General features: G+C 57.0%; 4 protein-coding genes across 4 annotated transcripts in view; 3 read left to right on the top strand and 1 right to left on the bottom strand.

Annotated features, from left to right (window-relative positions):
- Positions 1-17,609: 17,609 nt before the first annotated feature.
- Positions 17,610-19,423, top strand: LOC119089768 (acylphosphatase-1-like). The gene is made up of 2 exons (XM_037212581.1): positions 17,610-17,796; positions 18,631-19,423. The coding sequence occupies exons 1-2, from the start codon at positions 17,746-17,748 to the stop codon at positions 19,006-19,008; spliced, it is 429 nt and encodes a 142-aa protein (XP_037068476.1). The 5' UTR covers positions 17,610-17,745; the 3' UTR covers positions 19,009-19,423.
- Positions 19,424-26,083: 6,660 nt separating this feature from the next.
- On the top strand, positions 26,084-41,130 carry LOC119089935 (uncharacterized). The gene is made up of 4 exons (XM_037212737.1): positions 26,084-26,179; positions 39,731-40,591; positions 40,628-40,776; positions 41,112-41,130. The coding sequence occupies exons 2-4, from the start codon at positions 39,785-39,787 to the stop codon at positions 41,128-41,130; spliced, it is 975 nt and encodes a 324-aa protein (XP_037068632.1). The 5' UTR covers positions 26,084-26,179; positions 39,731-39,784.
- A 148-nt stretch (positions 41,131-41,278) lies between these two features.
- On the top strand, positions 41,279-51,232 carry LOC119114742 (uncharacterized). The gene is made up of 2 exons (XM_037238760.1): positions 41,279-41,664; positions 51,179-51,232. The coding sequence occupies exon 1, from the start codon at positions 41,324-41,326 to the stop codon at positions 41,660-41,662; it is 339 nt and encodes a 112-aa protein (XP_037094655.1). The 5' UTR covers positions 41,279-41,323; the 3' UTR covers positions 41,663-41,664; positions 51,179-51,232.
- A 3,350-nt stretch (positions 51,233-54,582) lies between these two features.
- LOC119089933 (uncharacterized) overlaps positions 54,583-55,183 on the bottom strand; it is a 7,985-nt gene continuing 7,384 nt past the window's right edge. The window contains exons 6-7 of the mRNA XM_037212736.1: positions 54,839-54,972; positions 54,583-54,643 (exon numbers count right to left, since the gene is read on the bottom strand). Coding sequence (XP_037068631.1) covers positions 54,583-54,643; positions 54,839-54,972 — 195 coding nt within the window. The remainder of the gene's footprint in view (positions 54,644-54,838; positions 54,973-55,183) is intronic.

Raw genomic sequence — 55,183 nt, 5'->3', positions numbered from 1 at the left:
GGACTGACTTCGAGTGGTGACCAGAACTGACCTCTAGCGGTAACCGGGACTGACCTCTGACGGTAACCGGAACTGAATTCCGGCGGTGACCTGACTAATCTCCGGTGGTAAACAGGACTAACCTCTGGTGGTGACCGGGACTGACCTCTAGTGATGACCGGGACAGACCTCTGACGGTGACCGAAAATGACCTCGCTGACGAGCACTGACCTCTGACGGCGGCCGGGCGCGGTTCGTCGGCCTCCCGCTGTCCCAGTCGCCGGTAGGGCGGCTCGTCGCCACCCACTCCCGCCTGGCTGGGCAGGCTAGGACTGCCGCACACCTGCCCCGTGTGCCGCTGGGTGCGCGGCTCGGGCGGCTCCCGCGGCTCCCCCGGCTCCGGCTCCGTCAGGTCGGGCTCGCCCAGCGGCCACTTCAGCTGCAATGACACAATGCCGTCTGAACACCAGATCACCGACCCGGGAACTGGGGGCGTCAGGGTCATGTGTCCAGCTAGGTCAGGTGGTGCCGTCTGAACACCAGGTCACCGACCCGGGGACTGGGGGCGTCAGGGTCACGTGTCCGGCTGGGTCAGGTGGTGCCGTCTGAACACCAGGTCACCGACCCGGGGACTGGGGGCGTCAGGGTCACGTGCCCGGCTGAGTCAGGTGGAGCCGTCTGTGGAAAAGGCAGCGGGCGATCTTATCCATAACGCTAAAGTGGCCGCGGCTAAGATCGCGGGGCATATAAGACCTGGAGGCAGGGTAAAATACAGCTAAACGGTACCGTGCATCAAAAGTGCGAAAAATGGAATCGTATCCGCAAGATACAGGCGTAGTCAACCAATCAGTCCCTTAACCTGACCTCGCGCCGACTGAGTGTCACAGACGAATGGTCCCAAACGAGTCACGTGAGCAGAGCCTAGGGGCGCCGCCCCCCGTGAATGTCAGCCAGTCACCGGTCGGCGTGTCTGACGCTGTACTAACAGCACTTCGAACATTACAGTAACGACACTACAGCACTACAGGAACGACACCCGCGCGCGCTCCGCCACAGTTCAAAGTCTTCAGATGCATCGACGTTTTTGACGAGTTTCTTCTCATACACCGGGTGTATGAAAAGGGTACGTCCTACAACGTACGCTGGCGCGGGAGGGCTTTTTCCGTCCACCCTGCGTGGAACCCTTTACTCTTGCGGGTCATGCAGCTATACAAGGAAAACGCACTGACACTGAAAACAGCTTGGGGCGACATACTTCTCTATGCTCCTGCTGTACGCGGTCACTTCTCGGTACAACTGCAAAGCGCCGGTTATAAACTGAACTACACCGTACATATTTCGAATTTGCAGCACGATAACGTCACCATCACCGACACTGAGCAGGTTCGGTGTGTCATCAGCCTCGGACTTGCCGCCTCGGGTGCCAGGTCGAAGTTCGCTGCGTCGGCATTGTTGGACGTGACCAAAATCCAGTGTTTGCACAGCACGAGAAATCTCTGTGGGCGAAGCTCCACGAGTACTCTGAGCAAAACGCCCCACGACCACGAGTGTTCGCGTCGTCACAATCAGACCGGGTACAGGCCAGGCCAAGAAGCCTGTGGAAGACGCTTAGACGTCAACTGAAGTCACCACGCTCCCCATTCTTGATAAAACTGGAAAACTTTTTGAAAAACCGTGTCTCTTTGAGAGACCACGTGCGATAGCAGGATATCGTGCGGGCCGGAATGCCCGCATGAAATTATACATTAAAAAACAGTAGTGACGGATGGAAACCGTCTTGCAAGAGATGCTCGGCGATTCACTTGATGGACAAACTTTGTTGTTTATTGATATTCTGTGGGTCTGTGGGTGACATGTTTCGTCGTCTCCCTCTGGCGGCCTGGCTGTCCAGGTCCCAGAGTCCACGGCGGGCCCTGCCCTACTAGTGCCCTGTGCTCCCGGATATTCAGGCCAAAGTGCAGCCCTTGGATGCGCCGCCCCAGACCCGTGCCGCCCCAATCACAGCGACACCGAACGTAGAAAGTAGAAACAACGTAGAAAGCCCGGAGGGCATCCTGCAGAATGAAGAAGAAGCTGTGCGTCGGCAGCCATCGCGCAGGTGGGAAGGAGGAAGACGCGGGGACGTGGTGCTGTCGGCGAGCGCAGAGTCCCCGCTGTCACAACCGGATACGAACGAGACAACACGCTGGAGCCTATGCTGTGTCTGGAGCCCGCTGCTGCATGCCACACACCCATCACGCATCACACGTCCCAGGCTCGGAGCGTCCCCCTCCCCGCCCCTGCCAACACCGTTCAGCTACCGCAGCGTCGGCGGCCCGACTGCGAGTCCCATAAAATCACCGGGGCAACGAGCGCCGCCGGGTGAGAGCGGCCGTCAGGGCGCGTGGCCGGGCGGCGTCCGGCGTGGTGACGCGGGTGATGCCGCCGGCCGGTCGGTTTCATCACACGGCACGTGCACGCCAGACTCCGGCAGGGGCGACCTTCGACCCCGAGCCCGCCTGGCGCCGCCAGCAGCGCTTGCCCAAGCTGCTGGACGCGTTGCGTCAGCCGGCAACCGGCAGATCATGGAGGGGAAGGGCACGGCGCCGATCTTTAGGAGGGAGAGAGCATGTGACCAGTCTATTGCACAGGGGGCACACGGAAACGGTCTTTTGAAAGGGGAGCACAGGGAAGAAAAGAAGCACACGGAACTAGTCCGTCAAAAGAAGCACACGGAACTAGTCCATCAAAAGAAGCACACGGAACTAGTCCATCAAAAGAAGCACACGGAACTAGTCCAGCAAAAGAAGCACACGGAACAAGTCCATCAAAAGAAGCATACGGAAACAGTCCATCAAAAGAAGCATACGGAACTAGTCCATCAAAAGAAATGCAAGCGGGACCGGTCTATTGAAAGGAATGTACACGGGACCGGTCGATGGAAAAGGGAGTGTACGGGACCGGTCCACTGGGCGGGGAGCGCAAGGGACCGGTTTACTGGGAAGGGAGCGCAAGGGACCGGTTTACTGGGAGGGGACCGCAAGGGATCGGTTTCCTGGGAAGGGAGCACAGGGTGCCGGTGCGTTGAAAGAGGACACGAGAAACTGATGTATGGGAGGAGACCAGGCGATAACCGTGAGCAGGAAAGGGGCAGGCGGGATTCAAAATGAAATGGAGCAGGCGAGTTCAATGTATGGGAACACTGGACTCGTGCACCAGGACTAGAACATGGAGTATATGCAGAATGGATCATGGTGCAACACATATGCACCAATACCAAAAAACGTCATTTGTTGTTTCAGCAGCCTATTCGAAGCGTTGCCCTAAGGATGCGGTGTGTGCCTACCATATGCAAGACAGCTCCCGCTGTGGCCACTACCCCGATCATGATCAGGCAAGCGACACGACCATCCTGAGGTTGGCAGCTGCCAGACTGCGCACGACAGCTCGTCAGCATGGCTGGCCCGCGACAGCTAAGCTGCTTCTGCAGAACTTACACAACTGGGGCGAGACAAATAATCAGAGACTTCAAGTTCGGCCTAGCACCAGGAGGTGAGCTGTTTATTTTGCCCGGGCGGTTTCAGTGACTCAGAGCAGAAGCGTGGCACTGGCACCATCTCACGATGCGGTCGAGACCATGCCATCACCAACGGCCCGCCATATCCGCTCAGTGGCCTTGTCGTGAGAGGCGAGACGAAGCCCGAGATCCAAGAAAAACTAAAAACATGGGAAAACTAAGGTCACCACTTCAGCAGCGATGACAGAACAAAAAACAACCTGAATGTGCTACTGGCCACGAAATCACCTGTTTCCAAGCCAGACCATGCGCTATTTAAGTGCCTGTTTGCGGAGCAACGTCAAGATAACCAGATAGCCACGGAGCAGCTGATGGCGAGAAGGCGGAGGAAGCAAGCGAGCAGACGCCGGTGGCAACTGACAGGGAAACAGGGCTTCCTGCCAGGACGGCAATTCAGCTGAAGATGATCAGGACGGACGCATACGGACTGCCGGTTAGAACATCGGATTGGGCGGGACCTTGGAGCGGACGGTCAGCGCTCGAGCTTGCTTTGACTCCGCATGCATCAGCAGGAAGAAACGTGGGAATTATTCAATCGCCGGGAGACTATTTTTGTAGGCATGCATGAAGACGGCGTAGGTGAAAGGTGCGTAATGACACACGTATGTGGAAACCACTGAAGAAGGGTGAAAATAAGAGACCATTGGCGGCTGCGAATATGTCAGGAGTGTTAATTTCTTTTTGGGAATTTGGAGGACGTAAAGAAATATAATTGTAAAATATAGCGCACACTACGGATTATGTAAGCATCTGTGTCAAGGCCGGAGCAAACTCCGCTTGTGTGGGGCAGTGTCGAGATAAGCAGACAGCCATGAAAAAACTGATTGGCAACGCCGGCGTGGGGAGGGCAAAGTTGAAAACGGTGTCTTGATCTTCGTACACTTACTGGATTCTGTTTCGTTTCAACTCAATGAGCATTCAAAAACACACTTCAGTAAACCGTTTCTTTTTCTTGGAGGTCCGAAAATGGGCCATTTTCTGCTCAACTTGGGCCATCTTCGGGGAGGATGACCCAGCTGGCCTCCCCCTGGATCCGCCCGCGACCAGAGTGCAGGTTCAGTTACCCAAGGGTGGATCCAGAGAGGGATTTTTGGAAGGCCTATTACAAGTAATACATTTACAACTCTAAACCCAGCATAAACGGAGGGAAACTCTGCTTCTACTTTCAGAGAAAATGGCTATGTTGGATCTCTGAATTTGGGGTCGCCTAGAATCATCACCCTGCCTCTTCTAGGCTCTTCCCCTTGAACGTCTTTTTGGTGTTGTACACTTTTTTGCCAATGCGTTCACCGCGGCCCAACGTTCTCGGCATCAGTCATCTTGCCGATGCGCTATCTCCTTCAGGAAAGCAGCGACATATATATATATATATATATATATATATATATGTTTATATATATAGATACATATATAACTATGCAAATTATAATTTACGGGGCTCAGCTTCTTTCAGTAGACGCTAAAGGCTATTCCCATAAGGACATAGTGCAGGAAACACCATCAGAGTCAATACCAAAATTTGTCGGAACAAATAATGCAGAGCTTATCCAATATCATAGGGGGAATGATTTACAGGGGTTTAAATATGTGCATCCTGCAAAGCGTCTCCAACCCCACATTATACCCCGCAAAACCTACCCCGGCCGGTCGTCTGACCCCGCCAGCCGATCGTCTGCCTCTCATGGGACGGTCCTCTGCCTCTCGCTGCCAGCCGTTCGACCCTCACCTGGTGGTCGCGCTCGGGCCGGTGAGGTACGGTGGGCGGCTGGTACGGCGGCGGCGGCCCGGCCAGCGGGTCTCGCTCGCGGTACGGCGGCGCCGGGCCGTACCCCGGCCCCGGCAGTGCGCTCGTGTCTCGCGTCGGCGCCGGGGATCGGTCCTCGCTGCGAGCGGGGTACAGCGTACGCGGCGACGGCGGCGTCTCCGGCGAGGTGCTGGCGCTGTCCGCCAGGCGGTACATGCCGGCGCTGCGGCGGAGAGCGTGCTCGTCCTCCGCCTCGCCGGCCGGCAGGTCCGGACTGCGCGGCGAGTCCGCAGCCGCGGTCATCGCGGCGGCGTCGTCAGTCCCGGGGAACAGGTCGTCACCGCCGGCGCCGGCCATCAGCCGCAGCACGCTGCCGCGACTCCTGGCCTCGTTGCCTCGGACGACGGGCGCGACTCTGCGAGCCGCGTCGCCGAGATCGTCAGGATTCCCGGGAGCGGCGCCTTCCAGGCGAGCCCCCGACGGCCCCTCCCGGCTGTCTTTCTCCGGCCGCTTCGCCTCGCACACAGCAGGAGCAGCGGGGACGCCGTTCGGGCCGGCCGTCGCCCGCTCGGCGGCCGGCCCGGCGAGCTCCAGGTGCTCGGTGCTGCGGCCGCTCGAGCGGTACCCCTCGTCGGGCGAGACGGGCGGGTCGCGTTCGGCCTGCAGCCGCGCCGTCGCCGACCCCGGCCCGACCGTCAGCGCGCCGCCCAGGAGCACGTCCAGCGAGCCGGCCGGCGGCGGCGGCAGCGGCGCCGGCGCCGGCGTCGGCGGCTCGGCCCCGCCGCCGCGCCACCACCGGCCGCTCCAGCGGAACGGCAGGCGACGGGACGTGCGCGCAGCCGGCGCTTGGCCGCCCACCGGCGTAACTGGCCCGTCCGGCGGCGGGATCGCCAGGTTCTCCGCTGAGACGGACGCGAGCTTGGTGAGTGCGTCGGCCGCTGTTGGCGGCCGCTGCTCCGGCGGCGGCGAGCCGGGCGCCCGGTACAGAGTCTCGCAGCTGGAGGCGCGCGGCAGCCGGCGGCGCCGCATGCTGAATCGATCGCTGCGTCGGCCCACGTCGTGCTTGACGTACGTCAGCCGCGGCTCCTGCGAGCCCGCCCGCTGGATGTCGGTGAAGCCGGGCGGCGCGGCGGCGTGCCCTCCGTCCGCCTTCTCCTTGTCCTTCCAGAACCGGGTCAGCTTCTTCATGGCTCGACGCGATGGCTGTCACACCGCAGAGCTCCGCACCACCCCGCGCTCCGCGTCACGCACCCGACGAGCCTCGCAGGGCGCCCACCTCTCTCCGACGTGCAGACCCGGCGCCCGCCGTCGGCCGCCGGCCGGCGGTCCACGACTGACCAGCGGCCCTCCTATTGACCCCGTCAGCAGGCAACATCGACCCCCGGCCACCTGTTAAAGCGGCGGCGGCTCCGGCCGGCGCCCTGGACACGCGACGGCTCCGGCCGCTCCGCTCTGCGGCGGTCGACCGACCAACAGGCGGCCGAGAGTGACGGCAGAGGCCGGCGTGCGACACGCAGCTCCGCACGCGCTGTGGTCCTCCGCTCAGGCTGACGGGCCTACAGGCGTCCTCTGCTCAGGCGGACGGACCCACAGGCGTCCTCCGCTCAGGCGGACGGACCCACAGGCGTCCTCCGCTCAGGCGGATGGAACCACAGACGTCCTCCGCTCAGGCTGACGGAACCACAGACGTCCGCCTCTCAGGGTGACGGACCCACAGGCGTCCTCCGCTCAGGCGGACGGACCCACAGGCGTCCTCCGCTCAGGCGGACGGACCCACAGGCGTCCTCCGCTCAGGCGGACGGAACCACAGACGTCCTCCGCTCAGGCTGACGGAACCACAGACGTCCTCCGCTCAGGCTGACGGACCCGCAGGCGTCCTCCGCTCAGGCTGACGGACACACAGGCGTCCTCCGCTCAGGCCGACAGACCCACAGGCGTCCTCCTCTCGGGCTGACAGACCCACAGGCGTCCTCCTCTCGGGCTGACAGGCCCACAGGCGTCCTCCTCTCAGGGTGACGAACCCACAGGCGTCCTCCTCTCAGGCTGACGGACCCACAGGCGTACTCCGCTCAGGCTGCAGGCCGGCGGGCGTCCGCAGCCGGCGCCGCAGTCTTCACGACGGCTGCGGACGCGGCACTGGTCGGCGGCCCCGGCGCCGTGGTGCCAGGCGCCGCACGTGTCCCCTCCGTACGCGCACCTGCCCTGCCCGTCTGTCTGTCTGTCTGTCCGTCTGTGCGTCCGTTCGGGCCAGTTGTATCGATACGGGCACGACGAGGGGAGACCGGTCGCACGTGGCGAGCGACATTGATTACACGCTCCCGGCCCGATAGGGGAGGAAAATGTCAATAACGGGCCGGAAGTACCTGGCAATTAAATCGCAGAGGTGGAACAAACCCACAGGTACCTCGGCAAACTATCTCTGTCCATTCACCGACGAAGCAGTCGCTCGTGTAAAGCATTTATTTCGACCGGGTCGCTGGTGATAACCGATTAGATAAATAAACAATTATGCAAATTTTCAACACACCAAGACGCTCTCAGTGCAAACAACTTATCAATCGATGAGTCATTCAAACACAATGAGTCAATTTTCGTGCTTGGCTGCGGTCATCATCAGCTCCTATTATCACCTGCTCCTGGCTATTTGCCCGCCCCCATCCAGAACTAAAAACAGATTAGATCACGATGTTCAAAGGAATTGTTGGTTCGAAATGTCGGTATTCTGAGTAATGCGTGCACATTTTACACTCTGATTTATTGACACATGGTTCCCGTGGCAATGACGTTGAAATGATAATCAAGCTCGACACATTTGTCATGCTACGCAAGGAACTGTTAAGGACGTTGAAATGGCAAACGTTGACGCAATGGCGTTGAAAAGACAAACGGGTTCGACACGTTTGCAATGCTAGGCAAGAAATTGTTGGTACGCAGTGCCGGTATTCTGGGTAACGCGTTTACATTTTACGCTACGATTTATCAGCATATAGTTGCCGTTGCAACGACGTTGAAATGGCAAACGGGTTCGACACGGTTGTAATGCCAGGCACATGGCAACAAGCTGACGAACGTCACCTTCGACATTTTATATGAGAGGAGCTGCACTCCATACTGGCTCTCGGGGCGGTATGACTACGGCCCACTCAGCCTCATTCTTACATCATGGCAGGTCAGAGCTGTCAGACGTACCGGTACTCCCACGTCGGTGTGTCGCAACAGCCCTGTGAGGCCTAAGCTGACCCGATCATTTATGAGATTAACAACGTCTGAGGGGCTCTGGCGTACAGGCAGCGTTTAAGGGACATCGTTGACACCTCCAGCCACGCACCCAGCATTTATACTGGCAAGACCTGACCATGCCAGCAAAGGGCGAACGGCTTCCCCAGATTCACCGTTGAACGCCAATGGCCGGGACACCTTGAACAGTCTCCGACTAGGCGGCCGGGGCCGTGCGTGAGGCCCCAGCGACAGCCCGTGCGCGGCGCGGCACCCGGCGCGGGCGCTGCGCCCGGCGCGGGCGCTCCGCCAGGCGCGGGTGTCCCCCGCCGCCCGGGAGCGGTGCGGGCGCGGGCCCTCCGCGAGCCCGCGAGACGGCCGGCGCACCGCACCAGTCTCTCCGCGAAGCTGTCGATATCCGCGCGGCACTTCAGTCAGCGGTGGACTTTGACCGGCGCTGTCCGTGGCAGCGGTCGCAGTCCAAACAGATCGCCGGTGACGGAGCGCGGCGCGAGCAGTGCTCCGGCCGGGCGGGCACGAGCCGCGCCCCGCGTTAACGACGGCAACGGGCCACGCAGCCGGCCAGGTGTCTGCATGCGGCGCTCCCGTCGACGCGGCGAACCTGGCGCAGCACGGGCGGAACCCACAGGACGTGCAGACCTTTTAGATTTTATTCGTTCGGCCGTGGCACCGGTAAAAGAAGCTCGAGTTGGATTCAGTTGTCGTTTTTTCGGCGTGGTAAAATGTTGCTTTGATCTTGCCCCCACAGAACGTCTGCAGCCAACAGTTGGTCAGGATCATCGACTGCGAGAAGATATCAAGATATGTGAGAAAGATAAGATATATAAGATATATGAGAAAGACAATAAGATATCAGAGTTGACAGTGATATGCAACTACAAACCGCAGGTACGGAAGAACCTACAGTCGTGTCTTGAACCCGACCAAGTGCCTTGGCGCTCGACGTGTAAAAACAAGATCCATAATATAGGTGCCGGCCAAGTTGCGATGTCTTGTGACCCTTAAGCCTAATTAAAAGGCATCCATAAGTTGAGTCAAAAATTACCATTTGCTTGTTCTTTTCCAGTCTAAGGCGCTACGGCCGGGGACAATCATCGGCAGAAAAAGCTCTGATGACCGACCCCCGGAAACGTTGGTACTCTGATGCAGACGATGTGGTGTGGGTAGCCGGCAGTCATTCAGGTCTGCCCACCGGCGTCCAGTCACGTGTGAGTGCGCACGCGACACGTGATTTGGGCGTGCCATCCGCTCCGAAGGCGCCAAACACACACTCCCACACACACCGATACACAAGCGGCGTCGACCGATGGTGTATTTACAAATGGGCGATGACCGCGGCCCTCCGAACCCCAACCCGCGGCCGGAGCTCTGACGTCATGGCCGAGCCAGCTGACGCCTCGAACCGGCCGCATTGCTCAGAGCGTCACGAGCGGGCAGCTGTTGCAGCAGCCACGCCCGGCCGCTGGGAGCGAGAGCATTGGCAGCTTGCACGCCATCACGTGACCGCCAAACGCCACGCAGAAGCGTTAAGCGTTGATGTAGCCATTCCCGATAAACTCTATAGGCTTATAGTGGCGATTACAGAGAGTATTGGTATGCGCACGGCGACTTATATGGGTACGCCGGCGGCGATGCGCATGGATAAGCAAACACGGTTCGGTCGCAGCCGGACCACATCACGGGCCGCAAAATATGACAAATAAACCTATACGCATGTGCTGACAAACGACCAAACCAGGTACGCACCGACAAACACACTCAAACGCGCACACCACGGTGCCGGCAGTAGGACGCAAACCCGAGCGTCCAGTCGCTCCTTCGCATTCTAGCCGTGCATATTAAATGAGATCTCTGGCAGACGGCCGTACCCGGCGAGGAGCACCGAGCACGACGCGCTCCGCGTGCCGGCCCCTGCCGCGGCTCGCCGGGCGGCCAGCGCGCAGCACCCCTCCCACCCAGCCCGCCGCCGAGCAGCGGCGGTCCAGCTCCGCGCGGCGTCCTTCGACCCGACGGACGTCCAGGCCGGTCCCAGCGACCCGCAGCGTTCGCACGGGCGTCCGCCGTGGGGCGAGCCGCAGCGAGCGTCGCCGGCCCGGCTCAGCGGACGTCCCCCGCCGGCCGCCCCCAGCCGTCGCCGGCCGGCTCGTCGTCGGCGTCGCCGACGCCGGCGAACCACTCGCCCGCCTCGCGGTGGTGGCCGGCCAGGAAGTCGAACTCGTCTGCCGTGCGGCCGGCGCCCAGAAGGCCAGTCACCAGCCGCCATGGCACCAGCACGTGGTTCCACAGGAGGAACGGCAGCGGGTCACAGAGCGAGAACACCACCTCGCGGCCGCGCAGCAGGAGCTTAACGCCCAGCGCCAGCCGCGCCAGCAGCGGCGCCGGCCGCAGCTGCAGCAGCGCCGCCAGCAGCATCAGCAGCTGGCCGTACAGGCTGTAGACGCAGAGCGGCCGGCTGGGCTCGCCGAACACGTCGGCCGGCGGCGGTGGCGGCTCGCTCGCCAGCATCGCCGTGAGCAGGCCCATGCGGCCGTCGACGAAGAGCAGCGAGAGGTCGGCGCACGGCTTGCAGTGCACGGGCAGGAACGTGGTGCGCCGGCCCTCCGGCACCGTCTTCAGGAAGCGGAAGGTGAAGGCGCCGGACACCTCGTAAGGCAGCCGGCGGAAGAACAGCAGCGCCCACTGCTCCATCTCGCGGCTGCGCACCATGTGCAGGGTGCTGCCCTCGCGGCACGCCACGCACGTCAGCACACGGTTCTTGCGCACGAGCACGGTCAGCAGGTACTGGTAGCCGGCCGTGAACTTGGCCACCACCCAGGGGCCGCTGGCGCCGGCGCCGATCACGCCGTCGTACTTGCGCCGCGCCTCGCCCAGGCTGCGCGGCATCGGCAGCCACTTGGACTCGTGCAGGCCGTTGGGTGCGGCCGTCTTGGCCATGAAGCGGCAGCCGTTGATGACGATGACGCCGCGCCGGTACAGGCCCGCGATGCGCTCCATGTCCCGCACCGTGTAGTACATCACCGTCTCCATGTTCACGCTCTCCACTAGCTCGTAGAAGCGGTCGAGACGCACGAAGTCGGCGACGCGCGGCAGCGGCACGCACAGGCTGGTGACGCCGAGCCGTGCCAGTGCGCCGGCCGCCGCCGCCTCGGCCTCCGCCTCTTTGGGCGCCGGCATCGGCAGGAAAAAGTCCACCTGGTAGTCGATGGCGATGCGCAGCAGCTCGCGCGCGTAGCGGTGCGGCTCGGCGCGCGGGCACGGCACCTGGATCAGCCGGTCGACGCATGTCGAGTAGAAGGCGAGCGTGGTAAGAAAGCAGCGCGGGCTCACCACCACCACCTGGAAGCCCTCCTTGCGCAGGGCGCGCGCCACGTGCAGACCCTGCGGCCGGTGGCCGCCGCTGACCAGCACGGTCCGCGTCAGTCTGCACTCACCGCGCACCAGGCAGCGCGTGTTCACCAGCAGAGCGTGCATCCACTTGAGCGGCACGGCGATCCACAGGCAGCCGACGCAGAACGCCGAGACGGGCCACCAGAGCCAGCCCAGAAGCGCCAGAAGCAGCAGCGTGCGGACCACGCGGCCCGCGCGCTGCTGCAGCGCGGCGGCGCGCGCCTCGTCCATCGCGACTCAGCGACGACACGCGGCGCTCATCGCGCACCGGCCCCGGCCTGATGGTGGCGCGCCCCGGTCAACACTGACCGACGCTGGCGCCGGGCGCGCGGGGTGCCCGGCCGGCCCGGCGCCAGCTGACCGGCACCGCAGCGCCGCCGCGTCGCTGCGGCCGGCGCCGGAACTAGCCGGTAGGCTCCTCAGCCGCGGAGACGGAGCTTCACACCACCGATCTCCGCGAGACGGCCGCGAGACGCAAGCACTATTCTCGGTCAAATAAGTGTTGTCAGCGAAACCAAAAAAACAAAAGTAGCAGATCGCTTGTCCGGGACGGGTCACTGAGAACCTTACATGCAGTCCGACCGTTTTCAACGTTATATCCCGAGAAAAGCCGGCGAGTGAACAGGGGCCTGCCAGCCATGCCCCTCATACTTTTGATACAGAACATGTAACTTATGCATGGATAAGACGGATATTTGCATGAGATACGAGCAAAACAAAATGTGGAGGTAAGACATATTCATTTTTGTAACCATCGTGACTTCATGCCCTAGGCCGTCAATGCGAAATTCAATCAAGAAGTGAATACACTCTGCTACAAATTTGGATGCTGCTAGCTTTGTTGTTGCAATATCTATTTACGCTAAACTTTTGGCCGGTTGCACGCGACACTGCTGTCCGCGCCGCCGCCTGGCAGCTCATGTTTGCGATGCAAACGCGACTACGAACAGCCAAGATAACGCTTAAGCACACCGAAAGTGCAAAACCTTAGACACTAAGATGTGCCGTTAACTGACAGATAACTACTCGTGCGCAGCATTCTATTCAAAGCTGTTGAGCATACTCCGACAGGTTTCTTGTTTCATTTTTCAAGCATGAACAAGGAAAAATTATTCTTAAAGACCTTTCCAGCCTCCACAAAACCCGAAAACCTGACGCAATGGTGATTTCGCCATGTCATCGGTTGCAGTACTATGAGCTAAGACGTAGCTTACTTGAAAGTAGCCAAGTAAATGCCTGTATTAAGGCCTGTGTAAACAAAAACCACACGGAACCGCTAAAGCCTTAACACAAAACCCCTGGTAAGCTAAGCACACCGCATGGCCAGGTGAGACGCAACTTCGTAAACATTTAAACCTAGCGATTTTTAGTGGGCATGATTCTTTTCAGGACGAGTTGCAAGCCGAGCGACTGGCCCCATTTCCTAGCTATCCTCGTGGGCTGCGGCAATTTTCTTCGTGGCAGATAGGCAGCAGCAGATCCACAGCCGATGGTAGCATTTTAACACAGTCGCGCCGTACCAGTGCGGGGTTTCTATACGTCCATTTGCGGGGTTTTTTGCGGTTTCTATACGTCCATTTACGTCCATTTCTATACGTCCATTTTCTATACGTCCGTTTCTACGCGCACTAGCCGTCACGGGGATATTGCAATTACAAAATTACCGCATGAACTATTTTGGATAGAACACAACGTCGTGGAATAGTCAGGAAGCCCGCAAAGTGTAGAGCGGCATTTTTCGTGGGCTGTCTTTTTCAACACAGACAACACTTGTCCGCCCGAAAACACTTCGTCACGGCAACAGCGATCTTCTCCGAAGATCCATGTTTGCTACGATGCAAAAATAAACTCGGTCCATTTTCGCGGAAAACCATATTGTGACATAGTTATCACCACCCATGTTTGTTTCTACGATGTTGGGTAGCTACGTAGTCATCAAACATTCTGACTGACTGTCGGTGAGCTTTTTGTGCCGCTCGGACAGTATGACTTCAGCTGTTACCAGGGCGACAGAGCAGACCCTGCGGAACCGAGCCCCAGCCATTAAAAACAACATATCATCGATCCCAGTTTTACTTGAAAGCCCATCTGGTGGCTGGGGCAGTCCAGGGCAACCAGGCGATCTACTGAGTGACATCGCTCAAACGGACAACAAAAAATCCCCCCCCCCCCCTTCCTCACAGTCCCGCCGCAGGCCACGTCAGCAAGCTCTGAAGGCCCGCCATCGATCAGCGTCAACAGAGGGCGGCAGCGCCCCGCTGCACTCAGCGCGTTCCCCGTGCAGCGGGGCAGCGGAGGACCAACTTTGTCCCGCCGGTCACGCGGGGCGCCCGCGACGAACCGGCGTCTTCAGCACCCCGCTTGCATCAGCCGATGTCTCGGCGCGCACCGGTGACGATCGCGGCACGCGTCAGCTTATGCGGAAACGTCGCGCGACAGCTACGGGACAGGCAATCGTACCGGCCTGCTTCAGCGGTATTATCACCCTTCCACGCTTCCATTCCTTTAATGTGCCATCAGGGCCTCGCCTCAGCTTTCGCCTGGCTAGGCTTGGCCACAGTCTTAAACAACAAAAAGGCGTTGATGTATCTGGTCCGTTGTCTCAAGCGGTTGCCAGTTCGCAAGTATACTAAGGCGATTTATTATGATATGACTGACCTAGAACGAAAATAATCGATAGTTGCCTCGTCCTAATGAAAATATGCGGTGAACAGAAGAGGGAGTGCGCCAACAACAAACCAACGCTGGTAAACAGGGATATCTTTCGGATAGCATCTCACACCCATGCCATCTCAGTCAGGTGACCGGCGTTATAACGACTGTCGAATCACCTCGCAGCAATGCGCCGCCGGTAACGCAACCCTCACCCGGCAGACACAATCCAGCCCACCGGCAGGTGCTCCGCCGGCTGGCAGCTCCTCGGGCGGATCTGCCGGCAGAGCCACCGGCCGGGCGTCACAGGGCGGTACTCACCGGCAGGTGGCGGACCGGTCGCCGGTAGGTGGCGGGCCGGTGGCCGGCAGGTGGCGGGCCGGTAGCCGGCAGGTGGCGGGCCGGTCGGCCGCGCGGAGCGGCACGGACGGGGCGCGGGCTGGCTGGAGGACCCTGCCGCCTGCGGGAGCGGCCAGCGCTCAGCTCGCCGGTTTGACAGCGATGTCAGGGGGACCGAACATCGGCCGTGGATGGGTGACTCTATCCAGATATCCTGCACACGTCGAGATTCTGGCGTGCGTCCACTCTCTGGCCGACCACTCACACACACCAGCAATGCTCATGAGCAATACCTCTTAACTGGTTGGCATGCTGCACAACATGCATGCATGCAGTAATACCACCTTCTGTTGCAGATCCATGCGAGCAGAAGTTGGAGCCCTTGGTTTCTGGGTTTATGGATGGAAACACACTGGCTTGGGTATGCAGTCATATAAATATATTCAGTTACTGGCATCATATGATGCTGCAACAACACTGGAAAAATTATATCAACCTCTATGATTGCCAATGATTATTTTAAGCCTGTTGCATGAAGCCAGCTGTTGCATGAGGCTGCCCATTGCAACAGTGGATGGCAGACATGTAAGCAGAGATATCAGTGATTTATGAATATTAGGTAAATATTTGTCTGGGGAATCCATGCAACTAGATGTCCTCTAGGTGCTGATAGTGACAAATTTGAGTTACAATTGTGGTAGTAACAAAGATACTTGACAAAGCTATCTCAAATTGTGTTGTCATGAAAATCAAAGCACATCTGGTCTAATGGTTGTCAGGGCAGATGGTAAGATCATGTTATGTATCAGCAATGCCCATATAATACAAAATATCCTGTATTGAGGTCAGCTCAACGATCATGTCAGCAAGGCAGGCAGTTAAAAGTTTATATCCAGCACAATTCACACTGTTTTCATGTCAGTAATCCAGGTACCATGTAGCTTAAGGAAGAGCTAAATGGAGTCTTTTGATTAGCATAACCAGCCTTAGACAATAAATTTGCTCTTATAAGTAATAATCTTAAGACTTCCAAGTAGCCACAATCATAATATGATATACAAAGTTGATGCACTAATCAGCTGGCACTGTGCAATGAGCAACTTGTCAAACTCTCCCATTCACTGACTCCTACAATTTACAAAGCATTGATAGCTGCATGCCAGTGTAAAAATGGCATGCAGAGCTAAAGGATTATAATCTATTAGTAACAGCTGCAGAAGATTCAGACAGTGTGTTATTCAAGCTTGTAGACAATCATATTTTGTCAATGAAATAAATAAGCAACATATATCATGCATATCAATGGAGTCTCCATTATCAACAAAGACCCTAACCATTGGTATAGGGCATTAACACATGAATTATTGAGGGTGGTGTTGGTATCCCTTTGGCTTCACAGGGGAACCACATGTCTAAGTCCATCATTACATATCAGATGGGAAATTGCTAGATCTGCTTATACCAGTCTTTCATAACTGCTGGCAGTGTTCTCTTTCATTTGAAGGCCTCATTACCTTCAGAAAGCCTTTGTCAGCATGGGGAACTCCCAAAGCATTGGTTTTCACTTACCAAGTGTACAACTTCCGCTTTGCAAAAAATTCCATTCACTATGGATGACCAGAAGAAATCTGTACATTAAGCCTTGTGTTCACATGAGCAAACCTCAGGTAATGCAGAAAATGTGCTGAATCATCAAATCGTTTTTGGCCTGAGTTCACTTTTGCTGCATCCCAATTCCCTGAATTATGGGCTTGTCATGAGCTGAGATCTGTTGCAGCCTCCAAATATAATCAGTCAGGTATACACAAAACACGCACTAATTCTGATGTTGAAATGCCACTGCTGCACTACACATGTTACATATTGGCATCTTCACAGCCTGATACTTGTTTTTTCAGTTGCAAGTTCGGAACATAAGATTGCATGGTACCTCTTTGATCTCCATCCGTAAATAGCTGTGTAACACCAGCCATAGGCAATGTGCAAAGTGGAACTGAGTAACGCTTACCTGTATAATTTTCTCAATCAAGTTGGAGATGAAATCACAACCTCAATGGCACATCACAACCATACCCACAACATTCCTTTCGGACTACACCAGCAGCGAAACGGTTAAAAATCGAGCGTCAACTAAGTTCATATCGAAGATCGTGCGCCATTACTGTACACATGAATCTCACTAAAGTGCTGTATCAAAATTACTAAATACACTCAGTATATGCTTGGACGTACTGTCATGTTTTCAGGCACATCTTTCACTTAAATGAACAATTTAGCTAGTTCCAAGACTGTGTTGATCATAATTTTGGATTTCAGGTGAGTCTGAGTCCTGATCATTGTGTTCACGTAAGCATTTGGCGAGGAAGTTACCTATTTCGCTTGAAACTTCGGTATGTAAAGCTCTCATCAAAAAGACCGATTTTGAATATATGTTATTCTCGGTGCCCACATTATTTTCTGAAACTGAAATACACATGTGCTTGTGATTTGTACTGTTAACGTATGCCCAGGATGGACCCCATTGACCTATACAAGTTGGTTATAGGTCAATGATGGACCCTATCCTTACAGTTTCCAAATACCTGTAAATTACCAAAGTTCTATTTGGACAGCTCTGACGCATTCTTTACATCCCGTGGCGCAGTTTATTTTCATGCGATTTTTCCGACTTTCCCCCTGGTTGCTAGAAGATTGTCCGTTTGGGTGCCGGGCGGTGACTGGGTTGAAACGAAGTAGGGCGGGTATTGGCGGACAGCAGACGTGTGGAGAGCATCGGGCCCCCATACTTGCTGAGCTGCGCGACATACACGTGTTTTGCCATCTGTCAGAGCTGTTATGATGAACCCATGTTATGGATCAAAACACAGGCACTCATAGCCAATTCAAGAATATCAGCATTCAGGTGACCCAGGACCTAATCATACCCCCCAGCAGGAGGGTTTCCACCTGCTGGCCGAGTTTTTGGTACACCATGGTGCTCAATGTACTATATTGGCACCCCACTATGTAGTTGCATGTTTCTGCATCACCCATTGTACCCAAACCTGTTATACTTATATTCATGTTTGGCCTTGCTGAGCCTTGATTTGATATGCCTGATATGAAAGGTACACACACACAGCTTGACTTTTTTCCTACTTTTTATCCTTTTGCATGGGTAACTTTTTCCCCATGGGCTACCATAACATTTGACTCAATGGGCACAATAGGACCACAGGTATCAGCACACCATAAAACACTCATTCAGAGTTTGTCAATCTTTTAAATTATTGTTGAACATATACACAATGCTGTGGACACATTACTCATCAGATATACCATAGCTGGGAAATATACCCTATGTCACAAGCCATGTCATAAATGATCAAGACATTCTACCATTTATAGCAGCTCATTACACTAGCCTCATGTGATTTCATGCATTCATTCCTACCCTTATCAGATAGTGCCACCATTTAAGGTTCTGTACCTCTCCCTTTTGACCACAGCCATGATGTAGGCAGTCACTCATTGCCCTTGTGCTCACCGCCCTGTGGTGTGTCTCACCTGACCATAATGGATTGTTGGCAGGTGTCCCTGGTTGTTTGACATTCTTCTGCTTGCTGCCCTGTGGGTGGTGCATCTCTCATCTGACCATAGCCGGGTCATTGGCAGGTGTCCCTAGTCGCTCAATGCTCTCCTGCTTGCTGTCCTGTGGTGTGCCTCTCCCATCTGACCATGGTCCGGTCATTGGCAGGTGTCTCTGGTCGCCGCCCTGCTCGCCGCCCTGTGGTGCGTGACTCCATACGTGCTCGCCCCTGCGCCGGCCACTCCGCCGCCCGCCATGCCACGCCTGCTCAGCGTCGACTTTGAGGTGTTCGGCCGCGTGCAGGGCGTCTTCTTCCGGAAGCACACGCAGCAGGCGGCGCGCCGGCTGGGCGTGGTGGGATGGTGCCGCAACACGCCCCGCGACACGGTGGAGGGCCAGGCGCAGGCGGCCGCGCCGGTGCTGGCCGAGATGAAGCGCTGGCTGCGCGAGGTGGGCAGCCCGCAATCCAAGATCGAGCGCGCCGAGTTCCGCAACGAGCGCGAGGTGGCCGAGCTCGACTACCAGGGCTTCACCGTCAAACACTGACACCGGCGGCGGTGGCGCACCGTCGCCTCGAGGCGCCGAGCTCGACCGCCAGGGCTTCACCATCAGGCACTGACGGGCATATTGGTCTGACTGGGCACCGCCTGTCGTCACGTGCCACGATGTCAGCAAGACATAGTGGGTATTGATTTTTGTGTTCTCGGGCTGTTGGCGATATGGCATGCAATGCAATGTCAGCTTGGCGTTTTCATAAAATGTAACTCAGCCTTCATGCAATTGTCAGGTTTGTTTATCTGTTGTGTTGTGGTTCATGTTCACCTTCCTACTTGAGCTTAGTTCAGACAGCATGAGCTAGTCAGTTCGAGAGGAATGTCAACAATAGTTGTGAATAGAATCAGGCAGCTGGGTTTACATTGCGGGGGAGGGCTTCCAGTGAATAAAAACCAGATGTGGGCTCATACGCATTTAAATTCAGTATTTCTGACCCTCATCTAGGCATGGAGGGGAGCGTCATTTCTTCGTGTCGTGATTGGCGACATACAATGAAACTGACGGTGTAATTTCCATGCTCATGTTCCTGTAGGAAATGCTCAAAGACTTAAGGTGTGGCAGAAGAACGTAGGCAAAAGTTTGTAGATAGATATATGGGTGTCTCGTACATAAAGTAATGTCATTGATAAAAGCTCGTATGGGAAAGTTCACATGCTTAAAGCACAGACGCCATTGTTCGTGCACGGATGCATTCCGTAAATTTTGTAACGGATACCGTTCGTTTGATGAAAGCTAGACTCCAAAACTCGTAAGTATTGAACGGTTTGCAATAAGTGTGTATGGACAACACTCATGCGGAGTGTTCCAGGACATCTTGGCCGCCCGGGCACGTCATGCACCGTCAGCTCGAATTTCTGCTGAATCGTCTCCGTTGTGCAAACTTGTGTAGATTCTTAATGCAATTTTTAACTCTATACAGCGTCCAGTTTTATAAAGTTACGACATTGTGTGCCCCCATAAAGTGCCCCCAGAAGCTAGATAACTGTTTTAAACAAAAGGTCGCATGCTCATTTAAAGTCAGTGACCGTGTTTGACCTTTTGAAGGTCATGGTGACCAAAATCATACAAGACTACTTTGAGTTTTGCATTTAAATAAGCGACAAAGATTGCACTAGGCAGCATGCTTCTAAAAACAATGTTGACCTGGGTAGTTTTAGGTCAGTGACCCATCTCGCCTCTGAAAAGTTCATGGAAAATATACAATGCGGTTCTTGATATCAATAAATTCGAAATGAGCACCAGAAACTACCTCACGAAGCGAGCCCTAGAGTAGCAACAGGTTGGTTTTGACTTTGGTCTGACCCCCACACCTGACCCTAGGTCAATGTTATTTGTTCGTTCAATTGTCGTGTTGTCTGAGAAAGCAGTCAGAGATGTATGGTGTCGTCTAACACTGTTCTGGCATCAGATTGAACGATTCCCCAGAAATTGACTTCGCTGAAACCATGGCCTGACTAGCCTGCCATAGGTCAGCGACCGTACAAGATACGTCTAAATTTTTAAAACCAAACGATCCGCTATTCAATGGTCTACAGCTATGCAAAAATTGGTGCGGCTATGTAACGCTGTTCGGAAACCATTCTGGAACAAAGTCTCTTAGAAGGTCAACTTGACCTCTAACCTAGCGCGTGTTAAGGTTACTTCCGATAAGGGAGTGCATACCAGGAGTCTAACCGGCGCTGCCCACAGTATTCTAGAAGCCAGCTGGCGCCCGCCGCGGCCGTCAGCTGGCGTCAGCGGCGTGTCAGACAACAGCACGGTCGGGAGGGGTCAGGATGGGGGATAAAGGGGGAACGCAGCAAACAACGCTAGATCTGTGGTGGATGTGTTTTTGTTTTTATTTTCTAACCTACGGTTCTTTCTATGTTAGGGTCGTTTTGCACTTATGACTAATTAGGGTATCATTTTGCTGCCCACCAGAGGATCGGAGGGAGTTTTCATTTCGTGTCATGAAGAGCGAGGCTAGTCATGATACATGACCTGACTTATGCAAATGGAGATTGAAGTTCCTCGTCCCCTGTCAAGAGCAGACGAAAATTTTTCCAACGAACATTTTTTCATGCTATCTTTTTCCTTTGCCAACTTTTACATTGCGAACTTTTGATGTTACGAGCTTAATACCTACATACTCTTTCCTGATGAACATTTGGTATATAAAATATGTCCACGAATAATCGCCATGCGACATCTTTGTATGCGTGCATTTTCCGCAATCTCGGCTGGGTCACAGCGCAGCATTCAAAACTACAGACCATGTCAGTCATAAGCCGTGTGCATAAAACCATGTGCTGCGCGAGCAACATAAGGTTAAAAATTTTGCTCACGCGCACGGGTGGCCGGTTGAATACCCTTTGCTCGGGTGGGGCTCAATTTGGCCGTCCTGAGATCTCGGAAACTAAAAGAGCTAGAGACACCAAATTCACAGGGTGTGTTGACCCGTACGTGAACTCACTTGACCTCGGTCAAAATTTGAAGTCCCTGGGTCATGACCTTCAGGTCAGCCAAGGTCAAACAAGGCCAAATTTCAGATTAGTCTCCAAAGGGCCCCTAGAACCGAGGCAACCGTCGTAAGCAAAATTGCAAACGCTCAGTTAAGGTCCGTCACCTTGTTTGACCTTTTAAAGGTTATGATGACCAAAATGACATAAGACTGTTCTGAGTTTTGCATTTGGATAAGCAACAAAGATTACGCTAGGCAGCGTGCTCCTAGAAACAAAATGTTAACCTGGGTGATTTTAGGTCAGTGACCTATTCTGACGTATAAGAAGTCCATGGAAGGTGTATTATGCGGTTTCCGCTATCGATATATTCGAAATGAGCACCAGAAACCAGCCCATACGGGAAACCCGAGAGTAATAAAACAGGTTGGTTTTGACCTTGGTCTGATTTTCATGCCTGACCCTAGGTCAATGCTTTTTGTTTATTCAGTTGTTGTGTTGCCTAAGAAAGAATCTCAGGGATGTCTGGCTTCGTCTAACACTCTGTTGTTTGATCGGATTGAACGATTCCCTAGAACGTGCCTTCGCTGAAACCATGGCCTGACTTTGACCTGCCATAGGCCAGCGACCTTAAAAGGTACATCTAGATTTTTGATGTCAGACGGTCCGCTATTCAATTGTCTACAGGTACGCAAAATGTTGCGCGGTTACCGCCGCGCCGTTCGGAAACCATCCTGGGAAAACCTTCCGGGGGATCAATTTGACCCCCACCCCCACTCGAGCGCGTGTTAAAGGATATAGGGCCTTTAAGAAGTTATCGATCGATAACCCAAAGTTGCGTCATGTTGAGCCACCATTAAACTGGCCTGGCATTTGAACTCAGGACAAGTGAATGGGTCAAATCATCACTGAAGATCGGTGCTCTTGAGGGTCATTCCACGTCGTCAAATTGGCCCGGGAATGTTGGCTTAACTATGGGACGATTAGCACCGAAAAATACTTACTTCGGCCATCATTGGCACCAACTAAGCGGGGTCCTACCTTCGAGATACTGACATAGCACTGAATATTTCACCATCTAAGATCACTTTAAGTGCCTTAGCTTCAAAGCTGTCACCATTTGGATATGCATGGGTGTCAAGCAATTCCAAGCCCGCTCAAGATGTAATTTCAAAACAAGAATAACGACCTAAACCTGAACAATCAAATGGACATTCCCTCTCTGGAAATGCTTGATAAGCTCTGTAGCGAAACTCAACACAATCACAGGCGCAACCGAATGGAGGGTGGCGGAGCCCGCTCTCTTGGCCGTATTATAAAAAACACAGATCGCTCCTGATGAAATTTACAACCCGGCGTGATGCCTTATCACCTAGTTCTCCGCTCCCCCCCCCCTCCGCATGAAAATCGTTGCTATGCTCCTGGCCACGACGGTCGTTTGTGTAAAGAATACGTTCTCCCAGAGAGCGTGAACACTCCGAGGAATTTCTCCGGATCCGGAGCAGTCGGTGCGGCACGCGCGTGAAATGGTAAACCGCGCGACAGGTAAGGGAGATGGCAGCCGGCGAAGCAGGCGAGGGAAATGGCAGCCGGTGCTGCAGGTAAGGGAGATGGCAGACGGCGAAGCAAGTGAGGGAAATGGCAATGGGTGCAGCAGGTAAGGGAAATGGCAGCCGGCGAAGCAGGTGAGGGAAATGGCAGCCGGTGCCGCAGGTAAGCGAATTGGCAGCCGGCGAAGCAGGTGAGGGAAATGGCAGCCGACGGAGCAGGCGACGAAATGATGCAGTTGTGCGCCGTTGGGACGACAAGCAGACCACAGATGTGTCGTATGTGAGCGTGTGGGTGACGGGACGTGAAAGTGTAGATCACGATCATACTCTTGCGTCGAAAAATGCCCTTGTCGATGTAGCGGTGGTTTGAGTCTTCGGGCGCTTATCACAGTGCAGACATTCAGGTGCTGAGATTTAGCTCCCACTCCAGGTGTGCCGATTAACGCTGGTCCGGTGGCGTGCCGGCGGTCAGCCACTTAAGGCCTTAGTCGGTTCCCAAAACTAGCACAACCCCGCCCGAGCCGGCCGTATGGCGGCTACCCTGCCGCTTGGTGGTCAACTGGTTAGCTGTGGCAAAGGCGCCCTGTGCGCCTGCGCACTGGCCGCCTGTGACCCGCCAGTCGAGTCAAATGCGCCGCTGAATATTTTATCGCCCTTGAGGTCACTGAGATCATTCAGGTTACAAGGACACCACCTGCTGGTGCACATAGGAAGTTGGGAGAGGTCAAGACTGCTCAAAAATGGGGAGGGGCGGGCTCGATGTCTCGCTTTTTGGCCTCGGAATTTTGCCGCCACCGCGACTCACGATGTCTTTCCGTCTTTTCATCACTCTTCCTGCCCTCAATCTCACTTCATTCCGCAAGCTTGCGATGCCCCGTTTAGCCGAGCAAGATGCATGCGTCAGTCATGAGTGGCCTGAAGTGTTCCTGGTATGATCCTCGTCCTAGCGCCGAGCACATACCCCGTACAGAGGTCCCTGTGCGGGCCAAGTCCCGGCAGAGAGCCCCCAAGCGCATTTTTGCCATTCCCCAGTACATCCGGCATAGGTTTTTTAACAAATAATCGGGGCCATTTTCCTTATTGTGGTATCATGCTTAGTTCCTGCAGTAGCAGGAAGGTGGACTTAATTTAACCTGTCAGTCATGTTCGCCATTGTTCGGTCACACCTATCTGATGCAGTTTGACGAGAGCTTTCCGATGGCATCTTTCGCGTGGCTCCAGCCAGCTTGGCTTTTGAGATATGATCGGGGACTGCTAAGGCCTCCCCTCGCTGGGTGACCGTGAGCTGAAAAAGCGCCCACAAGGGAGGGTTGAGGGGCCTCTGTCTACAAATCAATAACAACATTTCGACGTATAAGCTTTCAAGAAAATAACATCTAGCTAATAAGCATTAGGCTAAAGCGCATTTCGTCCAAGTAGAAGGTATTCAACCGAAAACATATTTCGGTAGATAGCATTCCACTAAAGAACATGCAGGCTAACTAACATTCGACTAAATAACACCCCGGCATGTGGCAATTAACTAACGCCATTTCGGCAAATGAACATTTTAATAAAGAATGTGTCGGCAGGCTGGCATTCAGTTAGTATGTATTTCGACTTTTGAACATTTCCAGCAGTTTGACACGCCGGCAAAAATGTATGTCGGCAAATCGACGTTCGATTTTTATCATTTCGCCCAAATGACACGGCGGCAAAAAAGATGTGCCGACAGAAAGGCATTCAGTTAGGTGCATTCCGCGTTATTTCATTCATTCCGCATTCGTGTTATTTGTCCCGATTCCAGTCCCGCCCGGGGACTCTACCGGGCTGCGGGGCGGGGCGATTCACTCCCTCGTAATCAAAACGCCCGTCCCGTTTCGGGCACCTCAGACACAGGCTTTCGATATGAAACTGATATCAAACTGATTTCGATATCAAATTTGATGGGAACCACACCTTGGCAGCTCAAAGCGGAACGCTATGGCGTCAGAAAATGGCAGCCGACGTGGCATTTGTGAGGGAAATGGCAGCCGGTGCGGCATTTGTGAGGGAAATGGCAGCCGGTGCGGCATTTGTGAGAGAAATGGCAGCCGGTGCGGCAGGTGAGCCATGAGTGGCAGCCGATGCGGCAGGTGAGCCGTGAATGACTGCCAGTGCGGCAGAAAGGGGAAATGACAGTCGCTCGCTGATGTCGTTGAGCTTTGATGGGAGTGTAAACGAAACGTAACAAGGTGAAGGGAGGGTTATGTTTTGGGGCGGAACGTTACGCTCAGGTGTGACGGCAAATAACGCCCAAATATGTTAAAACGTATCACAGAACCACGAAGCCGAGCTACTGGCTTCAGCCTTCCACTCGTGACAAGCAACAGATGGGCCTTTGACTTGAGTCTTGCGTTCACTTACGGGCTAAATGGATGCGATCTTTTTAGGACGTTGCGCCCAACACAGCGTAGCCAATGAACAGGGATTTTCGCGCACCAGTGGGTAGCCAGAGGGAAAAGGTTGAAAAATGACCAAGCATGCGAAGTCAAAGTATGAACGACGGGCGGTTAGCCATGCACGGTAATGTAAGCTATTCCAGCCGGTGCCTAAGGAAACTGCACATCCGGTGCGGCGGGCAAAGGAAATGGCAGTTGGCTCGGCATAAGGGAAAATGGCAGCCGTTAATGTAGGTAAAGGGAAGGATTATTCATTTCTGGTGCTGATTGGGGTAATAAGTCTGTGGCCGATGTGTGATGTGTGCTAGCGCGTGAGTGGGGCGGGGGAGGAAGGCAGGTGTGGGTCACGATCGCGCCTCTGTGTTGACGGAAAATAGCTTGCTTCCCCGGCTGTGTTTTAAATGCAGCCATTTACGCTCTGCAATCTAGCTCTCATTTCAGGTGCACCGGTTAACGTGGCGGGTGCAGCGTCCGTGATAAGCCGCTTATAATCTTAGTCGGTTCCTGAAACTAGCGCGACCCTGCTGCCGCGCCGGCCGTATGACGACCACCCTGCCACCTGGCGGCCGACTGCGCAGCTGCAGCGGAGGCGGCCGCCTCCGATCCGCGAGCCGAATCAAACGCGCCGCGTGGCGGAGCGTCGGAGGACGTGAGCGGGTCGCTGTGTGGAGTGACGAGCGTGTCACCGTGCTGGGGTCGAGACCGGGCGTCGCCCTGAGCCGTCAGTCGCATCGGACCCACGGAAAGCAACCAGGTGAGCTATGCCGACGGACCAGGCTCGGTTCTGCGTGCAGCGTTGGCATGGGACCGTGTGGAAACGGTGCCCGTCAGCTGGACAGCTTTGCGGACCGCTACAAGGTCACCGGGCATGCTTCTTTTACTTATGGCGGCAACGCGTGTGGAAAACGGCTTTCGAGCGTGGTGGTGAATGGCGCTAATACGCACCTGCGGCTGCGCGTGGTGTCGCCGGATTCAAGGCTCAAGGTGGGCCGGTGCTCGTCGCCCGGGCGCTCTGTTGAGAGCGCGACGGTATTTAGAGGCTCCGTTCGGGACCTGTCTCGCAGCTATCCGGGCGAGCCGTTTGTGGAAACGAGTGGAGGTCCGGAGGTGCCATCATTCGTCCTCGGGTGCAAGCTTGCGGTCGGAGACCGGCCAGCTGACACAACGTCGGGCTGGAGCGCAGCTGTGTGTCGGCGTGCAGAGTATCATGTCGCGATATTGTAAGTGTCATGTAAGAAAATGTGACAAGGCTACTTGCAGGCCGCATAATATGAGCCGTTGGCATGCACGTTAAATTTCGATATGGCGATACGCTTTGACTGGCTGTTAATAGTGAGCCTATGTAAGTTATTCGTTTACTTTGTCTGTTGGATTGTAGCTGTTTGAGATCTACTATTGTCCTGGAGTTGGCGTCATGAATTATTATCAATAAAGGGTCCGACCTAGACATATTCTGCCGCCGGCAAACGTCTGCCTGATTTCAGCAAATTGGAATCCATCTCCGGAATCGGATCAGGATTTGGCTCGTTGGAGTTATGACTTAATCAGATTCAGAGTTGGTCCACATTGTTTTCAACAGTATCAGAATTTACTCATCTCCATTTTGAAAATGATTCTGCCACGTGGAGCGTTTACATGGTTGACTTGACATCGCGCGGTGTGTTACCCGTTGGAGTGTGGAAAAATTAGTTGCAAAATCAAAATGTGTGCCTCACCTTCCCGGTTTGTGTTTATGCAGAGGGTGGGATGGGACACTGAGGGCATCCAGATGCCAAGGATTTCACGGATTAAAGGCGGACTGCCCTGTCCTCTTACGCTGGGATTGTCCATATCTCCAGTCATCTTAAGCATGTCAGTATTCACATGCCGCGAGAGTTCCTGTAAACACCAGAAGCACGATAATCATGCTCTTATCCCCTAATACAACTCACACCATGACAGCCTACAGCGCAGTTCTATCACTTACCCACCTGAAGGGCTTTGATACCGTTCGGAATGTAGCCAGACACACATACAACCCTATTGCATATAAATGTTTGTGTATTTACCGGTGTAATTATTCATCCGCTGTACTATTTTCAACACTTAAAACTTTATTTTGATTCGCATTCAGACCTCATATATGCTTTTGTACCGGAGTGAGATTCGAATTAAATTCCAGCTTGCAACAGTCGCTTTGAAGCAGCCTCCGGTTCAGCTCCACTGACTTTGATTCGGATCTGGGATTGATTCTAGCTTAGCAAAACCGGGCGCAAGTCTCACTGCCAAGGCTATTTTGAAAACGTCTGCATCTCAAACATTGCTTACAGACCACTATGGACAAGATAGGTGCACAGTTATAGTAGCTCTAAAGCACAAATACCAAATAATACACAAATATGTCGAAGGCAGAAAAAGCATTTAGCATGTGGCATGCAGTTAGACGCCGTCATTACTCCGAACGTTGTCCATTTGCAATGTTATTCACTCGGTGTAAATAGCATACCCGTGTCCTGAACCGTGTGTTGTAAACATTGTGTCACGGCTAACAATAGTCTATAAGTTATCCACTAAGTGTGGGGCCCAGTACATCGACCCCACCACGCCGTCGCGGGCAAGTAGCCCGTCGGGAACCCGGAGCCCCATTGTTAGGGCCTCAGTGGAGGACGTATCTGAACCAAGATCACTTAAACGCGTGTCAAAACTGAGCGAGGCTACATCCCATATCCTCTCCTCCTCATCCGCTGCGGACCACATATACCGAAAACCCTCCAGCACCCGTGAGACAAAGCCCTGCATGTAGCATGCCACCCCACAGGCACGACTGGTCCACTGGGAGCGACTCCGGCCGCCGCCCGGGAGGGTCCTCCCGACGCACCGGTCAGCCCATCGGCTTCCGTCAGGCCGGCCGTCGGCTCTCGTCAGGCCGGCCGTCGGCTCTCGTTAGACTGACCGTCGGCTCCTGTCAGGCCGGCCGTCGGCTCTCGTCAGGCTGACTGTCGGCTCTCGTCAGGCCGACCGTCGGCTCTTGTCAAACCGACCGTCGGCTCCCGTCAGGCCGACCCGCCGGCTCTCGTCATGCCGACCGTCGGCTCTCGTCAGGCCGGCCCACTGGTGCGTGGAGACCTACCGACCCTGTCACGAGACACGTACCGACCCTGTCACGCCGGCCGTCGGGGCCGATCAGCTGAGTAGGATAACGGCTGGGTCGGGCCGTCTTCACCGCATGGCGTGCGTCACGGTGTGCGCGCCTTGTGTCGATCCCGCGTCTCCCAGACCGCTCGACAGTGGGCGGCGTATCCCTCAGGCGTCATGGCGTGCGCCCCTGTGTCGGTCCCATGTCCCCCAGACTGCGCGACAGTAGACGGCGTATCCCCCAGGCGTCATGGTGTGCGCGCCTGTATCGATCCCGTATCTCCCAGACCGCGCGACAGTGGGCGGCGCATCCCCCCAGGCGCCATGGTGTGTGCCCCTGCGTCGGTCCCGTGTCCCCCAGAGCGCGCGAGAATGGCCGGCGCATCCCCCGGGCACTATGCCAGCTTACCCCTTGATCCGGGATATCGATGAGACACGTAACGTAACGTAGACACGGATCACGACGCGCTCCCGCTCATCAACAGCCCTTCAACCAAACTTGCATAGGTTTGCTGGAACACACCGAAATGCCTCGTTTTGACTCCTAGGCAGGTGCGGATCCACGGTCCAGCAGGCCGTCTGGCGCGGTTGGCCCGCGTGGTCGGCGCCTCGGCGCTCACGGCTGGGACGGCGGCGCACGGCTGCTGCAGGTAGCGGCCCGGTTCGTGTCTCAGATGGCTGCTCGCGCCACTCGCCACGCTAAGGCCGGCCTGCTTTACGGCGGCACGGTCGCTGGCGGTAGTCACGGCGCGCTAGACACGCTTAGAAGTTTTGAATTGCATGAGCCCATGCTAAACTCGCCGGCATGCGCTGAGAGCCGCCTTCATGTCGCTCGAAACGGTCATAGCTCATAACGAAGGGAGTGCAGAGGCGTAAAACTGACTTTGTGTGACTTAGCCCGTGCAGTCTGCTTCTTAGTTGGATCATTATTTAGCCGTACGTTTGAGAGTTTGTTTTGCCTATGGTGATATAGTATTAGACAGAGGCGCAATGTGTGCAAAAAATACGTGCATTAATGTTCAGATATCGATCAGTTCAAGTTTAGTTGCAATTGTCAATGGAGGTGTTCCACGAAATATATGGAAGGCTTGGAGTCCTATATAAGCTTCATTAACTTCTGTATATGCATTACATATTACATGTCTCATATGCCATTCGATCCAATTAATGCATCTTGTTTGTATGGTACATGCCTTATATGATTTTTGATAAAACTACTGTCTATTCATCGCATAAATTACATTTTTTAGATACCGATTTACGCATTACTGCACATATCACGTTTCATGCCATATCGTATGTTATCTTTCGTACAGCGTCAAACAATTTTACGACGCACGACTCTCGGGTTTTTGTCGCCACCTGTTGCATAATGCACGGCACATGGGACCGATTTATAGGTGTCCAAACAGGACTGGGAAGGCCGTGACCCACCCACTTTAAGAAAGTTTAACGCGAACCAACTATACTCTTGCATGGAAAGAATCAGCTCAGAAAGGAAGCCGTAGGAAGCGCGCATTTTCAGGTGGTTCCGCGACCCTGACCGTATGCGACTGAGCACGCCATCTTCCCGGGAGTGTGACCCTACAGTGCGGTGCAGGGCGTAAGACAACGGTTCAGCACAACTTCCTACCCTTTGTGTGTGATGCAACCGACATTTTTATGTTCTTTATTTCCGTTCAACTCCGGGTGCTACAGATGATAGCGGTCCGTGCGCTGATAAGCCGGCCGAGATATGAATCTTCGCGTGCACGACAGTGGAGCACGCGTGGGGCGGCCGGTCCGGACCGCCGTCCTCTGGCTGCGGCGCCTGCCCCGACCCGTGCCAGAGCCGGTCCCCTCCCGGCGACGCCGTCTTTGTCCCGTGTCGCTCACCCCGCACAACGGCGGCAGTCAGAACCGGTCCGACCGGCGGCCGACGACCGGGCCGCGCGCCGCCCGGCCCGGCCGCCGCCACTCAGAGCCGGCGCGCGCGCCGCGCCGCCGCGCCGCCAGCCAATCGGCGCCCGGGAGCGCGCTCGCGCCGCTCTCGAGCCGGGGCCGATCGGGCGGCTCGCTGCGCCGCGACGGAGGGCGAGCGGCTCCGCTGGCCTTGGGGGCTGGCGAGCCCCGGCCGGCCGCTCCTGCCTGGACCGCTGCCAGCTGCCGCCACCGCCGCCGCCGAAGCCGCATGCAAATCGGCGACTTGATCTGGCGTCTGGCGGCCGGCGGCGCGCCGGGCCGCGGCCGCTGCACGTGCATGGGGTGGCGAGCGGCCGTCCGCGGCCCGGCCGTGCTCCGGCCGTCGATGGCGGCTAACCTTGCCTGAACTCGGCCGCGGCGCGGGCGGATGACGCCGGGACGCGTCCCGCCCCGCCGCCGCTTCGTGACCTGCGGCGCCGCTCAGCCGCCGTCACGTCCGGGCTCGTCGCGGCGTCATTACCCGGCGCCGCTCCGGCAGCGGAGACACGACGGGCGACGGCGGCGGACCGGCAGCCGGCTCGCGATGTCCGGGGCCGCCGGCGCTCCCGCCTCGCCAGCGGCCGCCGGACGCGGCGCAGCTCTTTGCGACACGCCTTCCTCGGGGATTGTGGACACCGGTCACGTATGTGACGCAGGTCACACACACGCAGTTGACATATGTTACATCATATTGAGTTGAGAGATATGGACTTACTGTACTCAGATTATCCTAGGACGGATATCACAGGAAATCATTTATATCGCGTAATGCTTTTTAGAAATGAATAAAGGTATTTTCTCTCCAATAATCTTAACTATTGTTTTTGAATAAAGAGTTTTTGAACAAAACCCCTACTCTCGACAGCGGTCTTTTCAAACCTCGACAAATCATGAACACCGGAAATAGTGCCACTCCCGAGCCGCGTCTTCAGCCGTAACGTTATTGGCTACAGCGCCACCATGGTGAGTGCACAATCCGTTAGAACTGTTCTCTCTTTCAGCGGCACTGTGTTAAGCTGATATAGTGCAAAATAAAGCAAAAATTCCTAGGACGAAAGAATCCACAAGTAAAGGAGGAGAGTAGCAGACAGGTTATCACGTGTCTAACAAAACTTTAAATTGACAGACCCAATTTCTTTCGATTCCACGCGGCGGAAAGGTTCAATTCTGCAATTGTGAAATACGACAGAGGTAAATCGTAATACAAAGATTAATTTCATACAAGACAGATCCGGAAAACCAACTTAGGAACCCAACGCGAACGCTGGCTTAGAGGGCCAAAATAAGGTGCGCTGGTGTTCAAAAACTCATCGGATTTCGCTTCCCTGTGACTCAAAGAGTGGGTGAAAGCAAACTTGCCTTCGTAGAAGGTGCTTAGACCTTCCTCAGATTTCGGAAATGCGATTGTTTGCCGTCTATGGCTACCTTTGAGGTCATAGCCTGTGTTTCACCCCTGGATCCGCCCTTGATTCTCTATTCTCTGGAACATGCCTGAGGGTTCGTTTCTGAACCGCATGTGGCGTGGTAAGCAAACATGCGCTAGTTGACTTTGGACACGCACCGTTCATTTGCCATTCTCTTAACGTTCCATCTGATGAAAGGGTTTCATCGTTTTTTTTGCGAAAGCTTGTTATGGTAGTGTGGCAGCGTAAAGTCGTTTATTATTTTGATAACGGTCTCCTGGAATGCTCACTTTTATCGATCAAAGTAATAACTTCATAATCATTTACCACTTGTATATAAAACCAAATATGTCATAAAACCACTTATCTATATACCCAGATCCCCGACTAGTGTCACAAACCTGTCCTGAAGTGCCTGAAATTTGGGAGATAATGCCTTTAACCGGCCAAAGTGCGACGTAGCATTGAAGTGTTTAAGAGAAATAGCCCAGAAAGGCCCATTATGATCGATATTAACAGAAAAGCAAGCACGCTGCTTACACTTCCGCCACGAAAAGCAGCTTAAAACTTCACTGAAAGCGAACGTCTTGGACTTTTGACCATGTATTCCTCTTCTGCCTCTTTGATCAAATGGCCTGAGTCAATAGATTGTGTATGTTTTATAGTTCCAGAGAAGGAGATTGGTACGTGCCTCGGTGCTTGATGGACGATTCCCGCAGCGATGCCAAGCCCGCCCATTTGTTTCTTTGATCTACGCCGCGGCATCCGCCTTATCTTTCCTCGCCGTTATCCAATATGCATGCGACTCCCGATGTCACTGTTACCGCAGCGGCTGGCGCTGGTTGCGTGGAAAAGCGAGCCTTTGCCGGTAGCGGCACTCCTACCCGCCCGGCCGGTCATGAGCCGGGAGCTCCACACCGCCGACCCGATGCCGGGCGTCCAGCTCAGGCGGCGCACTCGGCCGAGCCGAGAGCGAGCCGTCGCAGCCGCCCGGGTAAGCTGCTTTACTCCACGCCGAACCAGGCGGGCGCGGCATTGGCAGGACCCGCTGCATTTGATCCGCGGTGATGTCAACGCCACACACTCACGGCCAGACGACCGGTTTGGTGATACACACCGGTATCCCTGCCAGCGTGACAAAGCCATCAATCACGCCGTAAAGTACGGATGTAAGCGGCGGACAGGGGGCTGGGGACAGCCAGCTAACGGCAGGGCAACCTGGCCACAACGCGGCCGGTGGGCGCGGTGCGTGGAAGCGTAACATCAGTGCTATGGTGTCAGGGAGGTGCCGATGTCGCACATGGTGTGTAGCCTGCGCGCCGAGTCTATTGAGAATTGATCAAAATACTCGCCATTAAATTGTATTTTACAGACTTCGACAGAGAAAGCATTCAGCATTTTGCTGCACGCCTCTGAAACAGATTGCACGGATGTGAGGTGCATTTCCACGCGAGGCTTTCAATACCAGACTGCCTCCCACGCGCCCACCACGCCTGCGGGCGTCTTCGGGGCAGGAGCTCGACAGTCAGCTGCCTCCCGCTGAATGTCCAGATGCGCAGCCAGGCGTCCCGAGCGCGACTGTAGCGCGGCACCCAACGGAATCTATTCAATGGGCTGCTCGCCGACCTTTCTTCTGCTTCACTGGCTGCTGTCGAAGCTATCGCACCAGCACTGCCGGCTGCTGATGAACAACACGAGCGAGCCTGGGGCCATCGATGTTGATAAGACCGATGCTGAAGACCACGGCACGCTTGGAGCTCACACTCGCGCAAAGCAGAACAGAGTTCACTCCGCCGGTGCCGTAAGCCGCTGGCATTATGTAATCGTGTACATATGTGACACGTCATTGTTGCGGGTGAAGCCACGGGTCAAGCGAGGCCTGCCGTCAACTGGCCCGTGATTTCGCGGCTTCAGCGGCCCGACTCGACCTGGCCACTCCCACTCCCACGGGCTTATCTTGCAGACACTGATCGTGCTGCCATGAATGTTTCAGTAGCAGGGAGTACAAATCTCCAAAGGTAGGGCTGTAATGCAAGCAAGGTCAAGTGCAGTCTGCTGAACCGGGTGGTGTGTTTCTGCAACGTTGCAATGTCACCACCACGTCACTTCCCTACTCGATTGACTCTGGAAACGTAAGGTGTTTGAACCACAAATCTCTCCGGACCTTAGGGCCCTGAGCGCGCGCGGGAGATAATATCTGCACTACGTGGGACTCTAGATATCCAACCCCAGACCCTCATGGTCGACAGACCCCAGATGATCCAAATGAGGCCCCATCAGATGGATAAAAGGCCCATTAGATCACAGGAAGTCGTTTCAGCCGAACAGGCGGTCCGATTGGAAAGATAGGAAGACCGAATAGGCCAAGAGGACGTTTTATTCAATTAGATCACACTTAACTTGGAAGTCCTTCTGAGAGAAGTGGTGAAGCTCGGGTTAAAAATTGTATGTAGGGGATGATATATGAAGACCAGATCTGCTTGAGAGACCTCTAGATCTGCTTGTTGCCCTCGGAAAGTCGTTGGCGCCGCCCCATGTACATGGCGATGACAGTCACTTCCGTTAGCATCTCGCTCGTCCTAAGCCGCAAAAGGCGCCTGAGCGCAATCGGTAGGAGCGCACCTTGTCTTGATGTGTGCGCCCGTCGACACGTCCCGTCATCACCAACTGTCGACACGTCCCGTCATCACCAACTGTCGACACGTCCCGTCATCGCCAACTGTCGACACGTCCCGTCATCGCCAACTGTCGACACGTCCCGTCATCGCCAACTGTCGACACGTCCCGTCATCACCAACTGTCGACACGTCCCGTCATCACCAACTGTCGACACGTCCCGTCATCGCCAACTGTCGACACGTCTTGTCATCGTCAACTGTCGACTCGTCCTGTCATCGTCAGCTGTCGACACGTCCTGTCATTGCTAACTGTCGACACGTCCTGTCATCGTCGGCCGTTGACACGTCCCGTCATCGTCGGCCGTCGACACGTCCTGCCTTCGTCGCTCCATGTTGTTGCATGGAGAGTATTGACTATAAATAAAGGCGTGACCCACCTATCCACTGCTGTGCTCGTGCCTACACTCCAGGGTGCACCAGCGTTGCCGCGGAGGGACACACGGCCAGCGCCCGCAGCGGGCTTTCCACCGCCGCTGGGACGTCCACACGGTGGACAGTCGGCGACGGGCGCCGGCGGCGCCCGTCGCGACGTCCCCGCTGGTCCCCGCCCTGCACCGCTTCCGAGCGTTGACCTTCAGCCAGCTGGCGGCGGCGACCGCGCCGGCGCACGGTCGTTCGGAATCCAGCCGCCGCCGCCGCCGCCGGCTCCATCCATTATCACCCTGGGCTGCAGCGGTCGTCTGGAATACGGGATGCAGCGCGGCTAACTGTGCGCCGGCCGCCGCCGCTCGGTCGGCGCCGCGCGGGTCAGCTGACGCCGCCGTCTCTGTGGCCCGGCTGCGGTCCGGCTGAAGGACGGTTACGTGTCTGAGGTCCAGATGTGGCTTTGTAGCTGGCCGTGGTCCCGGCCTGGATCCGATTCCGGTCCGGCTTCATGTCTGACCGTGATCTGGATCTGTATCTGCCCCGGGTTAGCTCTGTACCTTGGGTGGCTTCGTCTTAGTCTGGCTTTATAACTTTCCTGGTCTGATACTGAAGCTCGTCCTGGTTCAGCTCTGTATTTTGGCTGCGGCTGGCTCCACGGCGTATGATCCTGGCCCGACTATGTATTTGGCCCTGGTTTGGTTCCGTGTCTGACCCTGGCATGCTGTCAGGCTTGGGTTCGGCTCTGTATCTGACCCTGATCTGTTTATGTAACTTGCCGTGGTCTTGCTCTGCTCTGTGTCTGACTCTGAATCTGTATTTGGAGTCGCACTCGGCCTAACTCCACATGGAGAGGAATCCGGCCACGCAAGGCTAGCACCATTGCAGACCGGCACGCTTGTAAGACGTCAGATGATGCGGCTAAATGCCATGATCGTGTTCCTCACGAATGCCATGATTTTTCCCCGGGGGAAAGTGCTACGAAGTGCCTTTCCCTGCCGTGAACGATGTCACGAGACAGCCAGTGGCCGGTCGGACTGTGCTGGTGCGTGGCGAGCCCGTGTAGATCAGCGGCTCGGGGTGGGTCTTCTCTCCATCAGCGGCGCCGGGCCGGTCTTCTCTCGATCGGCGGCGCCAGGCAGGTCTTCTCTCGATCGGCGGCGCCGGGTAGGTCTTCCCGTTGCACCTCTGGCCGTCCCCGACAGCGCACCTCCCTTACCCCGCTCCGCCTGGCTGGGGGTCGGGTAGCGTTTCAGTCCTCGGTAATGCCGCTGTCTTACGATGTCACAACGGCATTGGAAGAGAAATGTGCTGAGCCACTGGCCTTCGCTCCACCTGTCCCTGTGCGCTGGCCGACAACAGCATCCATGCTGCGGCAATGGACGCGGACTCGACTCCACTCCAAGAACAGCTCCACCACAGCGAGCGACGCAGGGCACACCGGAACTGGCTGCGGAACGTGATCGGCCGCCGGCGCGTGGAAAGCCGGGCTGGAGTGAACGCCGCTGACGGTCGGGCGGCGGGTTCCCACGGGCCAAGGCCGCGGCGGCGGCTGGTCACGGCTGCGGTGCGGCGGCCCCGTGGCCGAGCGCCACCGACCTGGAACGGCTCGCGGTGGCCGCCGCCCACTCCCGGTCAGGGAGGCCGCCACCTACCCACCGAGGGCTGCTGTTGTCCGAATTGTTCAAGATACGTTGGCTGAAGCCCTTTTTGTCACAAGCACGGGTAGATACAAAACGGGTGAGGAGGATTTAGTGCTAGCGGCTCATGTCACTGCTGTTGTTGCAGGCTTCACCGTCTCATGTCGCTATGGGGACCCACTGCACTGTACTGTTTCAAAAGGTGCAATAGGCAATCCGGGCACATCTGAGCCGACGTACGTTGAGGAATGTCAGCCCGGATTTGGACATGACCAGTTGTGAATCTGATCTGAAGATTGGTCAGTCGATTCTTGCAGGAAAGTGCCCTGTGCAAATGTAACCATGACCCAGAGAGGAGTAGGACAAGGTAACACAGTTGACGAACAGCATATAACAGTGCATGCTTTGCTGAAGCATCCACATAAACGGTCCCAAATCGCCTCAATACCTGAATACCTGACGTTCCTTCTGAGCCCAGATACGCAGCTCTCGTATGCCATATAGCCTGGAGAAACTCATTGTATGGCACCGAGGCATCTTGACCCTGGCAATTTGCGAATCCTTCCCCGGCATTACTGCATTGCTCCACCATCAGCCCGGAGTGCATAGTTTAGCGGCGTGTCTGCCGTGCCCGGCGCCCGTGGGAGCCGGCCGGGATGCCATATCGCTGCTGCAATCCGTCACCGCCTGGCCTTGCTCTCACCTCTCGGGATCGCCGCCGCCGGCGCCCCACTTCGGCAGACAAAGCCGGCAGCGACGGCAGCCGGCCCGCGGCGGCGATGCCGGGTTATGACGCCGGCCTGCGGCTGCGATGCCGGGTTATGCCCCCAATCACCCCCCGATCCACAAAGGACCGAACGCGCGGATTCCTGGCAAATGGCGGCGCCGCATGCACGCTCCGCGAGGGGTCATCTATCAAGCGGCGCGCCGTAGCGCCGCCGACCGGCTGCAGACATCTGCAGTTAATGTGGGGACCGGTCCGCGCGGCGTATCGGTAAGCGATCGCGCCCCGGCCGGGGGCGCTTTCCCATGCATACTGGCTGCCGGTACGGCGCCGGCGGGCGGGGCGCTCTGGGAGCAGCGCTGCCGCCGGGCCGGCACCCGGAGCTGGCGTATCGGGCGCCGGGGGCGGCCCGATCACGCGGCGCCGCCCGCCGCCCGTCCCGCCCTGCACGGCAGACGTCAGACCCCCGCCGGCCACTGATCCGCCTGCCGATAGACAGACGGCTCCTCCGTGTTTGGGTGCTGAGCCGGGACGGGCGCGGCCGGCGACGGGTGCGGATCGCGGCGGACGTGGCGCGCCGGGCGCCGTTTCGGACCAGTGCCTGTCCTCGTTTGGACGGCGACGGGGCGGGGACATGCCTACACTCGATTCATTGACCGGCCGCGGTAGCCGAGTCTTGGAGATTCCTGACGACTCTCCGCGACCGCGACGCTGACCATGGACTGGCCAACGACCACGACATGCATCTGGCCACCTTGTCTCTCGGTGTGTGGAAATTGGACGGTCTCTGGTTTCCTAACCCCGCTATTCTACACTTGAGTTGGCTCCTGGCCTGGGATTGCGGTTGTTGGTGTCTGCGCCCGCGCAACTCCTGCATGCACATAAACGGGAGAAAGCATCTCGCACGACAATGGGCACGATAAATAACGTGGACACGGCACATGCGATACGTAGATAGAACATGCGCAAGCCCGCGGCGTTGGCTTACTTTGGTTTTGCATGGAACTAGTTCCGTTCGCAGGAGGATTAAGGTTGTAGCTGTAGACGCAATTAATCCCTTATAGCGTCTGCGAAGTGTCTGCAAGAACTGACGACGCAATTGATCCCCTGCCTGCAAAAGTGAGGCTCCTTCAACCACATGCATGCATTTTCATGAGAAGTGAGGGAACTTCGGTTTTCTTCCTTCCTCCAAGCATTTTTCCTCTCCTTCCACCGTCCCCGCCGCGGCTTGCCCGCTGTTACGAGTCCGTGTGTTTACGTCCGATTCAGCTGGCCATTTGTCTGCTCTCATAACAGCGGCCGATCGGCGTGATCGATCGACGGGCCGAGCCATTATCCCGCCGTGACGTCACCGGCTGCCCGACCGAGCGTTTCGTTCCGCCGCGCCGGCGGAGGCCTGACCACCGTCGTCCTTCCGTTTTACTGGTAACCCAGATGTCTGGCCGGCCGTGAGCGCCCCCCCCCCCCCGATGGAGGCCAATGAGAGCAGGCGCCGCCGCGCCGCCGCCGATCCGGCCGCTTGTTACGTGGGAAAGCGGCGCTGTTTGCAGGGAGAGAGTCAGCCTCATCCACAGGTGGCAAAACTCGCCCGAGTCCGTCGACAACAGCCGTGGTCCTTCGCGGTATTTGGGTCGTTGGGCGGTGTCGTTGGCTGGGTTTTGGCAGAGATGCACCTCTTTAGTTTTGTGCTTGATTCCGAGTGAAATCCGGTTCATCCTTGACATCAATTAAACCTTAGGAGGGTTATATTTTAACTGATTCTTGCAACTCTTCGTGTAAGTTAAAATCAGATTAGATCCCCGTCCATTGGATGCCATTAGCTATCAGACGACGGAGATAATCTAACGTTACGTGTGCTCGTGTACATTTTTGCGGTTCGAACCATTTAAAATGCACAGTACTCGTTGGATCTGAGACGCATTAGTGTTGATATTCCGTGGGTATGATAAAACATAAATTTGTATGTTGTCTGGATGGATTCTGGCATGCCATTTACCGGGTATAAGTGTGATAAGCCGTATGCCATGAGTTCGAACTTAAATTCGGATTTAGACCACACCCTGTTACATTGGAACCTAAGCCCAAAGTAACTGGACGTTGCTATGATTCTAACTAGACTCAGTCATCGCAATTGGTGTCGCAACAGCAAGCATACCTGCGGCGCACACTTTCCTCGCTTGTCACAATGTTGGTGATATCTCCTTTATTTTGCATAGGGATCTCTAAAACGATTGTGACAATCCGAAATTGCGATTGCGAACATCACGGTTGGTGTAAATCTTCCAAACAAATATCCCAATCATGCCAAAATTGCGTCCTCACATTGAGGAATTGTGCGACTTCTTAAGAGTGGAACAAACATTGCTCTGTTCCCAACCACCTCAAACGCCATACGGACGTCAGGGCAGCACCATTAACGCCGTCTTTATGCTGCGTTTCCAGCTGGCGCCATCCCAGTGACGTCCGTCAGCCAGCGCGCGGCGGCGTGACATCGCCATGACCCCGGACGCGTCGTCGTTGCTGGGCCAGGTCACGTGGTCGGACGAGGCGGCGTCGCTGGCCGAACTGCTGCAGCGCCACGAGCTGCCGCTGCTGGTGAAGGTGCAGAAGGGCCAGTACCTGAGCCTGGGCCCGGGCGGCCTCTCCAGCCTCGGCGTGCACAGCACACTGCTGCTGACCTCCGGCGGCCGCCGGCGCCGGCTGCTTGCCCAGGCCGTCAAATTCAAGGACAGCAGGCGCATGGTGCCGGTCGGTCAGAAGCTGCTCATCCCGGACACCTTTGACGGCCTGTTCGAGATCCTGAGCGAGGAGGGCCGCTCGGTGCGCGCCATCGAGGGCGTGGCCGAGCTGGCGCGTCTCTTCCCCGACTCGTGCATCGTGCGCTGCAGCTGCAAGGCTTTCGTCTCCAAGTCGGACAGCGTGGACACGATCACGGAGCGCACGCGCACGCTGCAGAGCGGTGAGACGCTCGTGCTGGTGGGCGAGGTGGTGCGGCCGCGCGGCCGTGGGCCGGCCCGCTTCCTGCGCTGCTTCGACAGCAGCGGCGAGAACGTCTACCTGCCGCACGAGCTGAAGGCGCGCTTCAGCGCCGTCGCCAAGGAGAGCAGCATCAGCGGCGTGCACAGTGTCGCCAACCTGCTCAACAAGCGGCTGCCGCTTAACGTTCGGCTGGTGAGCGGTAGGCCGGCCGATGGCTCTCGGCTGGCGGTGCCCGAGCTGCGGCTGCACACCACCTTCGAGCAGGAGCTGGTGCTCGGCCTGCCGCTGCACAAGGACAGCGTGGTGGTGGCCATGCCGCCGACGGCGCCGCTGCGGCTGCAGGCGGCCGTCAACGGCCAGCAGCTGGCGCGCACGGCCGAGTTCGGCCGTCTGTGCGACCGCGCCGCGCAGGTCTGGCTGCACTCAGCCGACCGCATCCAGCCGTTCGACGTGGCGCTGCCACGTGACCCGCGCCTCGACGGCAAGAAGGCGGCGGTGCGGCCGCTCGGGCTGCGCCGCGCGCTGGCGGCGCCCATGTCGCGCGTGACGCGCCGTCACAGTGGCCAGACAGTCGACGAGTACGATGAGATCGACCAGATCTACGACTACGTGCGCGGCCTGGCGCCGCTGCCGAAGGCGGCTACGGCGGCGGCGCCGGGAGCGGCGGCGGCGGTGGCGACGGCGCGAGCCGACCAGCCGCCGGTGCCGCCGCCCATCGAGACGATCCCGTCACGGAGACTCTCGCTGGCGGCCGTGCGGCCCTTCAACCTGCACCCGGGAGTCTTCACGGCCGGTAAGGCGAAGCCGGCGGTGGCCGCGGCGCCGGTGCCCGACACCCGGCCAGCCGAGAAGCCGACCCGTGACCCGGCTAAGCACGCGCAGAGGCCGGCGCCGGCGGAGGAGACCCGCCCGGCCGGCAAGCTCTTCACCAAGAACTGCAACGCGCGCGCCAACCAGCGGTTCGCGGCACACAAGGCGGGCGCGGCGCCGAAGGGCGGCAGCGTCCACGGCCCGCTGCCGGACGCGGTCCGTTCCGCCGCGCCGCCACTGTTCGACATGCGCTACAAGTCGCTCATCAGCCTGGTGGCGGCGTTCGACACGCTCGACTCGAGCACGTCGGGCGACAAGGGCTCGGGCGACTCGGCGCGCTCGGCCGCCGTCCGCAGCCGGCTGCTGGAGACGAAGCCGAACAAGCTGACGCGGCCGCGCTCGCTGACCAGCCTGGTGTGGGACCTGCACCAGCCGGCGCCGGACATGTTCGCCAAGCCGAGCATCATCGCCGACCACGAGCGGAAGCTGCGGCTCGAGCCGGGCGTCTACACGCACCGCAGCCACAACATCCTGCTCAACAACAAGTACAACAACCTGAAGAAGATCGGCACGCTCTACTTGTGAAGGTACGTCGTTGCTGCTGCGCGGATTGGTGGGGCTGAGGTGTCGCATCACTGGCGGGCTGGGCTCGTCGGTGGCATATTGCGGGGCTGTCCCTGTCGTGCACAAATCTCGAATCTAAGACATGTTTAAATGAACCAGGGTTTGTCGTTTTCGCTAACGTTGGTTGTAGAAATGAACACCACACGGGGTCTGGTAAGCAAAGGCAAAATCGATATGATCTTTTCACACCACCGACTGTGCACACAATGAGGTAATAAAGCAGTTTTTCTTTGTTGCGAAACTTCTGGCGAAAGGCCCTGGTCACTGAATATCACCGTATCACAAAATCTCTGAGAAGCATTTGCGGCAATAGAACGTCCACTGCATTATGATGTCCAAACTGTCACTGCCTCTAAGGAAGGTAGCATTGCAACACCGAAGTTTCCGACGCGTGGAAAAGAACCAGCGGCGCTTCGTGGTCAAGATCGAAATCGGTGCCTCACATTTGTTCTATTCCGCAACGTGAAGGTTTCATTACTGATAGCGGGTTGCCACAAACATCTGGCTTCCCACGCTGGTGAGGGAAATCGGCCGGCGGATCCGTCCATTCTCCTGCGCCTGCCATCCACGGCGACGTTATCCAGATCTGGGCTCGGGTCGGGCTCGGGCTTTGGGCTGGGCTCAGTTGAAGTGTATAGCTTTCTCCGGTCTCTACTGTTTAGTGTTCGCGCTCTCCTCCGTCGATATTGTTCGATGAGGAATTCCTGTGCCGCAACCTCTGAGGTACCAGTACCGGTTGGTACCAACACCACCCACGGATAGTCCAGTATTGTCCAGTGCTTGCACTCAATCTATATTGCCAGCCACGCAATACTACATTGCCAGCCATGCAATGCTATATTGCCAGCCATGCAATGCACTAATAAATAAGTTAGTGTCTAGTACGATGCACAATTATCGATGCTGCGTTTGTGTAGTGCCCACGTCCCACATTTCCATACGTGCCTCCAGTGCCTTGCCCCGCCCAGCGTCCATTGTCCAGAATGCATGCTGTCAAAAGTCTGCTTGTTTCTGCACAGCATTGAGCTCACTGTTTAGAGCCGACCGCGTCCGCCACTCTGTACCGTCCCGGCAGTCATGCACCCTGACCTTAACCAACCGACCGGTGGGAGCCACGCGAGGGCACCGTCCGAGGCCGGACGGCGCTCCCGGCAGCCGGTACCGAGCCGGACCTGCCGGCCAGAGGTGCCCTTGCCGCTCGGTCAGACAGGGCCGCCGCACCACACATGGCTTCACTGCGCTCCGCCCCTTGCTGGCGGGAGACACAGCTGCGGGGAAATAGGACCATGCCCGAAGCCTGCGTGACACCAAGCGAGGCGAAGCACGCATAGTGCACGCCTGATTCATGCATCTGCGGTCAGTACATAGGGTGCAGCAAAGTTCAGTTACAGTCGACGCGTCCGGTTGGGGTGGGAGAGTGTAGGTATTTATCAGAGAATGCTGTTACTGTCTCGGCGGTTTTCCCTTCCACCTGTCCTCGGCTGATACGCCGAGTTGACGGCTCGACGCCGGTACATTTCAGCACAATGTCACACAATGCCCCCGGGAATGAGCCGCGACACAAATCATAGGGTCGTGAGGACAGGGGTAGCGCCCCTCCCCGACTTCGATCAATCTGGCGTTTCTCCCGCAAACTCCGGAGAAAAAGTACTGGACTCGTGGCATTGTATCGTACGAATTGGGCTAACAGGCGATTCAAAAAGCTTCCACCGCCAAGCGTTCCATGACTTCCCGCTCTCCCACAGATCCGGGGCGTTCGTGTGCTTGGTTTGGTTGTTTGGATGAAAGCCCTTTCGGCCAGCCGTGACCATTTCAGGGCTATGTGATAAAGGAGAATGGATAACGGCGAGCCAAGTCTACACGCACGTGGAGACCAACCCACCGAGGCTTTGCCCTCTGCGGAGAATGTGCCCGGCGCTCGAACGGAGGTTCCCGCCAGGGGGCACTTCGGCCTTCTCATGGCTGGCACATGAAGCTGTCCCGAACAAGCGGGCGTAGCGGGGACGCATGATAAAGCGAGAAACAGGACAAAATGGCGGATGAGTTTGTGTGCACAACCAACACGGCGAACCCCAGTCAATGGCCGCCTTTCCGAACAGCCGTGCCCGCCAAGGTTGGTCCAGTGTCACACGAACCTCCAGGCCATGTTGTGGGATCGTTTCGGAAACAGTCTCAACTGCCCGCGCTCTTAGACGCCGGGGTCATCGAGCACAGCCTGGGAAACGGCTGCAGTAAATGTGTCCTGACTCATGTAATCTGTAGGCCTCGGCTGGCGTTGTCACGACCGTAGGAAACATTAGCTCACAAGGGTGCATGGTACCCTCTGACGCTTCGACAACCTTGCAAAAGTTACTGTTGTTCTGGGAAGCCGGCGATCGCCCCTTTCTCCGATAGCATCCCCCACCTCTTTGATGGGCTCCCCTGGATGACTTGCAGTCCCTTGGCAATACCGTTAATCAGCCGGGACGGGCATCACGTGACCTCCGCCTCCGATCTTCCGCACCAACGCCCCCAGCCTCACCGTGGCGCCGGTGAGTCACGTGCGCGCCTCGTTAGCGCACTGTCTGCGGTGAGGCGTGACCGACGGCCGCGGCGGCTCGGTCTGACGGCTGGTGTGTGTCCCAGGGACTCCTGAACTCAGGGGCTCAAAGACTCCGGTCCGGCCCGGCGGCCGGTGTGTGTTCCAGGGTCTCCCGGACTCTGGGACTCAGAGACGCTAGTCCGGTCCGGCGGCCGGTATGTGTCCCAGGGACTCCCGGACTCTGGGACTCAGAGACGCTAGTCCGGTCCGGCGGCCGGTGTGTGTCCCAGGGACTCCTGAACTCAGGGACTCAGAGACCCTGGTCCGGTTCGGCGGCCGGTATGTGTCCCAGGAACTCCCGGACTCTGGGACTCAGGTACCCGGCCGGGTCCGACGGCCGGTGTGTGTCCCAGGAACTTCCGGATTCAGGGGCTCAGGGACTCTGGCCCGGCCCGGCAGCCGGTGTGTGTCCCAGGGACTCTCGGACTCAGGGACTGAGGTACCCCGGCCGGGTCCGACGGCCGGTGTGTGTCCCAGGGACACCCAGACCCAGGGACTCAGACACCCCGGCCGGGTCCGACGGCCGGTGTGTGTCCCAGGGACTCACCCCGGCCACAGTCACGGGCGGGGTCCGGCGAGCTGGGCCGACGCGGCCTCTGCGTGGGTCACGAGCACGCCGCCACATCTGGTGCAGCTTTCTCCGGGCCGGAGGATGGAGCGGCGCGCAGCCCGGCCATGTCAGGGCGGCCCGAGGGACGACCGCTGGTCACGCGCGCTGCCCGAGACACCCGGCCGCACGGCACGAACTGGCAGAGGCGGCCGCGGCGCGCAACGAAGTAGGGAGTGAGCGCACATGCTGAGGCGCCTTTAGGTACATCCAGCAGAGGGTATGCCATGCTGGCACCCCTCCACACATCATGAAGGATGTGTACACGAACAAAAAACTCCCGGGAAGTACCCCCATGATGTCCTGTAAGAACACTGCGCCGCAAAAGCCGCAACTTTCCCCAGGTTATGTAACCAAAGTGTTTTGCATTCTGTTTTGCTCATGACATGCTCATACCACGTCGCGCTATATTTGGCTCGCTTTGCAAGTTGATCGCATATCAGCCCCCGCCGTCACGTCTCCCGTGGGCCGTCCGGCTGCTCCGCTGGTGTGTGCATGTGTGTGTGTGTGTGTGTGTGTGTGTGTGTGTGTGTGTGTGTGTGTGTGTGTGTGTGTGTGTGTGTGTGTGTGTGTGTGTGTGTGTGTGTGTGTGTGTGTGTGTGTGTGTGTGTGTGTGTGTGCATGTGTGTGTGTGTGTGTGTGTGTGTGTGTGTGTGTGTGTGTGTGTGTGTGTGTGTGTGTGTGTGTGTGTGTGTGTGTGTGTGTGTGTGTGTGTGTGTGTGTGTGTGTGTGTGTGTGTTGCGTGTGTGTGTGTGTGTCTGTGTGTGATTGTGTGTGTATGACGTGGGGGTCTGGCCACCTGCCCAGCCCCCTTGGGCGTGGTCTCGCGCGACGCTCGGGGCTGGGGCGGCGCCGCCCCAAACCTCGGGTTCCGGCTGCGGGCAGCGTGTGACGCCCCACGCCGGACGCCGCCGGACCCCGTCACCCTCCATGTCACGACCCCAGCCGCTCGCGAGCTGCAGCATCCCGGCCGATCCTGCCACGTCCGGCGCCGAGTCTGGTCCTGATTCACCCGAGGTCTGACTCAGAGTCCTGGACCGAACCCTGGAGCGGGCCGCGGGTCCGGTCCGAGCCAGCGGCCCGGAGACGCCGCTCACGGACAGGGGTTGGGTGGACCGCGCGCCGACCGCGGGCCGTATAGCAGTGATCTGGGAGCAGGGCGGCGTCCACACGCCGCCCCACCCTCATGCAGCTGCCGAGCTCGGCTCTCAGAGGCAGACGGCTGCGGTCCGATCCTGGCTGATCACAGCTCAGGTGCATACCGCACGCCCCACCGCTCCAACCTCAGGTGCATACCGCACGCCCCACTGCCCCAACCGGGCTGATTCACGCCGCGCTTCTGGCCCGCTGCTGCCCGCGTCAGGGATTGCCCAACAATTATCACCTTGTAACGCTTGCAGCGGGGCCTGTGCCAATGCCGCGGTCTATTCACGTCGCCCCGGCGATGGCCACACCCACGTCGGGACGCCGTCCACGGCCCGGCCGTCCGCTCTCCCGCCGCCAGCCGACCTCACCCCAATTGCGTCAAGCCGCGCCGGGGTGGCGGCCGGCTCGCTGCACTGCGTGAGCGCAGGGGCGAGCCCAGGCGCCGACCCCGGGGCGCCGCCCGCGCGTGCCGGCCGGGCGGCGCTCGTGCCGGCGCTGGTGGCGGCGCTGGCGGCGTCCGGCCAATGTGAGGCCGCTCCCCGGCCGCCCGTGGCCCGCCGGTGTGGAGGTCAGTCCCTGGCTATCTCTGCGATCGGAGCGGTCTGCCGGGCGTGATATCGCGGCTGCTCCTAATGCAGGGACGAGGCGGGGAGGCTGGGGGAGGCGTTTTCTCTCTCCGTCGAGAGTCAATGCAGCTTCGGCCGCTAGCACCAAAGCTGGGAAAGTGGTTGGCACGGCTGGGGCCCCTGGCCACGTGTTGCTCCGCCTACGGCCGCGCGGCGTGTAACGGAGCCGTTGGCACCTTGGCAGGTTTGCTCACCACAGCCGTTAGACCATTTCGGTGCATCTGAGCAGCGTGCTGGTGCTGCCGCACGGCGTAATTTAAGCGATCTTGCAACGTGATTATGCCCTCATCCATGCTGTCTAATCGGTGCATTTATAGGGCGTGATCAGTGTGTGTAGCTCACGGCATTACCGCCAGTAGAAATTGGGATTCCCGAGTTGGGGCTGCTATGAAATTATGTCCATCAAAAAAGAGAAAAAATTTGATGGACTGGTCGTCCGCTGACAATGCGGAAATTCCACCGAAAAGGGTAGGGTTTTCCACGGGTAAAAGATGCTGCGTTTATGGGTAAAAGATGGGTAAAAGATGGGTAAAAGATGCTGCGTTTACGGCATCATCATGAAGGGTATCTCAGGGGTTTGCGTCATGGCTATGCTTAAGACGTAATGCAGTGCAGTGATATGTTTCAGCCAGTTACTTAATTTTTCAATGTTTTATTAGTTCGTTTCTATAATTGGGCTATTGTGCAAAGTGCAGGCAAGCCATGCAGTCATCCATGTGATTTTTGCCAGCCCATGCGGTTTTTCGGTCATCACGGACACTCGACGACCGTGAGACTGCGTTGTGATGGAGGTTTGATGTAAAAGCGAAAGTGCGGTGTCTGTCCTGCTATCACCAGACATATATACTTCTAGTTTAATTAGGCATTAAAGGAGTAATTATCACTGAAGGCTATTGGGACGCCACTTTGCTAAAAGCACGTTTATTTCAATGTTTCGGTCTCATAATGATGCGGCGTGGGATAAGCAAGCGAGGGAGACACAGGAAATGATACTTAGGCGCAGCTTGCCCGAAGAAGAGATAGCAATTGATGGCTCGTCTTCCCCAGCAGTTTCGGACAAAGCCGATTTATTGCAGATGGGCCCCCGATATCCTGCTGCAATGAGCAGATGGACTAAACGATTTGACGTGGCACGTTTTTGTGGGTAATTTGTGGTTTACAGCGTGGGCAATAAACAAACTGCCTGCCACATCAGCATGACCTGGAGATAGAAAGCATGTGAAAATGTCCGCACGTTCCCAACTTATCCTCAAGTTATACGGCAATGTCGGTGCCCGCCTCCACATCTCATATCCCAGCGCATCCCCATGGTCAGACTATAATCTCACCGTATTGTATTATCGCTTCGTGCATCCATCCATCCTCATGGTTGGAATTCATGCATCCTCGCTGCATCCGTGCCAGATGACCCGAGCACCCACATAGCATGACCATGACCTGTGTGTCCGCGCGGCACGGCCGCCCGGCCATCGCTGGCAGCCAATTACGGCCTGATTGCAACGCTGTGCAGCGAGGGGCCGGCCCGCGGTCGCACAGTTACTCCGCCGCCCGCTTCCTTGTGGAGTAATCTCGGAGGTGTTCCGCGAATCGGACGGGGTCCGGCGCAGGTCACGGTGTTCAGTCTCGCCTGCACACCCGCTCGCATACGGCGCAAGGGTACCCTGGAGGCCTGGGTCAATGCGGATTTGCTGGGGTCGCACTATTCCTACAGTAGTTCCTCTCTTTGGCATAAATGGCTTCCGAGTGGATCAGACTGGCGAGACAGACCTCAATCACTGGCAGACGACCGAGGCCGATCCACTTGAACCGCGGCGCAGCCGCGCGTGAATGGATCGTGCTGCCTGATTCAGACCGCAGGTGGCCACACGGCCAGCTGTGGAAGCCACGGCTGAGCTACGCATGCGCTGAAAGCACGTGTGAAGTGGGGAAATGGTCATGCCTTCCATTTTCTGTGAGGGTTTGACGATCAATGCTAACACATGCATTGCCGACTTCGCCCATGGTGTCACTGTTCTACATCTAGCTTTCCTTCTAGGAACTCGGCCTTCACTTCAGAGGACTGAGCTGTTTCCGCCAAGCCCCACCATGGGGTGATACTAGCTAGTTGCAACACATTAGGTCATGGCTGCGTACTGTGTCGGACCACAAACCCATGTAATAAGAGCACTGCTGTAAAATTGCCGCCCGCGCTGTCACCTGGCCTTTCACCATCGCGAGCGCGCGCTGTCGACTGCAGCCACCGTCGCTCGCTGGCCTGGCTTTCGCGATCAAATTTGGCCATGAGGCAACGCAGTCCACTTATCCCGTCCAATGCCAGAGCGTGGTCAGGGCGAGCGTGCGATGAGCACGCCACGCACAGTCGCAGGACGAAAACACGACCGTTGCTCTCTGAGAGCTTGCAGGATTGGCGCAGAAGCTGGATAACTCCGTTGGCTGCCAATATGGACGCTTCCCTTGATCCGAAAATTCAGCATGACTTTGTTGTTTTTGAGAACTAGAAAGCTTTGAATCCCGAGCTCTGGAAGGATCTCCAGCTCTGCAGAAGGCACGTGTATTGGAGATATTTAACCTTCTTTTTCACCTTTTTAAGATCAGTAGGTGTTTTAGAGCATGCAAGACCAACTCTGGAGACTTAGCCTGTGATAATTGCTACTTTTATCGCAGTTAGACCAATCGATTTGTTCGATATTTGTATTATCATGGTATGTTTGCAAGTGGGCTAGATGGCAAATGCAGTGCGGTCTTCTACGCTGTCGCTCCGTATGGCTGCTGCCAGGGGTACGCCGACCTTGCGTAACGTCTGACGGAAAGAAATCGGCCCGATGTGAATACAAGGTTTGGCCGTTTGGCCCTTGCCTTTGGCCGTTGCTGAGTAGCAATCAATGTTACAATGCTGCGTCAAACCTAACAGTTAACCAGCCTTCCGTACATGGGGAAACCGGATAACATACCGGATGTCTGTTGAAAATATTCATATTTACAAACGTTTCGCTTACGAGGAACTTGCGAAAGGAACCGTTAGGAAAACCAAAGCATGCAACATTAGTGTTTGGCCTGGCCTTTCCAATGTTCAGATGCACCGTCCACACGCCATGAGCAATGGGCGAATATCTAACTTATCAATAACGGGGATGAAGCGCGTGCTGTGTAATACCCACTGCATCCCTGCAGGTGGGGAAGGTTTCCGATGAGCTGATGGGTTCCGGATTATTCATTAACAGTAATGATTCGCTGAATCTTTCTCTTCCAAACAGAAACCTCTGAACTTGGGCCTGGCCGTTGCTTGGTACGCAATTTGTGTGCTCACGGAAACCGATTTTGTTACCTTATCATGTGTGCATCGCGTCCTGGACATGGACACCGCCGAGTGTTATTGCTTCCGGTAGATTAGGAACTTTTTGTGAGATAGACTTAAGCGAATGTTCGAATCAAATGCTCGTTTTTACCAACGGTCCAGTCTCATGTGGCCAACACACACAAAAAGTCGCTTACTTGAAACTTATTCATTGGGCCAATTGCTCTTTCCGTCTGATGGTGATAAGCCGTCTATATCTCATTTCATCTGACATCGATATATGACCTGCCCGGGACCACCTCATAACGACATCCATTTCCCGTTCGTCCCGCCCGTTCGCTGCGGCCAAGCCCGCCGCGACCTGCGGAGACTGCAGCTACTCAACAGGCGCACACCACCACCGGCGCACAGCGCGGCTCGGACGGCGGAGACTGCAGCGACCGCGCTCAGTTGCAGACTAGCACCGAGTCGGCGCCGGGGCCGACAGGGGTGACGGGGCGCGCGGGCGGATGGCGGTGCGGCGGGGCCGGCGGCGCGGTACGGACGGCAGCGGCCCGTGAGCGGGGCAGCCGAGCGCGCGCCGACACCGGCAGCCGCGGCGGCTGCCTCCGTGAGGGAGGGGAGACGGCGCCTGGCTTCGGAGGGAGCTCGAGACAGACAAAGGCTGGGTCCGGAAGGCTGGGAACACGGTGGCTGGGCCCGGGAGGTCTGGTCCGGGAGGGAGGGGAGATAACGGCTGACTCTGGAGGGAGCTGGAGGCAGACGAAGGCTGGCTCCGAGAGGCTGGGAAAACGACGACTGATCTCGAGAGGTCTAGTCCGGGAGGGAGGGAAGATACCGGAGCGACGGTTGAGCCCACCCAGTGGTACTGGACAGTTCAATATGGGGAGGGGTGGCGCCGAGGAACTAGGATGGGCAGACGGGACATCACGTTGATATCAGGTACCCTCGGATGTGAAGCGTCGTACAATTTGCTAGCAAACGATGCTTGTACAACATGTCAGTCCGTCCTTGTGCAGCATGTCTCTTTGTGTCAGTCTGTCGATCCGTGTCGATGTCTTTGTGTCTCTGTTGATGCCTGTGTGTTTTTGTTTGTGTCTGTTTGTTCACACCTCCCCGTCCGTGCGCCAGCAGTGGTCTGACAAGCGCCGCGTCTCGCCGCGCCGCGCAGACTCGCCGCACCAGCCCGCGTCTGACCGTGCCTGCTCTGCTCTCGTTCCAGCCGGTCCGGGCGCGCCACGTGATACCCGCCGGGGGCCATGGGCGGCAGTCGCCGGTCGGTTACCGCTGCTGCCGACCGGTCAAAACGGGACCCGGCGCCGACGGCCGGGCCGCGGTCGGCAGCGCCTCTGCGAGCAGGGGCCGCGGTCGGCGGCGCCTCTGCGAGCTGGGGCCTTGGTCAGCGGTGCCTCTGCGAGCTGGGGCCGCGGTCAGCGGCGCCTCTGCGAGCTGGGGCCTTGGCCGGTGGCGTCTCTGTGAGCTGGGGCCTTGGCCGGCGGCGCCTCCGCGAGCTAAAGCCTTGGTCGGCGGCGCCTCTGCGAGCGGGGGCCTTGGCCGGCGGCGCCTCCGCGAGCGGGGGCCGCCACATGGTCAGCGGCGGCTGACCCCGCGTGCAGTGAAAGGCGCCGCGCTCGCCGCTACGCTGCGTTCGCCCACGGTCTTTCTTTCCGCCTGTGGAGTTTTGTGTTCGATGTCGCTGTGGTCTCGACTCGCCGCGCGTACTGGCTTACGCGCGCCGGGCTGTGTTGAGTTGATGAGTTAGCGTCATTATTTGTCGGTGATTTTTTTGTCGGTGAGAGGATTCTGTTTTGTATCGTCACGCGCAAATGCTGACGCCTGCGGCTGAGCCGAGCATGATGACTGATCGTGATTAATAGTTATGGGGAAGCACTGTAAACTAGGTGCGTTTGTGATCGATTTGCCGCCCTCTGACCCGGTAAGGCTTGGTGGAACCCTCCCCGGCCAGACGCGGTGGTGTGACGTGAATTACAGCGCGATGGCGTTCGTGCCTGGCCGGGCGCATGTCCCGTTGGTGCTTGCATGTGTACCCAGTACCCACTGAAGGGTCGTGTTAACATGTGTGACTAAATATACCGTTATAAAACACGTGTGGTGTCAATTGTGTTGTTTTGGCATCGTTGGGACCTCGGGACAGCCTGACACTGTGTTTTTCGGCCTGTTTTTTTTTCGGGGGGCCCGCTTAATCCGTGATGACGACACGAAGCGAGACCCGTGTTGAGATGGAGGGGCCCCAAGCTCCCTGCTTGCAAAGGCGCCAGCTTTGCTCATTAGGGTTTCTCAACTGTTGACTGGGGCGTCCTAGTGCACCGAGGGTGAGGTGCTGCGTATATTTTGGCGTTAGTCGTGAGAGGTTCTCAAATATGGAGGGACGCGCGCTTGTTGAGCGGCGTGGTGTGTGCATACCATTCCAAATTTAAGAAATCTCATGATTCTCGCCCCGACTTCGGCAATGCCTGATTCAGGCACAGCTGCGTCACTCTAGCTCTGGGCAATGTTACAAGGCGACGGACCTTCGAGGGGCACCAGAGCATTGTTTATGGCCCAGGCCAGGGACCACTCGTTCAGGGGAGTGCTAGTTTCTCGGACGCCGGTGTCTGTCTATCGTTTACTAGCAGTTTTGTGAATCAACTTGCCGTTTCGGACCTTTGCTGTTGGATTCGAACACCCGATTTTGTCGGAAAGCCTTTGGCCGTGCTGAGACGGTGGGACATTTGACTCTTTACGCGTTGCGGCTTTTGGTTTCACTGCGCCGTTTTCACAACACTAGGTAGCATCTGACGTCTTTGACGCCCGGAGCTTTTACCGCCTGGAGATGGTAAAATTCCTCATCCTTGAGTCCTACCTTCCAGGATCCATAGGCATCAGGCATGTTTTTCGTCCCCAGCAGAGCCGCACTAACGTGGCGTGCTGCGCCTCATGCGTGGCATCACCGATTGGCAGTCGTGATGGTCCGCTGGTGCCACGCTAATGTCGACATTGTGTAGTGAATACCACACAGACGGCCACTCCCGCGGGATGTGTCCGGAACTGTATCCCCCCCCCCACTCCCTCATGTGCTCTGACCCCCCCCCCCTCCCTTATGTGCCCTGACCCCCCCCCCCCCAGGCGGTCAGACCACATGAGCCGCCAGGTGAAATCGCTAGCAGGACGTGATACCAGCGGAATCTGGTCAAAATTCTAGTTATTTTTGTAACCGACGTACGTTCGTAGCATTCGTATCTAATTGAGGAGTTTCGTATCAAGCATGTTATTTATATGTTCATTACATCACTCGTTAAGTGCGTTTTATGAGCGCATAGCGCCCGGAGAGTGATTGCGTTTGAAAACAGCTCAAATAGTTGGTACGAAAAATACAAAGGCCACAACGTGAGCGAATACTTTGCCTAGCACTCAAGTCATACCGGGCGGCTGTTGACACCACGTGCACTCAGTCGTCTTCCTTTGCACATATCTGTTGTGATTTATAAGCCCGCACCGGTAATTTACCTCGGCTTCACCGCGATGGCCTGCTCCAAGGATGAGAATCGTCCTGTGTTGTCTGCACGCAGCGCGGTGCTCTCTTACGTCATTGATTTATTTTTGTCAATCATGCGGCAGGCACCCATTCACACGCTCACAGTACCGAAAGCTTATGTTCATGACGCATTTTTGTTACATGATATTCACATGGGAGACCGTGTTTTACATAATCACAACACGACGCGGGCGTGATGATGTGCTCGTTCGATGCATTGTAGGCTATTCACAACGGCCAGAGCACAAAAGGAAGTACGATATTCACCGTCTGGCGCAAATTCAAAGTCGAGTTCATTTACTGGTCAAAGGTCATAATCAATTACAAACTAAAACAGACGTAAAATGTTCACGCCCCCGGCGTCAACACCTCCTCATTCTCGATATGTCAGCCGGAGGAAGGAGGCCGGCCCCCGGGTGTCCAAGTTAGCATCGGGACACAATCCAGGCTGACATCTGGACACGCATCGAACCCACGTCGGACAAGTCTCAAGTTCGTGTCGTGAGCACGCAACAATTCCGTATTTAGGCGCAGCGTGTCTGCGTTTGATCGCGTCGTCAGCTCGCACCGCGAAGACGTCGCCGTTCGTCGCGCGCTGAAGCCTGGCGGACGGCCCCCGACGGGGCAGGGAAGCCGACCCATTGAGCAACTCCGGGGGAGCGGACGGCCCCCGGCACGGTCCGGGCGACTCGCGCGGTAGCCCGCCGCAGGAGTGCCTAGCTCACCGTCCCGACGGTCCCGCGCGGCGAGTGAGCCGCCGCCGTCCTCTAATACTCGCTCTCAATTAGTCACGCCACAATAGCCGAGCGCACTGGACCGTGACGAAAGCCCCGGAGGAGGACAGGGCCGTCACGCAGCAGAGCCGTGCCTCGCGCTCACGCCGGCGCCGTCCCTTCCGCCAAACCCCGCGCCGGGAGAGCGAGCGGCGGTCGCCTGCCGAGGCGTGGTCCGCGGACCGCCCGCGGTGCGGCGGACGCTCGCCGGTCCGGCCAACGCCGCTCTGTAGACCACAGCTTCCGACGCGCCGAACCTCCCCTCCCCTCCCCACCCCCTAGCTAACGCGTCAGCGACCCGGCTCGGGCCGGGCCGGCTCACTGCTGCTTGCTATAGTCCACGTAGACTCGCACCACCTCGCCCGAGTACTTGCGCTGGCTGGGCATGAAGTAGAAGTCGGGCGCGGCGGCGCCGGGCGCGCGCCGCTCGCCGCCCGGCTGGTAGCTGGCCGCCGAGAACTGGCTGGCCGGCCGCGGCAGGCTGTAGCTGGAGCGCGGCGCGCCGCCGGCCGGGCCCGAGCGCGGCCGCTGCAGCGAGCGCGTCTCGACCATCTGCGGCGGCGGCGGCGGCGGCGCCGGCTGGCCCGGCGGCGGGCCGCGGCTCTTGCTCGGCCGGCCAGTCGTCGCCGTGTCCGGCTCGAAGCTCTCGTAGCCGTAGTTGTTGTGCGCGGCCATGTCGCGCCAGGCCGAGCTGGTGATCAGGCGGTCCTGCGGCGCAGCGGGCGGGTTAGAGAGGGCGCTACCGTTGCCTGGACTCGACAGGTAGAGAAGAGCGGCACGAGAGGCATCAGAGAGGTGCACAGACGGTCACCGATACACAAGACGAGCTGGAGAGGACACCGCCGACGGACACCGATACACAAGACGGGCTACAGAGGATACCATCTGGCTGTCGGCTGCTGCATATCTGGCAAGCTCA

Source organism: Pollicipes pollicipes, unplaced genomic scaffold (genome assembly GCF_011947565.3).
Source record: "Pollicipes pollicipes isolate AB1234 unplaced genomic scaffold, Ppol_2.1 Scaffold_3087;HRSCAF=3621_pilon_pilon_pilon, whole genome shotgun sequence".
Classification (NCBI taxonomy): domain Eukaryota; kingdom Metazoa; phylum Arthropoda; class Thecostraca; order Pollicipedomorpha; family Pollicipedidae; genus Pollicipes; species Pollicipes pollicipes.
This window is presented reverse-complemented; position numbering and strand designations above follow the sequence as displayed.

Excerpts from the sequence above, each read along its gene's own strand:
- LOC119089768 (XM_037212581.1), top strand. The coding sequence starts at position 17,746 with ATGGATCAAAACACAGGCACTCATAGCCAATTCAAGAATATCAGCATT. Across the intron at positions 17,797-18,630 it reads TCAAGAATATCAGCATTCAG|GTGTCTCTGGTCGCCGCCCT; the intron begins GTGACCCAGGAC and ends GGTCATTGGCAG.
- LOC119114742 (XM_037238760.1), top strand. The coding sequence starts at position 41,324 with ATGCGCTACAAGTCGCTCATCAGCCTGGTGGCGGCGTTCGACACGCTC.
- LOC119089935 (XM_037212737.1), top strand. The coding sequence starts at position 39,785 with ATGACCCCGGACGCGTCGTCGTTGCTGGGCCAGGTCACGTGGTCGGAC. Across the intron at positions 40,592-40,627 it reads TGGTGGCCATGCCGCCGACG|CAGCTGGCGCGCACGGCCGA; the intron begins GCGCCGCTGCGG and ends GTCAACGGCCAG.